Here is a 71,735-nt window from a genome sequence, read left to right as displayed (position 1 = left end):
GGGCAGGGCTGAGGACATTGGCAGGGACACTCTGAGGGAAGCCTGGCCTGCCACTGGCACTGTCCTTTTGTAGGACGAACTCCGTCTCCAGGGCTCTTAATTTAGTGCCTTGCACTTGCAATAATTTCCTTCAAATATAACATTGGACAAACTTCCCTACATAGATATTCCCAGAGCAGCACAATCTGTCTCAGCCAAAAAGCTAAATATTAGTCCTTTCAAAGCCCTGCCTTCATATGTATTTATACAACGGGCTCTCGCTGCTACAACCCATCTGGTCACTAATCCATGTTTTAAACAAAACCTCTGACACATAATCCATGGTCTCACAACTATTTAGATAGCATGGGCCAGATTCCCAGCTGGGGTAAACCAGCATGGCTCTACTGAACTGAGCGGGTCTCCTTCAAACTACACCAGCCAAGGATCTGGCCATATGTGTTGGAAGAGTCCACGGGCCTCATTCTCTGCTGGGTTTTAACAGTTTTTTGTCAGTGCAGCTTCACTGAGGTCAATGGAGTTTCCACTGAAGTCCAGGTTCCTCAAGTGCACGACATGGTCGTGACAAAGTGGGACAATGTCTATTTTTTTATGACTAGTCTGTGTGAGTCAGTTTCCCTGCCTGTCTGAATGCATAGAATTAAATTAAGGAGGGCCAAGAAGGGGTTGTTGCAGAAAGAAGCAGGAAAGGTAGTACAGTGACATCCTCACGTTCAACGCTTCAGAGGAGTTCAGATAGCAGTGAGGGGAGAAACTGCTAATATGGCTCCATCCGGGCTAGGATGGGTTACCTGTCCCAATGCTAAGCCTGGGATCAAAGCCCATAAAAGAGGGAGAGGGTTTGGGTGAACTAGGAGAGGCTACAGAGGATGCGGCAGTGGAAAAGCTGACAGCCTGGGAAACCATACTCCTAGAGAGGGATCAGGCTGCAGGTAGCGGTTCGCCCAGTTCAACGATGGGAAATAACAATCCAGGCCTGCGTGAGCTATGGATACAGAGGTTAAGGTTAGATAAGCAAATATGCATGTAGGACTTTTTGTTCATACTTTGGCCCTGCATACTTTGTACTGTTGGAAGAAAGAATAAATGCTGCTTTGTTCAGAAGTTGTTGGTTTTGAATCATTTTAATCAGCTGCTGTCACAAGCTCCACAGGGAAACCCACTTGGACCTGGTGAATGAGTCGTGGTTGATACCCAGGGGGCTATGACCCAGGTCCTGGTCTGAGAGTGGGTGAATTGCAGAATTCCACCCCAGAAGAAAGAGGCCTGTTCCTGTACCGGATCCGGATTGGCTACAGAGCTTGCTTACACCATCTGATGTATTCATCATAAGATCTTTCAATGCTCTGCCAGGCCTGGCTGAAGTTTGTTTAAAGCAGGTATTTTATACACAGTGCCATCAGTATATTACAGTTTAGCATTCCATTACACTGCCCCTTTAAGTTCTACATTCCTGCCATTTACAATCATTACGCTATCACACGGTCTTTGAAGTTCAGTACAGATCAGTCTGTCAAGTGTCTCTGAATCGAACTGATTTTCTAATTACATGACCCAAATGTATAACAACTTGGTCATCTGGCTGTCCTTTAATTGTATCAACTGGCTGTGGTTGGGTTGGATTCTTGAGTCTTCTTGTTCTTCATTCACCATCTCTGGAATTTGCTTTGTTGATTGTTCTTTCTGAGGAACAAACTGTAGATGTTGACAGTTTCTGTTGAGCTCTTCATTGTCGGTCTCAATCACATATGATCTGGGCATGGAATTCTTTTTCTTTATGACCGCTGGAGTTGTCCATCCATTTTCTCCAGCCAATTTGACAGGAATTCGATCACCAGGTTTGAGACCCTGTAATTCTCTGAGTGACATCTGTTGCAAAAATGTTCATAAGCTTCTTTTAGCCCTTTTGGCTACTCTCTTCATGTCTGGCCACTTGGAAATAGGTTCTTTTCCAAAGTTGGAACAGTAGTTTTGAGTTCTCTCCTCAGGAGTTGTGCTGGACTATATCCAGTAGCTGCTATTTGTGCTGATCTGTAACTTAGAAGAGCAAGGAAACAATCTTCTTGCTATAGGATTTTCTTGGCTGTCCATAGAGCTCTCTCAGCCTCTCCATTCGCTTGTGGGTAATGTAGGCTGCTAGTAATAAAATCAAAATCATATTTCATTTGGAAGGACGTAAATTCTGCAGCAGTGAACTGTGGTCCATTGACCGTCAATAGTTGTTCTGAAATACCAAAGTAAGCAAAAGTGCACTTCCTGTTTTCAGTAACACTGCAATACATGACATCTTTCAAGTTCACTCTTTCTATATATCTGGAAAAATAGTCCACAATGACCAGAAAATGATGATCTATGAACTTGCATCAAATCTGCAGCTAGTCTCGTCCAAGATTTGCCTTGTAGACGTGTTGTTATTAAAGGTACTTTGTGTTGTGTTGTTCTGTTAGTTGTGCAATATTCACATGCAGATACTTTATGACCTTGCTGATGTCTGGCCACCACACTGACTGGCTGACCCATTCACAGCACTTAGTTACTCCTTGATGTCCTTCATGGATGCGGTTTAGGATTTCTTCTCTCATTTCATTTCGAATTACGATGCAATTGCCTTTAATCATGAGTCCATTTGACTTGCTTAATTGTCCATGCACGGCAAAGTAGTCTCTTGTCACTTCCTTAGTGTCCTTTAGATACTTGGGCCAATGTAACTTAGAACCTCCTGAAGTTCCGTGTCTGAGGTTGCTTTTTGTAGCTGGAGCAGTCTTTTTTCTGTATGTCTCCACAGCATCCATGCATGCCTTTGCATCATCTTCGAGCTCATGGGAAGTTGAGTGCGATGCTGTGCTCCATGACAGAGAGACTGCTACTAACAGATTTTTCCCAGGAACATACTTAGCAATTGGGTTAAATTGCATTATCCTTTGCAATAGACACTGGCATCTCAGTGGTGCTGGATCCAGGTCCTTTCTGTTGATGAAGGTTACAAGTGGCTTATGGTCTTTTAGCTGTATAAATGAATCCAGTTCACACAGATATCTGTAAAAGTTCTCACACATCTATATGCTCAACAGGCACTCATTTGCAATCTGTGCATGTTGTTTTTCTGTGTATGTGTGTGTGTGGCTATGTGCTGGACTTTAACAGTTCATTCAGTGGTTTCAGCACAGTAGAAAGGCCTTGCAGATATCAACTAAGGTAATTTGCCATCCCAAGTATATGTCTCAGTTCTGGTACATTAGTTGGTGCATTCAATTCTCTAATTGCTTTTACTTTCTCAGAGCTAGGATGGATTCCATCTTTATTTATTGTCTGTCTCAGAAACTCAGTTCAGGGTAGATGGAAAATGCATTTTTCCTTGTTTTGCTTCAGTCCAGACCGACTGATTAGGCTTAGGACTTCGCTGAGGGTTTTGTTGTGTTCTTCCACTGAAGATCGATATCATCCATGAAAACCTACAACTCCATTTGTGTTTGTTAGCAGTTCTGCGATCTTCCTTTGGAAACTTTCAGGTGCACTGGGAATCCCAAAAGGTGATCTTTGAAAGCAAAATATCCCAAAGGGTGTGATAAATATAGTCAGCTTAGCACTTTCTTTGGCTAAAGGAATTTTTTTTCCAGAATCTGCTCAAAGCATCCAGCTTGGAGAATACTGTAGCTCCTCCTACTTTGGGGAGGAAGTCATCCATTGTTGGGAGGATATATTTTTATCTTGCGACTGCTTCATTACATTTTAAGATACACAGAGATTCATATTTTTCCATTTTTCTTTAACTGGTACCATGGAGGCCCACCATGCTGTTGGCTCAGAGATTTTCTCAATTATGCCAATCCACTTCATTCTCTTTAACTCAGTTTCTACTCTATGAAGTAATGGGACAGGAATCCTGAGAGATGTATGTAAACAGGATTGTTCTGCATTGTCTCTTAAGGTTATTTGTACTGGATCTCCTTTCAAAAGTCCAGTATAACCAAATACTTCATCAGGTTCTTCCACCTTTCTCACTAGGCCCACCATGACTGCCACACTGCAACTGAGAAGGTCTTTGATCCTTCGAGTACATACAAAGCTATGCATTTAGAGTACAAGTTGTTTCTGCGGTGCACGGGCCATGCATTTCAGGGCTAGTCAGAGCTGGGTCAGGTGACTTCAGCTCTGGGAGGGGTTGAAGGTCACCGTAAGTTCTTTCTGAGATGAGTCCCAAAGAAGTGGCTGAACTGTTAACGAAAATATGTACTGAAAATCAGCTTCTATAGGAGAGTACATGAGAGCAAAAAGTGTCATGCATATCTTTGCTAGGGGTGATCTGGGAAATCACTAAGCCTTATTCTGTGTCTAGTACGTTAATTGAAACAATAATTAAAGAGAGAGTTAAAAGACACCTACTAATACCTATCTCTTTATATATTCCTAGATTCCAAGGCCAGAGGGGACCATTGTAATCAACTAGTCTGGCCTCCTGTGCAGCACCGGCCAGAGAACTTCCCCACAATAATTCCTAGAGCAGATCTTTTACCAAAACATCCCATCTTCATTTTAAAATTGCAGTGTCCCTGATGGCTAAAGGTGGCCTCACAGGCATCCCAGCCTCAGCATGGTCCCTCAAATTTTTAGGTCAATAATGCCCTTGCTGCCAGATAATTTATTTTCATAAATGCTCCCAAAGTCACCAGGTGTTGCCCATCACCATAATACCAAAACCAGACTCTTCCTCAGACTCCCTTTTCAATCAGAGCGGGCAGGTTTGCAGGTTACTCTCTGGTGACCTCCAGCTGACCTCAAAGCCCAAACAAAAAGCACAGAATAAACATCAACCACCCACGCTGGCTTAACGAAGATTCAAAGTAACTAAGGCCCACCCACCCGGGACTTAAACTCTTTGTCCCTCCTGGGTTCTGCCCCTAGCTCACGACTATTCCCTCAAACCTTCCTTCTCTCTGGGCTCAGAGAAACCAGTAGGCAAACTTCCCCCCACTGCCCTCCTGGCCTGGGGCTTTCCCAGCTCTCTTCCCACAGCAGCTCTCCACTACTGCTCCCTGGGAAAATTCCAACAGCTAGTTCACTCTCTCAAGATCTTCCCCCACATCCCAGCAGTCCCTTCCCACCTCTCTTTCTGAACCACTGCCTGACCCTTTAGGTAGGCCAAGTATCTTCTCTTCAGTCCCCCCTGAAGAAAATCAACTAGGCACAGCTGGGCCGGGCCTGCTCCCTCTTAAAGGGGCCTGGATAGTCTCATCTAACTTTTCAGCAGTAGTTAAAAAATTTGGGGGCTCCTATTTACCCTCTCTCTTAATACACGAGCAAGGGAGCATTCAGTGAAACTGAAAGGCAATACATTTCAAATGTCTAAAGGAAATCCCATATACAAGGCACAGCTAACCTGTGGAACTCACTGACACAAGGCATCAAGCCCAGTAGCATTCAACAAAAGGGTAGACATTTGTATGACTAAGAGCGGGCCAGCTCCGCCAGTTGTGTAATTCCTTGTAGCTCAGTGGAGTTTCACTGATTCACACCAGCTTAGCATCTGGCCCAATACCTAGAATTACATTAGATAGGCTTCAGAGTAGCATAACATTTTCTAAGGTTGCTTTGGGACACTAGCCAATCACTAACTGCTCGGGAGTAGATAGAAATCTCCCCACAGGCCCCTTAATGCAAAATTGTCAGTTATTTTGTAGGGCTTTCTCGCATCTTTCTCCAAAGCATCTGGTATTCGCCACTGTCAGAGACAGGATACTGGACTAGACAGGCCATTTGTCTGTTCCTGTCTTGCAAATCCTATGTTCCTTCCTATTTTGTTTGCTACTGTCATTATCTGCAGTTTTAGGTCTCCCTGTGTATTGTTTCTGGATAGGCTTCAGCTCTTAATCTCTATTTGTTTATTCATTTTGCTGGAAAGCTTTTCAGTTCACCTTTAACAAAACTCACATGTAATTTAATTACAAGGGATGTTCAGTGGTGAGTTCATCTTATCAGAGAAGAGTATTAATTAGATCGTGAGCAGTCTGGGGGGGTGGAGGAAGAAGTGGGAGATACATTGCAAGAGTGCTGTGTTATGTCATCTGAGCAGTGATGATATTATTATTATCTCCACCTCTTCAGTATGAATTTCTCACACAGATTGATGACTTCACATAGCAGAATTTCACTATCAAACATTCATTGCAAGGTCGATTTTTAAAAAGCCTATTTTATTTTATGAGGGTTTATGGACACCCCTCCAAGGACCCAGTGGGACATTCCACAAGAATGGGACTGACCAATCCTATTCCCTGCTGGAGGATCAAGTCAGCAGTGCTTGACTGCATGTCCTAGGGCCTATAGAGTGTGAATGGAGATTCTCCTTTACCTCAGAAGGTAGGCATTTGTGTTTTGGAGCAGGAAGATCAGTGCCCCCACCACCACCACCACACACATACATTATTGCTGTGAAGTTCTTAGTGATAGTGGTATGCAAAATGGTGACAAATGGGAAGTTGTAGATGGCCATGAATTTTGTTGTACTAGGTACACAGAACAGACAGGGTGGTGGGGATGTAATAAAGAGCCTATTTCCAATACTTGCAAGGGACTGGTGGGGTGAAATGGAGCAGCAGTGTCTATTGCACACATTCCTCACCAGCAGTGGCGGGATTATGGTTTTGTGGGGCCCTGGGCCAGAGCAAGTGAGGAAATGGGGTCAGTGCATGGAGGTGCCCATTTTTCCGGGGCCCCTCAAATGGCCGGGGCCCCTGGGCACAGACTCCATTGGCCCAGTGGCTAATCTGATAGCTCACCAGTACGTTTGTTCTGGTGCTCATCATGCTCTGAGGGCTGTTTACGAAAGGCAGAAAATTTGCATTTGATACAGATTTTCCAAAAGTCACAGGCTGATCACAAGTTTGGTGGCAACATGACATACTCCGCGCATGGGCAGGCAGGGAAGGTGCTCACAATGCACACTTCACTCTCTAATACCCCCTACTGCCTGGAAGGAGCCATGCCTAGCATGGCTTAGCCAGAGAATAGGAAAACCTGACACAGAAGCCTTTGATGCAGTGGGAGGCTTCAAGGGAAACTCTCCCTTGGCCAAAAGCCCTTGGAAATTAAAGAGCTGTCCTGTCAGCCTGAACTCTGACTGCTGAGTATATGCTTCTCCTTAATTATAATGGAAGGATAATCTCAGTTTGGTTAAACCCCAAGGGTCTGATTCTCCTCTCACCCTGGTGTAGATGGGCAGCAACTCCACTGCAATCAGCATCCCATGTGGAGCCAGCATCAGGGACAGCAGAATCAGGGGCAGGATGTTTTTCCCATTATTTGTGGAAGAATTAATCAGAAAATTGCAGTCCGGCAGGCTTCAGAGCAGGAGTCCAATCCCCTTAAATCGTCTATGCCCCGCCACTGAGCTCTGAGCCACAGATTATTTAAATAATGGTTCTGTTTTGATTTTATTCTATTTTTTAAAAGCGACCCAGGATTTTGTATCAAATCATATGTAAAATGATATTAATCATCCTAACATGGCTGTCTGGATTTCCCAAGCTGCTGGAAGGCGGAAGAAGGGCAGGCTGACAGGTTCATGTCCATGGCCCAACCTGTGATGAAATAACAGCCTGGGAATGATGTCTGGAATAGTGCTGGGAGGGATATTGCTGTCAGCCTTTCACTTGTGCAGACCTGATTTAATATTAGGACTAGATCACATGTGAAATGAGAGTGGTGATCTCAGCCTAATCCGCTATAACATTCCAGCTGGTGGGTCAGGGGGCTGCTGAAGATCAGAACAGAGAGCTTTTCTCATTGCTCCCAATGCCCCATTGGGTCACCCTTCTGCCTCTGTGTTTGTCCCCTACAAATTCCCTATACAGGACTGGCCCAGAGGCCCTTTCCCTTCCCTTGAAGCAAAGCTTCACTTCCCAGAGTTACTTTATGTTTTTTAGTCTGGCTCAAATTCAACCCAGGTGTAGACTGGCACACCTTCATTTGAGAGGAGTTGTAATCGCACCCTCTAGTGCCATGGCTGAATTTGTTCCTTTGACTCAAAGGGCAAAATTCTGGATAGATAACGATGGACAGATAGAGGGGTGTGAGGACAGACAGATCCTCTATCTTACAGCAGAATTTGCCCCAGTCTTTGGAATCTATATGCTGCTCCAAAGAAAAACAGAGAAAATTAAAAACAGCCTTGAAAAAAATGCAGCATGGGGCAGAACCCCTGATCAGTCCAGATCTGCTCTCAGCCTGTAACCATGTCTGCAGGAAAGGTTGTCCTAAGACTGAATGCAGTTTTGACCTTGACTTGTTCTCACAGAAGGCACAGCACAAGGGCTGACTTTCCATGTGAGCAGGAGTAAGAATTATTATATGCAGACCAGGGCTTGACAAAATACAATGCAGGCCTGGCCCAGCCCCAAGGAGTCTAGAAAGGCAGGACACAGTGCAAGACCCTGAGGAGGGAGGGGCTTGGCATTCATTTTTGTAGCGCTATTAATTCACTTCGAGTGGGCAGCACAAAGAAGCAAGGCTTTAAAGGGGACTGGACTGAGGATTGGGTGGTGGGTGGCGAAAAGCCGTGGCTAGGAGCAGTGCTGAGGCAAGGACAGAGAAAGGGTGTTGCTGGCAGAGCACAGGCTGTGAGCGTGGAACATGGTGAGAGGTGGTGGTGAGCCTTCCCTTGTATACAGTAGGATGGTGAGTAGCGCACTCACGCGCCAGGTGCAAGACTTGGTTCAAATCCCCACTCTGCCTAATGTGGAGCAGGGATCTGATCCCAGATCTCCCAGCTAAGTGCCTTCACCACTAAGCTGTAGGGACAGTCCAGAATGGGCTGCTCTCAATCTCCTGGTGAAGCTGATCCGCTTTGTAAAAACTACTTAAATATATGGGAGCAGGGACTCAAACCTGACTTTGCCACAGCCCAAGGGCATGCTCAAACCACTGGCTAGAAAGTCACTCTCACCCTCTCTCTGACACAATATCTCGGGGTTGTGGATTCCACTAGGCAGCAGTGTGCCTAAAGTTAGACCTTCAAAGGCTCAGCCTAACTCCCCTTTGTGAATCTAGCCCTAGCTGTCTCCCTGTGCAGCGTAGCATTCCATGCAGGGCATAGTCTCTGGTCAACAAGAGAAACAAAGTGGGGAGACCCAAATGATATGGAAACTTGTATAATGCCTGGTTTGCACTTCACAATTAGATCAACCTAGTTACTGCCTCTCAGCGAGATAGATTAACTACATCGATAGAAAAACCTCCTGCTGTCAATGTGGGAAGCACCTAGGCTACACCAGCATAGCTGCTGCAGTGGAGACATGCTCTGAGTCTGTAGCCGAGGCTGTTTTGTTCAACAAATGCCTCCTGTTCAATAAGATCAGCGATTCCACATATTGTGCTAGGGAGCATCCAGAACAGTCATGGATGTGCAGCATCAGGGGCCGGCTCATGCACCCAAACTGGGTGGGGCCTGGTGTGGTTAGTTCCTGACCTCCGCTTTTAAAATATCCCTGCAAAATGATCCGGCAGGTATCTGAATAGCTCCAAACCATAGGCCCAGCTGGCTTTCAGTTTTAAGTATCATGCAGGAAGGCTCCAAGCCTTCAGGGGCAGGGAGGAGGGATGCTGCAGATCCTTCTGCTTGACTTGCCCTGGGGAGATGAACCTTTCCTACAGGGCCTTTGTGTAACTTCAGCATTTAATGTATAAATTTAGCCCTGCTTTACATCCTTCCCGATGTAATTCAATTTGGCTGTCAGCAGACTGGCAGGGAGCCCAGGCCTCGTGGAACCACCCAGAGAATAGCACATCAGGCTACAAGAAACACCTTCCCAAGGCCGCAGACTGGAGCCTGCTCCCATCCTGGAGCTGCCTGGAGCCAGGCTGAGGTTATTTGTGGGGAGGAAGGAACTGAATTGGAGGATTCTCTGCTCCTTGAAGTCTTTAAACTACGATTTGAGGACTTCAATAGCACAGATATAGGTGTGAGGTTTTTTGCAGGAGTGGTGGGTGAAATTCTGTGGCCTGCATTGTGCAGGAGGTCAGACTAGATGATCATAATGGTCCCTTCTGACCTAAATACCTATGAATGAATGAATCTATGAATTGCTTTTTAAGGGGAGTTAACGCTGGGTGCTGGATAAGGTGCCAGGCTGACGGACTCAGGAGACGCATACAGCACAAGCTGCCCTGCCAGTGAACAAGCTATGCCCTGGGGGGACTCTGCCTTGAGGAGGTAATTCAGCCTCTATGCTCAAGCAGGGCATCCTGTTCCCCTGCGTGCTCCAAATATGCCGCATGGGGAGCCACTGGCCCTCTGCATCAGCAGTTGTGCGGAGATGAGGCTTCGGGGCACTGGACTGAGATGAGTGGGGACACAGAGGGAAGGCCATGGTGGCCATCTGCAAGGTCCTCCCTCAGCCTCTGCACTGCCCAGCAGAGGTGCTGTGCTGCCGCTCACTGAGAGATTGCTAAGCAATCCTCCCCAGCACACACCTCTCGGTTTCCCACAGCCAAGCGAGCAGGGGTTACTGTTGCTCAGGGCAGCAGGAGTTATTATGTTCCACAGCCCTGAGAGGAGAACACGCCAGACAGCAGCCCCTTCCACAGTTCTGCCCCTTGGCTCCACATATGTTGTGCCACATAACCCAGCAGCATGGGGAGAAGCAGGGAGACGCTTAGCTGGGGGCGCCTTGCAGGCTCCCATACCATCCTGCCCCTCCCTTGTCCCGCTCCCTGGCCCTTTATTGTACTGGGTCAGGGTCATCCCGCTCCACATCAGGGGAGGTAGACAGCTTACGAATCTGTTTTCCCCATTTAGAATCTGTGCCGGCTGCTTCCTCGAGAGCCTCCATCCATGGTCTCTTTCCCTGAGTGCTGGACGGAGGCCTCTGACTCACCTTCCCGCCTGGTGCTGGGTGGGAGTAACTAATGATTGCTATGCTGGGGTAGGGCTGAAGTCCTAGGCAGGGAAAGCCCCACATCTCATTGGGAATCTCCTGCACCAGCCAGGGTACGTGGAATGTGCAAAACCTCATCATGGGCAGGCAAACACGGGTGGGCACTGTGACATCCTGGCACCCCAATATTCACCACTGTCATGTAATTAGGACATGTTTTGTACAAAGTATGCCTTGTGAGGTGTCATTGTAAAAGTCTTGATCTGCTAGACATTAATATCACATTGGATTATATGTGCTATCGTCGTATGTGAAGTGATGAAGTTTGGCTATGTATGTGTTCCTGAAACATGTTGTGAAATTGAAAACACCCACAAGCAGCCTTTTAAGTACAACAGTAAAAAGGCCAAACAATGTTCGTGGGTTATGGAGGAAATGCACACAAGCACAAGGGTTACCCCAGGAACTGTGAACAATAGAAACCTTTCAGAGATAGCACTACACAATGGGAACTCTTTGACCTAGGTCCCAGCAAAAGAGCTTTCCAGCAAGTGGGAAGAAGATATAAAAGGGGGGAAATGACATCATGTGGGTACCTCAGTCTCCCTACAACAACACACCTGAAGATACCTGAGTAACAAAGACTGAATTGCGGGGAAGTGATGGTCCCAGGCCAAAGGGATTTCTAGCCTGTTTATGAAAATCTGGGAAACCCAAGCTGCAAAGCTAAAGCAGCTTGTGCCTTAAGAATCTGCCAGCCTGTTTATCACTCAGGATGAGAATTTGCTATTTCATATCCTGCCTATCTAGTGTGTTAAGCTCAGTTTGTGGTTTTGTTTATTTACAAGGTAATCTGCTTTGATCTGTTTGCTATTGCTTAAAATCTACTCCTTTTCTAGTTAATCAACTTATTTTATGTTTTAATCCAAAACAGTGTGCATTTGCCTAAGGTGCCTGGGGAAAATCTCAGCTTGGTTACCACAAGTGTGCATGGTCCTCTTCACATTGAGGGAGAGGCGGACCGGGTGTTAAACCCATATACTGGCCAAATTTGACCAGGGTAGGACAGTTCTGCTCTGGGGTCCTAGGCTGGCGGTTAGAAAGCCTGCATGTGACTGCAGCTGGGTGTGTCCCTACCTGTGTGAACGCTGGTGAAAGTGCAAGCTTGGAGGGCTTTGCAACTTGTCACAGCAGCACAGGAGCCCAGGCTGGTGGGTCAGAGGGCTCGGTGGTACCCCAGTTCCAGGTGGCACCCCGGGGCGACCCATCACAGGAACGTTACAGGAAGCTGAAATGGTTTGCACTGATCAGAATCAGTTAGTTACAGGAAGGGCTAGTGACACCAAGCTAGCAAGAGACAGACATGGGGCAGTTGAGGGAGGCACAGAGAATTCTTTAGCCTCCCCCCAACCTCCAATTGCCCCATAGACTCTCCAGGTCCTGCTACCCTAATGGTGTTGCAGTGTCCCTCACGGTGGACATGGGATGGGATTGGATGCAATGAATATAAAAGGAATTCTTTAAGGAGGCTGCTGGACACAAACTAACTTTGAGGTTCTCTCTCGCCCCCCGACTGATTCATACAGCCGTTGCTGCCACCCTCTGGGCTGGCACTGTGGGATTGGAGTGGGCGCCTCCCCATGAACTGCTACAGTGTGAACTAGAATGCCAGAACCGGCACTGCAAGAACTCATGTCCTCCGGGGATCAGCACAGAGGGGGACCTGTAACACACTCACCACTGGGTTAGCTGATCACTCAGGGTCTCCTTATTGCCTGGCCTGGCTGAAGCTCTGGAGAACCCCATGCCCTAAACAGCCTGTGCTTAGCCGCAGACAAACACACATGGCCAAGCCCAATATGCACACTGTTGCTCTGTTTGGATCTGGAGGCTTCTGCAATAGAACACACAGTGAGGACCACTAAAGGGCTCCCAAACTATTTAAAGGGATACTTCCCAATTCCTATACATTGCATGCTCCCTGGGCTCTGTTCTAGGGATAAAAAGAGGAAAGCTCAGGATGGCAAATCCAGAGCTAAATAAACGTAAGTTTTTAAAAACAAAGTATTGCCAACCCCAAGAATTCAAAAGTCACAGGACTGGCTTAAGAATTTTGAGATTTAAATACACACCCCGTTTGGTTTCTTTTTATTTAATTGCTGTCATTTTTTTTATCTTTTAGGTCACATTGGAGTCACATTTCTAAGTTTTTATCCAGGACCACAAGGGCTAGAAACATACATTTAAAAAAAAAAGAGCTAAGTTTCTCATTTATTCACATGACTCCAGGAGCTGGGACTTTCAGAAATACACCAGATAGTACCAGTCTCATCATTAAGTCATGAGAGTTAGCAGCACTGGAAATATAAAGGGAGGGGGAAAGTTGCCTCCATATGAAAGCTTTTCCTGGGGACATTTTGGAAAGGTCTCTGAAATAACACCTAGCTCTCATATTGTGCTTTTCATTAGCAGATTTGAAAGCGCTTTAGAATGGGAGGTAAGTACCACGATCCCTATTGTACAGATGGAACTGAAGGAAGTGGTCACCAGTGGTGGAGTTGGGAATAGGCGCTCTCTCTCCGGAGTCCCAGTTCAGTACACTACCTTTTAGGTCACACTCTCTCCATACAGTATCCTTCCTTCCACCTAGCCAAATCAACGGGGTGAGGGAGCCCCAGTTCAAATGCAAAGTGATTTGGTGAAAAAGCCCCAGTGTGTTTTAGCAGAGATTCAGAAAAGCTGCTCTCCTAGTGCGAGTGGCTTTCTCCTCCTCCCCCTCTTCTTAGGGAGGGAGCACCCACAGTCAGCCACCTCCGTTTCCTCGGAGACAGGAAAGGCCCAGCCAGGCCTTGCTGAGCCAAAAGGGCATTTTCACGTAGCGCCACAGAACCACAGGGCTCCCTGCCAACTTCAGCAGTGCTTTCTCCCCTTTCCTCCCTCCCCCACCACCCACTGCCACGAAAACTCCAGACTGTCTGACAAAGAGGAAAGATGAATGGAAAACGTTGCCCTAAGCAAAAAAAAAAAAAAATAACCCTGGAGGGATGCATATGTAACCCTTCTGCCTGTCAGAGTTGGCAGCAACAAAGGCTGGGTTCAGTATCTAGGGGTTCCGTTCCAATAGCACAATGCAAAACCGGCTTGAGCCCCCACCCAGTGACCTGGGACAAATATATACCACCCCCGCTAGGCGCCTCCCAGAGGCAATACTTCCCCTCCCGCAAGCACAGAGTCTGAGTGTAGCAAAAAGCCTTTTAATAACTGAGAAAAACAATGTGGCATTATGTTGGGGAAACACCACCAACAGGATTCATAAAAAATTAAGCAAAAAACCCACCCCAAGCAAATTGGGGCGTGCCCTTTCCCTTTGGTTCTTGCGTCCAGCAACCCAAAATCGCCCAAAGTCCCAAAAGTCCAACAACCCAAAAGTCTCTGTCCCTGTTCAGGGCAGCCCCAGAGTTCAAAAGTTTATCTGCAGAGTTTTACCTCCCAACCTGGGCAGAGATTGGGGGCGGGGGGTGGTTTAAGGGGCACCTTACATGGTCCAAGGCTGATGGCCCCACCTCTCCATGGGGCTCCGCTCTGCCAGCCACCCCATGAGCTGCTCTAAGCATCCGACAAACTGCTCTGCTCCACCAGTTGCTCTGCTCGCCTTCCTGCAAACTGCTCCACCATATATCTTCAGGCTCCCCCACTACTTAACACAACACTCAGCTCTACGTAAGTTTAACTCTTTTAATAATTTTAGCTTGTAGTAGGGGTGCCTCAGTGCTGGTGCACCATAAGCCCAAAGTGAATTCAGCTCAGCAGCCTGCAACTAGACTCCTAATAGAATCAAAATTAGCTCTGATATTCCACAGTGAAGAGAGGAGAAAGTGCATTTAGCATGTAAGGCCCTCACCAGGGGGCACCAAATATTAACACCTATCCCCAGCTGCCCTCAATTCACAGTTTTGGAACCCATGTCCCTTACCTAGCGAGTGCTACTTAGTTGATGGCAAGTCCCTCCATCATGACAAAAGGCCAAGTACAATTCCACTGTCCTTGATTCCCATAATCAGGGTAATAACAATTTATTCTTCCTGCCCCAATAACAGAGACACTGGGGATCCCACAGCAGCCAAAGTGACCATTTGGGCCGCTATGGCCTCATTCTAGGCGGGGTGGGTGTGCCTATGCAAATGAGATCAGCCCCTGAAGTTCTTTTCCACAACTTGCCACACCTCGCCACCAGATGTCAGGGCGGAGCTCATCCTGACTCTGCTTACACATAGCAGAAAGAGGGGGCTGTGGGCTGTGCAGGCAGCACCATTTATTCAGTACTGCTGGCAATATCACCAGCAGGGCTCCCCAGTTTCAGGGCCTGGAGCACCTTGGAGCTCTGCAAACTTACTCCCTCCTGCTGAGATGTAAGTGCCACCCCAAGGAAAAGAGATGAAGCAAAGTTAACCAAGCATGCAGGGGTGGTCTCTGTTTAACCCCTGCCAGCCTTAAAGGGGCACAATTCTTGTCCAGCTAAACAGACGCTACGCAGATATCCATCACCAGCTGTGTGCAATTTCATACCACTGTATCCTTTTGAGGCCCACAGAAGCGTTATCAAATCAGATCTGCCCCCAGAATTCTCCATCTGTGTGCAGTTGCAGGTGTGGTTTGGTTGAGCGGTCTCCCGTAGGATTTCCCAGCCAAGCCCCCTCATGAGCTGATCAGACAAGACCGGGGAGTCGTACAGGGCACAGGACAAAAGGCTGTTGTGTTAGGAGCAACAGGAATTATGAGTCTGGGCATAGGGGTGAGAAAGAAACCCCGGAGCTTTTCATAAAAGGTGGGCTGAGCAGGATAGAGAAACTTCTGAGTGCCCAACCCCTGGGAGCCCGGGATCGCTGTATCCTTTCACCACTGACCTAACCTTGTCCTCTTCTCCTTTTCTGACTCGTGTCTAGCTGCCGTCAGACCTCACTTCCCTTTGACTTTCCCCCTCCAAAAATATACATCTGTCTAGCACTGATCCAGAGCAAAGCCTTCCACCTTCCGGCTTGGGTCCCGACCAACAGCCCTCCTTTGTTACTCCCATTCTCACACATGATGAGTGGATTCCAGAAACCAAAACATCACTTTGGCAGGCACTTTTGTCCTTTAACCTCCTTATCTAGGATCTGAGCCACAGATCAGTGAGGTGACGCAGACCAGCATCAGGGGCCAGGGCCAAAGGATGCAGGCAGCCTCCCTCACACACAGCTCTGCCAATTCACGACAGTCCTGGCTTTCAGCATACGCTGAGAACAACCCCAGCTCTCATGATTTTATTGTGAATCTCACAATAATTGGTGTTTAAAGCCCCAGCTGCTGGAATCATGGGAATACATAGGAATCTCAGCTTTCCTTCTGAAAAGTAAGGAAGTTTCTAGCTCTCAAGGTTTCAGAGGAAGGCATGAAAACGTGATCCCAGTGAATTTCAAAGCTCAGAATCAGAAGGCAAAGAAAACATACCCAATATATCTTTTGAAAGCTCATGACTTTTAAGCCAATCTTGTATTTTGGGGGAGCTGACTTGCGATTTTTGAACATTCAGGGTTGGCAGAACTGTGAATGCACCTCAGGTCTTATCTGCATCACCCCACCCACCACCTATCATTTCGCTCCTATGACCCCAGACAGCTCTGCTAATGCACCTCAGTGCTAACCTACAACATTGCCTGATGTTCCACAATGCTCCTCATCCTGAGCTCAGCCCACACTGCAACTCTAGTACCAGGCTTCCATTACAGCTCTGCCCATATCCCTCAGTCGCAGAACCCTGGGGCTGGTTCTAGGGGCAGGCAAGCAAGGTGGTCACCCTGGGTGCCAACCTGCTGTGCCACTTGGCTCCTGTGCCCCTTGGGATGGGTGAGGTGAGAGAAACATTTTCTGCCCTGGCCAGCAAAATGGCTAGGGCCGCTTCTGCAGCATCTCCTCCCTGCTCTCCAGTGCTGGGCCCCCAAAGCTCTGCCAGTACATCTTGTCCTGATGTGCAGCCCTCTGCTTTTCCACTACCAGGCTCTGCTGATACGCCTTAGTCCTTACCTGCAACCACCCACCTCACAGGACTCTGTCTCTAAACAGAGACTCCCAATGGCACAGACGTTAGCAGTCAGCATTGCAATGTGTGACCAGTCCCCTGGGGATTAGATGCAGACCAACAAAATCCATTCCATCTGTGACAACCTTTGAACTCAGGCCATCAGATTACAAAAGGCTCAGCTTGCACTGAAACCTGCTAGGCAAAGCAGCTTTCTTGGATCATGCCTTCTTGGAACACTTGGCTTCTCCCAAAATAAACCTTCCTGGCCAACAAGAATGACACAGCCTGCAATCTCATCTTTGCTGTCTGGAACACAGAAACCAGAGACAACAGGGCTCACGTGTTTCCCAAAGGTTAAAACACAGGGTACAGATGTTATCTTAGTGGCTGTCTGAGCCCTTTAAATCCTTCTGATAAATGGATACGTCCCTCCCTCCAGTCTCAGCCCAGGTTCAGTGCCACCATTGCTAAGAATGTCTCCTCCCATGAGAACGTCTCTGTGCTGGGGACAGATACAGAGGGGCTGTTTTGCAGGGGGTGCAGTATTGCTTTGGACCCACTGCCGTAATAACTCTGCTAATGTAGATTTATTTCCTGGTGCGCAACATTATCTGAGAAATACGGTTGGGAAAGCGAGTCAGGCTGCAGCTGAACTCTCCCCGGCCCCACCAGGGTCAAGTTTTGTTGATGCAGAACAGACCGCCAGTGCCCAAGGTTTACCTTGGAATGGACGCAGACAAATACCTGGCGAGGAGGAGGAATGAACTGACTTTGCAAAGGAATAAATCAGCTGCAGGCGCCCAGCGCTGTCCGAGCATAACCAGCACAGGAACCAAGGCCTGCAGCTGCCTGGAGGGGGAAGCTGAAGGGTAGAAGCTAGGCTACGTGGTCCCTTCAGCAGAGCAGAGCATGGCACAAACTTCTGCTGAAGCTGCCAGTGCTGCCATCCACCCCTGGCAGTCTTGACCCCAGCCCTCTGCATTATAACAGGGCCCATCCATTGGGATCCCAAGACTGGGCTAGGACGCAGGGGAGCTGGGTTCAATTCCCATCTCAGCCACAAATGTTAGATGTGACCTTGGATGGGTCATTGAATTGACCCTGGGCTTCAGTTCCCCCAGCTGTAAATAGGACCATCCTTCTCTCCCTCATTGGGCAGTTGTGAGGAGAACATCCAGGACTGGCTGTGAAGTGCCCAGACACTACCCTAACAAGAGCCGCAGAAGTATCTAGAGTGATGGACTCTGTTATGAGCCAGGGCATGTATCTTAGAGTCCCTATGCCCCTCCACCCATGCTAGGTCTCTTCATCATGAAGGATGCCTTTGGATTGAGACCCAGACGACCAAAACAATTGTATGAGGGGGTTGCTTGTGATGGTGGGCTCACTTCCCATTTAAGTCTTATGTTCCTAAAGTTCATGCTTCAGCCAGCCACCTGCAGGGGATCAGGAAGAGATTTTGTCCACCCCCTATGTATTCTGAGAGGGTCTTTTTGAAAAATCTCCTTCGTCTGAAGCATCAGAAATAATCATAGCTGGAGATGTGGACGGGGCAGGCCAGGCCTCTGCATGGCACCTGCTATTGTCTCAGGTGCTTGGCTGCCTTGTTCTTTCTCACATGCCATGAAGGAGTTTCCCCCCAGGGCAGCTTGGCAGTGACCTTGGGGGTTTTCACCTTCCTCTGCAGTGTGGGATGTGAGTTACTTGCCAGAATTATCTGGGTCTCTCTCACTTCATCGTTTCCCTGCCTTGCAGGGGCCTCGGGCACTGGTATCTCTCAGTCCCTCCTTTGCTCTGCCTGTGGCACAGAACAGTCTGATCTCCTGGGGCTGAAACATTGTGGTCTCCTTTCTGTGGTTGGATTTCAGGGGCAGGTGCTGGGTTGTGGTGGCATCCTGGACTATAGAAGAGGTCCCGCTGGATGATCTGCTGGTCCCTTTTGCCTTATATCCACCTCTATGAATCCTGGCTCTGCTGCAGCCTTCTCCTGTGATTTAATCTTTCTGGGCCTCAGTTCTACACCGGCACAAGGGGACACTAACCCTTCCTTTGTCTGGGTGGCTTGTGAGCTCTCCAGGGCAGGGCCTAGTGCAATAAAGCCCTGATCTCAGCTGGGGCCTCTTGGTGCTAGAGAGATCCACACACCAGGGTGGGGAGAGGAGAAGGGGGTTGGGTGGTGGGCACTTTCGGGAGGTGAGCTGGTAGGTGGAGGAGGGGCTGGTGAATGGATTGCTCTTAGGGGAGGGTGTGGAGTGAGGGATATGGTGACTTTGGGTCAAAATTCCATGAGATGTCCCCTGGCTCCCGAGTGAGAGCTTGAATCCACAACACAGAGCCCCGGCGGTAGTTGCTTGGGAGTGAGGGGGAGGCTATTCCCCACAGCCTGTGCACAGGATGAGGCTGTAGATCTATCTCCCCCTTCTGTGACTTGTACAAAGTCTTTTACAGTAGAGGCCACTGCTTCTGGAGTCCCAGTCCTAGACCATGCAGCCTGTGAGGCAAAGGCATGCTCAGCCACTGAAACATGGTAAATGGCACACGGAAACATGCTCTCCTTCTCTCTCACACACAAACTGATGTGACACAGACACATGCACATACTCACACACGGGCCCTGTGCACTGTATGAACTATACACTGCGCACCGGTCTGCATAGAGACTCGCATTTGAGCTGTGCACCAACAATCGTCTGGAATCCAGAGATTTCAGCTCCTCACACCAACACTGCTCGCTCAATAAACAAAGTGAGAAGGCAAGAAATCTAGCCACAGCGAATGCCCTCTGGCAGCAGGGCCCAGGGAAAAAGGGCCTCCTAGCACTGTGGGGTTTCAAACAGGCCCCTTCACCTTCTGTCAGTGATCTTCCATCTGCACGCGGGGCCATGTTCTGAAGAGCTTCCTGGGCAGTTCATTTAACAGCCTTGCAAAAAAATCCAGCCAAGTATGGACCCACTTGTCACATGTGACCCTCTGTCTTGCAGTCCTAACACACTCATGAATGGTTGTGGTCAAGCCAAACCTTCTGCTCCTTTCGCCCGTGAGCATGGAACATTGTCAGGCTTAATCAGGATTCTACTTCTCTTTACCGGTGAGTACTCTCTGAATGCGCAATAGCACTGTGCACACATAGGACTTGATGCTTTTGCCCTTCTAAGATGCATCGTGTTGCCGGGTGAACTGCAGTGATAGCCTGACAATGGCTTAGCAGCTGATGACTGTAATAAGCAGCAGCCACATTTTATGGCTCATGGGCACCTTGTGTTCCCTCATCTCTGTGGTATATCCACCTCTGTTGCGTTTCTCATGATATACACAGGTTGTAAATGCTTTAGAGTAGTGACTATTAAAGGTAGGTGAATAGCTGACTTTTCAATTTGGCCACCGCTCTGATAAAAAGCGGGGGGTGGGGAGAAGTGTTCTGGATCAAACCAAAATGTTGGGGTTTTTTTTCAAATTTCTTGGTAAAGCAAAGAAGTCAAAAAAAATTTAGTTTTGGGTGGAATTAAGTGTTTCGTTTAATCCACACTGAAGTGTTCCATTGCATTGGCTGGGGAGTTACTCAAAAAAAAAAAAAAAATCCTGTAGGGAAATTCTGAAATGAAACGTCTTTCTGAAAAGTCAAACTACTTCAGTGTTTCTGAAAAGTGTATATTTTTAGTTTACTGAAACTATTCACCATAACGGACCTGAATTCATGAATAGTCTTTGTCGCCTCAAATCTGCATTTTTGATACAAAAAAAAAAATTGGATGAAAAATGTCACCCAGTTCTAGTGACCATCCTTTTGTTTATATGTTTGTCCAGCACCTACTGCTATGGATTACACTATCCTTAACTCAGGCCACTAGTTCTCAACCTTTTTTCATCTGTGGACCTCTACAAAATGTCAAATGCAGGTGCATACCCCTTTGGAAAGCTGTCTGTGTATATAATTGTATTCTGTTCAGTCAGTTTGCAGACTAAGTCTGTTGCAGACCCCTTAGATGTCGTCCGGGGACCATAGGTTGAGAACCACTGCACTAGGCAATACTATAATAATTATAATATCACAGAGGAATGTGACAGAGCCCTGGGTATTTGGTGCTTCTGCAACTATGGAAATTGCCACATTATTCTCCGCTTTTCCCCAGAACTTTGCTTTAGAACAGTGCTCTAATGCTGGCAGCAAAGAATGCCTTCAAAACGTGGCTGCAGCATAACTGATGCAATGATACCTACCTCAGCCTGCAGCCAGCCTGAAACAACAGCTCTGAAAGCGGCTGAACAGCTCCATGCATCTCAGCGGGGTGGGGAGACTGAAATGGGCATGCTGCCAACTATTTCACTGCTTACTGTTGTAGCAGAAATATCCCCATCCCAAACTGCCACCTCCCTACCTCCCCAAGTGCCAACGCCTTCAACCACCTTCCCTCTCCCCACCCAACACAACTTAGATTGGGCAGTTTTGCACAGTTGTTGCAAAAAGGAAGTGACACATGCAAAACTGCAAATGTGACTAGCCCATTACTGCCAACGCCCAGCATTCAACTGCTAGCTTGCTTCCCTTCCCAGCCAAAACCATCAGATTCTGAAGAATGAGAAGTCTGGGATTCTTTTACTTGCATTCTGGTAGCTGAATCTTTAGGGTTCGTATTTTCAAGCTTCACTCTGCAACAGCAAGCGTCAGAAACTCCCTCCCCCCCCCCTTTTTTTTTTCTTTTTAAACGAAATCTGAGATTCTGATGACTCCAGGACCTGGGGTTTTGAGCAGGAAATACAAAGAGAGAGCTGAGAATGCTGAATTAGCATAAAACAGCAAATGAAATATCACAGGGGCTGCTGTCCTGAGTATTAGGACTAGGAAAAGCAATGTGACCTAGTGGAGAGAGCCCGGGACTGGGGCTCGGGAGAGGTAGGTTCTATTCTGCAAGTCCCTTTGCGCTTCAATTTCCCTATGTGTAAAACAGGGATAACGCTCCTGCCTTCCTTTGGGAAGCCCTTTGAGATCCACTGATGAAGCGTCCTATGTAAGTGCTGGGTAGTATTAATCAGCTCAGTCTTTCAATTAAACCCATCATTTATTCAGTTAAATGCAGCTGCCTTAGATGTCCCAGTCTGTTGCCCCAGGAGGGCCTTTTCCAGAGTATTTCGGGCCAACTTTCCACAGTGAACATAGTGTCTCGACAAGAGGCATCATTTGCAGTTGCCCCCCACCCCAGACCTTGGTTTGCTCCCCTCCCCGACTTTGGACATGGTCATTAGGACAGCAATAGTTGCCTAGTTTCTAATTTGTGATGCTTTTCGGGACAGAGAATGTTCTAGATGCTGACACAGTTTTACCCCCATGCCCCCTGGCCTTGACTGGGGCACTCATTCACTTTGGGGCATTTGTAACTTGGAAAGGAGGCATCTACCCTTCCCGGATTGCTCTCTGAGGGTGCAAGCACAAACACAAGCATTATGGTATATTGCAGGGAGCACCTCTCGAGGCTAGAACAGGGCCTGAGAGGTTACAGCTGAGGAACTGCATTTCTCAAGGCTTTGCACTAGCGTATGGAGTGACATGCAGGCCCAGCACGCTAGTTTGAAAAAAGCAGGGGATGGTTGAGTGGAGAATGTGGCACAGTTCAATGCCTCTGCAGGGCAGCCTGCACTCCTGTCAGCAGAGCTCTGGTTAACACCTCTGCTAGGGTCCATGCAGCTTAACGCCTATCTCAGGGCACTTTGGTAAGAAGCCCATGCTGCATGTAGCTAAGGGAGACAAAAAGCAGAGACGCTCTCTGCCTCGCCCAAGTCCCCCAGCTGCGAGGCAAACAACTCAGGGCCTCCCACTTCCTTTAAAAAGGAGGTCCTGTCAAATAGCTGCGTGCTCTGCTGCTGACAGGCAGCTTGGTCCACGGCACAGGAGTGATTTCTGTAGCCTTAGGAAGGGAAAGCGGATGTAGAAGACGTTGAGCTGGGGTAGTTGAGCTAAAGGGAATACACTGATGGCAGTTAGATAGACAGATACCGGTGAGAGGGAGAGGTTAGCTAGACAGCCTGGTTGCTCACTATGATTTGCTCATAACTGCCGACACAGAGGCCCTCAAGTACCCACTTCTGTGGCTTCGTCCTGACAGGTCCCCTTGGCATACACACAGCCGCCCGAGGCAGAGGAAAGACAGTTGGAGTACACATGGTGAAAGACTCAGGCTGAGTCCATACCCCTGCAGCAGAAAGTGCGTTTAAATCTTATACCACGGTTGTACAGGAAGTAAAGAAAGGTCAGATTGTTTCCACACAGTCCCAAGGAGCGGTGGACCTGTTCTTGGTGGTGGATGCCTTGTGAGACCTGGCTGTCTGCACCGGTAGCATAACTGAATTTCAGCTGTCGTGGGGGGCTTTCAGCTAAGACCCCTCCGATTCAGAATGAGCTGTCAGCGTCCACGAAGGGGACAGCTGCAAGCTCTTTTGAGCATCAATCTGGATTGCTCTAGGAAGTTCTGGCGGTCGCTGCTTCGGGCTGCCACATGCAAAGTTGCTCAGCACAGGCAGGAGCCATGCCAGCTTCTTCCAAACCATGAGTGCGCCACAACCCTGCTGTGGACCGGGCCACCTCCTGAGCGCAGAGGGAGTGCCGTCTCCAATGCCCAGTCAATACTTGGCCTCCGTGCTGAGATTGCTCATAATGGACCTGTTACGGCCAACGGTGGTGGGTCTTGTGATGACCACTGGGAAATGGACTGAAACAAAAAAAATTATGTTAAACCTTCAATTATTCAGTGTTTTGAGCATCTAAATATTGAAGGTCAAATAAAACTTGTTAGGTGGACTCATCATTGTATGCAATAATTCAGCAGCTATATGTGAGCTGTGTTGGGCCTCTGTTCTCTGCGTCATCTCATTCCGCGACTGATGAGTCCACAAAATGGATCATTAACCCCGATTTTCTGATCAGTTTTGTTAACAGAAAGACAATCAATTATAATTACAAGGGAAACCCTCTGAACAGCTTGCTATGATGCACCAATATTTTATCCTTCTGATCAGGGCTCTTCTCAGAGAGCTCTGCTTTTCTGGTCAGGCACCCCAAACTTTTGTTTATTTTATGGTTCTCTTTGTATCTCCCCTGGTGTGGCACTAAAGCTGAGACCACTTTGTGCTGCTACAGCACCCTCCAGCTGCACTTTGCAGATGCTCATTGACTCTCTCCACATGGCTGTGAAGGTAGAAATGTATGATTATTCCCATGATAGACGTGGGGAAACTGAGGCACAGAGCCAATGAGTGGCTTATCCAACATCACACAGGAAATCAGTGGTAGAACCATAATGAGATCCCAGGCCCATCCTCCTAGAGCAGTGGTTCTCAAACTTTTGTACTGGTGACCCCTTTCAAATAGCAAGACTCTGAGTGTGATCCCCTTATAAATTAAAAACACCTTTTTATATATTTAACACCATTATAAATGCTGGAGGCAAAGCGGGGTTTGGGGTGGAGGCTGACAGCTTGTGACCCCCCCATGTAATAACCTCGCAATCCCCTGAGGGGTCCCGACCCCCAGTTTGAGAACCTCTGTCCTAGAGCATGGCGTTGGAAAACCACAGCCTCCATGAACAGGACGTATTTCTATTTCAACCTCCCCTGCCCATGTTTGGCTCCAGGGGACAAAAGGGAAAAGTTCTTCTGCCAACATGGCAGGCTATTCCTCTAGCGGGTCTGGAGGAGGGACTCAGAGGACGAGGAGGTTGCATCCTTCATTGAAAGGATTGATAGTGACCTAGAAGTTAGGGATAGAAACATCCTTCTAGATGATCCAGTCCATCCCCCAGGGCTGAGGTAGGCTTGGTCCCATAAGTAAGTTTTCCATGGCTTTGTCCTGGCTGCCTTGAAGTGACTGGAGCAATAAGGTCAATATAATTTCCCTGGGGAGACAGTCCCACTCCCCAGCTGCTCTCACTGTTGGGAGCTGTCTCCTGATCTCCAGCCTACATTGCCCTTTGCTTAGTAGCATCCCATAATGATTGTAGCCTCCTTGAATGCCTCTTCTCCTTTTGTGCTGCTAGCATCCAGAGGCCTGCAGACAGCTGCAAGCTTGGCAATAAGCTGTGTCGCTCTTTACGCCTTCCCTTGTCAATCAGCCTCTCCAGCCCTTTGTTCCTCTCTGAACTCCTTCCATCCCCAGCATTCCTGTCCTCCAGGGACTAGGCACAGATTTCGCTGGGGCACATGGCAAAGGTGATTCTTTTAGCAAGTGTCCCCTGACTAGGCTTGCCAACCCTCCAGGATTGGCCTGCAGTCTCCAAGAATTAAAGATTAATATTTAATTACAAATTATGTCATATGATGAAACCTCCAGCAATACATGCAATCAAAATTGGCAACCCTACCCCAGAATCAGGCTCCCCAGGCAGCCTGAGGGCTCCTTTCAGCCAGAGGCCTCACCAGCTTGATCAGCTCCCTCTCTGTGCAACTTTTGGCCATCTGTTCTCCTCCTGATTACCGAAGCAAAGCAAGCAGAGCTGACAGCTTTGGAAAATAAAGGAAGAGGAAGGAAAGGCGAGTGAGTCACAGGCTATTGGCCTGCCTGTCTGGGCTGCTCAATCCAGCATGGCTGCAATCCCCATAACTCAGGCCTGAATCAGGGGAGGAGCTCCTTTGTGGAAGTAGAGAATTCCCTGACAAAGCACATACCACTGAGGCACAGATGACCTCAGAAGGGGAGGCCAGGCTAGTGGAAGTAGGTGCTCAAGGCCCACTGGGATCCAATCAAAGATGGATGCTGAAATCCTCTAAATTCCTTTAAATCTGAATTCCTTTGAAATTCCACCCCTTAGTTAGTTAAGGAGAGGGAAGAAAGAAAAGGGAGAAGACCCAGCCCTGCTTTGAAGCGGTAGGTGAGGATTGGATGTGGATCTAGAGGTTTCTCCACACCACTAGATGCTCTGGACACTCCTTGTGGCATGGCGCCATACACGGTACATGTCTCAGAGGAAGTGCGGAGGCTGAAGAGATGCGCTTGAGGCCCTCTCTGAATGAGACGTTGAATTCTGTCCCATCCCTCGGGCTGTTGATATAACAGTTCAATTAAGTCCCTATTAGTCCCACTGGAGACACCTTGCTACCTGGAGGCTATGGCAGTTTGGCCACAGGAGGTGGTTTGGTGGGGCTGGCCCACGTCCTGTGGGCCATTTAGAAGGCTAGTGGTATTTAGGATGTGGTGGATTGGTGGCGTTGAGTTGATGCAGGACAGTGGGTGGCATGGTGAGGTGATTAGATATAAATGACCTCCCTCATACCATGCCTGACTGCTGCAAACCCCCAACTCTGCCAGCAGCCATCTTCACCCCCCTCCTTCTCACAAAAAACAGCAAACTTAATGCTTCCCTCTCCCCTCCATTTGCATCAATCTCCCTCACAATATCATTTACTGCCATGTCACACGGTCTCGCTCGTGGATTGTAAACCACCCACTGCTGTTCAAATCCCCATACGAGTCGCTGTTGGTGGCCTGGCCAGGGATCAAACTGGTGTCCTTGGAACCCAAACACATGGATCTTTACTGCTTGAGCGAAAAGATCAGACGGTTTAGCAAGGGGACACTAGCTGACTCAAATGTCTATATGTAGGCCAGCCACTAGTGGGGGACATAGAGCCACACAGGTTCCCATGGGGTACAAGTTCTTCATGCCAGGATCATGTATTTAACTTTGTACTACACCATGAACAGCTGTAGGGCTACATTAAAATGTTAAAGGCAGGTCCCCCAAGGTGGGGCCTTTGGCTCCGAATCTCTCACAGCTGCTCCCTGCCTCCCAGCAGCCGTCCCCTCACCTGTCTCATCTCTTCCTCCAAAAAGGCTCTCCAAGCCGCTTAGTTTTCAGCAGTGGGCAGGTAATTCCCAGCATCCTTTGCATCCAGTGGTGCCTGTTAGCTCAAAGCATTCTGGGATGCCTCTGGGCTCCCAACAGGCCACTTTCATATGACTGATGAGCTGCAACCAGGATCCCCTAAAACAGGGGGGCATGAGGGAACCAGGCAGGCAGAGCAAACTGCGAGAGACCGGTCAATGCGTGACCGTAGTGGACCTTGTACAATTCCAGTGTCTCATCCTCCACTACCACATGGCACTGCACAGCCCATCTCACTCTACGCTTGGACACAATGGAAGAGGAGCGAGGGAGGTAGTAATTAACTCAGAGCCTCCAGTAGGCGGGAATGTGGCTCCCCGTGGAATGCTTCCATTTTCCTTCACCAGGTGGAGAAGAACCCAGGGGATTTTGGACAAAGCTCCAGTCTGAGCTGTGTATGTGGTGCAGGGGGGACTAGAATGCACCAGACTGTGTTATGACCAGGTCCCTTTCCTCTGCAGCCTGTGGGATGAGCCTTTCTAGGGTTGCCAAGTCATGGTGGGCTGTCAGGGATCACACTATGGCCAGGGCTGGATGAGGACATGGGAGACTCCCAGTTGTGAGTCTCTTTCTCTCTTCTACACCCAGCCCATTGCTGTGTGTGCTGCACCCAGAAAGGAGGGGTGTATATGGAAACAGCTGTTCCTTTGCCAGGCCTTCAGAAGAGCAGAAGGAGGGGGGTGTAATTCAGGAGACCCTGAGCAGAAACTGTACCTGTGGTTTAATGGTTCCCATGTTGGGGATGCAGCATGGGGGATAATGCCTTGAGTGGCTCCTGTGGGACTCTCTGCTGTAGATTCTGTGACATCCAGCAGTGCTATCCCTTTGCATCTCTTTGATTTAGGTTGAGATGCAGCACAGTCCACTGAGGAGAGCTCCAGCTGGGACTCAAGAGATTCTGATTGGCCATGACGCCAGCCTCCATTGCCCACTTCTTACATCTTCAGACAAGCGCCTTCCTGCTGTCTCCCCTGCTGCCCCTCACCCGGGAGAGTTGCTCCCCATAAACCTCGGCAAAACTACCTCGTTATCCCATCAAATCCCTCCTCAAAACTGCCCTTCGCCAAGAGGCCTCCAAAAAACTTGCCAGCCATTCGTCTGCTGGTGTGCCGAGATCACAGCCCAGTATGCTGCCCAACACTGTCTAGTTGTGTTCCCTTTGTCTGTGTCCGTCTGTTGTCTCTTGAAACGCCTGACTTTAATGCTATAACCTCTGTTGCCTAGTTACCCCGAGAGTGCCATGAGACCCCCTTGAAGTCACCAGTAGAGCTGGGCTGGAATTTTTTCCGACCAAAAGGACATTTCTTCCAGAATATTTTCTTTTGGATTGAAGTTTTCTGGAGTTTTGATGATGAGCCAGGCATCACACAAAAAAAAAAAAACAACAAATTTTGGGGCGTACAAATTTTCAGTTTAGGGTAAAATATTCCATTTTTTCCCCCTCTTAAAAAAAAGCCATTTTTATTGAAAGCAGTTTTTGAAAACATAAAAGTTCTCCATTTTGTTTTCCATTAAAAAAGTTTCATAGAAATTTTGGAAATTAAAAAAAGTCCTGTGAAAAATTAGCATTTTCCAACCAGTTCTAGTTCTCACCAAGTTTTTTCCACCCTGTGGGACTGGTAGACTAGGCCAGAAGGGATTCAGGGCAGAGGAGACAAAGACTGGAAGACAGGAGCACTACCTTACTGTCGATCTACCCCTGAATTGGTCCACTATTGCAAATGTACTTCAGCATATGGCTGAAGCACTGGGCAATTCTTGGAGACCCCACCCCACTCCTTGTTAGGACCTCCTGTGTGCAGTGCATTCTCTTATCTAATGCATGTTTCACCCATTTCCTGAATTCAATGCCAGCACTCTTAGGGGGTGAGCATGGGAGGCAATGATCTAATTTCCTGCCCTGCAACTTTCATTTCTAGGCTTTACTCAGGGCTCCAGGAAGGGTTACACCCTTACAATTCATTTGGGGAGGGGGGCAGCGGAGAAGAAGAAGAGGGATTCCCAGCTCCCTTTCTCCTGCACAATGGAGTTTTAGAGCTTGTTTCAGTATGTTGCATGAAACAAATTGGAGGACTCTTCTCTGCAGGTGTGCCGCATCCTAAAAGGATCAGATAATTTGGCATTATCCGTCGATCACAATTGGTGATCCCTGCTCACAAGATGGCCAGGACTGAGCCAGGAAGGGGAATGGTGCTGCAGTGTTGAGTGAGGAGCATCAACAGAACTCTAAGGGTCCAGGACTGAAAAAGCAGGGGATAATTTTGATCAGGAATGAGGGGCACTGTGCAGAGACTAAGACAGATATTGCAAGTAAACAGAGCAAGCCAAGACCAACATGCATATGGGTTGGTTATGGGTGCCAGGACCGGAATATGCATGCTAAGTGTGAGTTACATTTGCAGAGCTCGTAGAGGTTGAAGCTTTCTCAACTTTTGCCACCCTCAGTCCAACTCAGGACAGGGCTATGTATCAGTCATGTGCATAAACTAAAATATGAACTAGACTCATGCAAGCAGAGAAGCGGTAAGAAAGATGGAGAAAGATGTGTATGCTTGTGCATTTCTCCATTGCCAGGAACTCACCATTCTTGGAACTCATCTACTATAATGTTCTCCTCCATATGGAAAACTCTGCTTTCCAATGTCTGTAAAAGCCGTATTTTGATGGAACGTGGCAGTAGCAACAATACTAAATACAGGGTAAGAACTATTCCAGAGACTCTGGTTAAGTGGGGCTGGAGGTATTTGATATAAAAACAAACAAATGCTGATTGCAATGCTGATGCATTGGGTTGGTATGTCTTCAGTTTTCTGCCATTTTGAGAAATGAATTCACAGTTGGTTTTGCTGTGACTTCTCTACAAGGCTGGGAATTCTTCCAAATTAGGACTTGGGGAATACTTTAGTTCCACTGAAGAGAAAAAAAAAAGCATATATTTCAAGAGTTGCAGCTTGGAGTCTTCTTGTTGTTTTCCGTTCCTTTGTAATTCTGCTCTAAATCAAATCCATGAATTTAAGGGAGAGCTGCAGGAATATTGTGGAAAAGGCATTTACAAAAATATAAGGCCAGATACTCAGTTGGTACAAATTGGAGTGGCTAAAGTGACATAACTGGACTCAGACTACCATCCATTTACAGCAGCTGAGAGTTTGATCCCTAAAGGCTAAAATCAGAAGTATGTTGTTTGAAGAGATAGGAACATAAACAGGGTTTTGCAAGACAGTTACAAACTTACAACCTGTTCCTGTTCTCTCTGCTCAGAGTAACTGGAAAGCCAGCTTCTCTTGCTACGCAGAAGATTCCTCAGGTGGGACAGGGCTGTATTGTGGCTCATGCAGTGCCAGCCTCTGGCCTGGTCCCTAGTCCAAGGGGTGGGGTGGGGGTGTCTGAATCAAAGGGGGCAGGTGCCTCCAAAGCAAAGGCAAGACATCCCTGGCTTTCACAGCAGCTCTTTGGGGCTGTGGCCAGGCTAGCACAAGCTAGTACAGCCCTGAGCCTATTCTAAATGATTCTGGGGCCTGGCCTAGTCCCTGACTGGGCACAGGATCAGGGACTGTAAATGTCTTAAAATTACCTTTGCTCCTGCCTCCACTCCTGAGCCAAAGGCAGCCAGATTACATCCCAGATACATGGTTTACGCAACAGATGGTTTGTCCTGGTATGTTACTTTTTAAACACAGCTCTCGGTAAAAGACTGGGAATCCCAGGAGCAAAGAAAGTGGAGAGAAGCAACTAATAGTTCTCACGATCTTAGGGTGGAAGGAAAATCCATCCATTCCACGTGTGTAAGAGGTTTCAGGAGGAAATTGAGTGGATGGTAGTGTATTTTCAGTGGGGTAGCTAGGCAGGGTTAAGGTGCTGTAGCAGCGTTGTGGTGCATGTAGATATCTCGGCAATGTGTGTGGGGGGGGATGGGGTGGTTCACAGAAGTAGCAGAGAGCCCAGTGGTGTGTCCTTGGGCCTTCTCTGTCTTGCTGCTTCCCCTCCCACCCAGGGCCTTTGTTGTCTACTCAGATAGTAAGATCTTTTGGGAGGAAAGGCTGCCTCCTACTGTCTGTACAGGGCCTGGCATAATGGGTGCCTGCTCATCTGGGAGCTCTAGGTACACCAGTCTGCAGAGCTCTCTTCAGGGTAACCCTGTGCAGCACCTTCTCAAACTATACAAACTAGTGCACTTTGGGCCAAGCGAGGTCATTACAAAAACTCCCATGACTTCGATGGCCTTGGGATCAAGCCCTTGTTTGCAAGAATAGTGCACGGGTTTGATCAGAACACAAATGGCAATGAAAAGTCAGCTGAGCATGGTGTAGGGCAGGCAGCCCTCTGAGAGGAGGGTTGTGAAAGAATTTCCTGTTGACACGCAATGCTTCCTCTGTGAATGAAGAAATCTGGGCAGCAAACTGCTCCCTTTACAGAGGACATTTTGGGAAACTGTTTGCAAACAACCAGAGAACAGAGACTCCCTCACCCCCCACGCAAGATCTACCCACAGGTGGATTGTAAATGGACTTGCCTTTACAGCCTCTCCCCCCCCCCGCCCCCCGATCATTTCAGGAAGTCCTGTAGCTTGTGTGATACAGCAGGTCAGACTAGTTCCTGGTCATCCCTTCTGACCTTAGGATCTATGAGTCTCTCTTCCAGTTTGAAGTAAGGGGAGGAGGCTGTTGTAGCTCTAGGGGGCCATTAATGGATTTTAATCCCTTTGAGTTGATTAATACAGTATATCAGAACCCCTGAATGTAATGGGGATCTAATAGACACACTGACAATAAATGCACAGAAAGTCATACTTTAGTAATGAGCTGTAATCCATTGTTCAGATGCAAAAGGAAGGATTAAAAGATTGTGTATTTGTGTGTTTAAGGGTGAGAGAGAGCCTTACAGGGTCAGATCCTCGGCTGGTGTAAAACTGTATATCTTGGTGCAAGTCTGTGGGTGGACATCTGCTTAGGATCTAGGATCTAGCCTATTTTAAGGTAGGTGGCATTTCTAGTGCGTTTCCATGCTCACTTCATCGCTCTCCCAGGAGAAGAGAAAGTCACAAATAGGTCACAGGCCTGCCCATGCTGAGTCTGGCATTTGGTTAAAGGCTACAGGTTCCCCGCCCAACCCTTTTTTTCTTTTTTCCTGTTTCATGGTAACCAGCAGTACTTGGCCCCGATTGGCTGCAGAGCCATCCACAGATGTCAAAGCACTTTTATAAATACTCATTAATTAGGGTTCAGGGCAGCCCTGCACAGTGGGAAAGAATCATTATCCTTATGCCACAGATCTCGGTTTCATAGCATTTAAGGCCAGAGGGGACAGTTAGATCATCTACTCTGACCTCCGGCACAGAATTTCACCAAATACACCTGTGCTGAGCTCAGCAACTGCAGTTAAACATTTCGGTCCTCAAGAGGCTAAACTGATGTGTGCTACAGGCAAACAGGGGAGACTGTGGTACCACCAATGGCCACATTGAAATATGATCGTGCTGGCGATCCATACCCTGCAGTCCTGTGCGGCAGAAGAAAGTGGAAGAACTCCCAAGGCCCCTGCCAATGTAACCCAGGAAAATTCCTACCTGATCCCGAAGCTGGTGAACAGAGGGGGAAGTGGCGGCACAGAGATGGGCAGGGACTTGCCCAAGGTCACATAGTGAGTCAGTGGCAGAGTCACTAGCCCTACTGGACACAGATATGAAAAGAGGAGCTGTGTTACTTCTATCTGCTCCAGTTTCTTCTCCTCAGCCAGTCATGCTGTGCAAGTTAGAGCCTAGGACCCCACTGAGGCACATGACTGGCTTGCTGGGTGGGCTGAATTCACTAGGCCAGTTGTTCTCAACCTATTTACCATTGTGGGCAGCATATGTGACTCTCTCTGTGTTATGTGGACCACATCCACACAACATATACACACCACCTGTGTGGCCCTGGGTCGTTGTGATGTTTAGTGTGTGCGTGCACTGAGTTAATCCAATGGCAAGATTGTCAGAAAAGGCACCAAGGAAGGGGGAGGTGGAGCCAGATCTACCCATCTCAGCAGACACTTGAGATACAAATGCAAGAGCCATTCACTGTGGTGCCATGTCCCAGCACCTGCTGGACCTGACAGGTTACCCCAGGAGGGATTGTAGGGAGGGGGAATCAAAGGAGCCAGGAAGGTTTAGAAGACAAGGTTTTGAGCTAAGGAGACCCCAGAGCCTGCTGGTGGTGTGGGGCTGGGGGAAACAACCTACCAGGGCCCCCTCAGGAGGATGGTTAGACTATGTAAAAGACAGGTATGTGGGTATTTTAAAATCCTTTTCCTCTCAGGCTATGCTTTGTTTCTGTGCTTAGCGAGTAGGGGTGCAAGTTGCACCTAGCTCAGATAATGTGATAGTGTGCACCCAAAAATGGGTCTGAACCAGAACCCCAGATGCAATCTTCCAGCCCAAATCTTTGGGAAAGGCAGAGCTACTAAAACTACAGAGAGAAAAATGACAATGGAATGCACAGGACAAGCAGCCAACCTACCTCTTCAAACTGCACAATTCCATGCTGCAGCCTTCCCCTCTTCCCAGGTCATTTATTGCCCCTCTTACATTGTGTCATTTTGTAGACGGTTTATCCGTGGTAAACGGCAGACACCAACAAACATTCTCACCAGGAAAAAGAACAAGAAATGCGCTGGACAGAGCATTTCAAAGAATTGCTGAACAAAGAGCCACCTAAAGAGGAAGCAAACATCCAGGAAGCAGAAGAAGATCTTGATATCAACACAGACACCCCAATTAAGGAACAGATCACTCAAGCCATCAAATCCTTAAAAAATGGGAAAGCTTCTGGCAAGGATAACTTGAATGCAGAATCGTTCAAAGTAAATCCTAAATTAGCAACATCTATCCTGGCCCCCCTATTGACATCCATCTGGGAAAGGGGAAAAGTGCCAGATGAGTGGACCAATGGGGTTACAGTGAAGATACCAAAGAAAGGAACTCACAGTGATTGTAATAACTGGGGTGGTGTCACACTTTTATCTGTGCCAAGCAAAGTATGGTGTAAGATCATAGTCCAGCGTATATCAGAGGCAGTTGATAGCGTTCTCAGAAAAGAGCAAGCTGATTTTCGGAAAGGGTGTGGATGCACAGACCAGACTCTATGAAACATAATAGAACAGTTCTTAGAATGTCAACGGCAACTCTACATAAATTTCATAGACTTTGAGAAGGTTTTTGATGGTATTCACAGGACCAGCCTGTGACGCATTCTGAGTTCCTAGCTTACTTACTGATCTAGGAGGCAGGCTGGCTTTCTCCCTCTCCCTTAGACAACAGCTCAGGAATGCAGCAATTTAGCCCAGTTCATAATCCTTATCCCAGCACAACCAAACTTGCAGTTAGAAAACAAGGTTTCTAGGACCTGCCTTAGGCTGGTCTCCAGGGAGCCCAAAACAGCCAGCTTCACTCCAACTCCTGCCCCTCAACTGCCTTTTCCTGTTGTGACACTCTGTACCTCAGGGGAACACCCTGTACCCCCATGTTCATCTTTATAAAATGATTGTGTGATATCCAATGCAAAGTTTGTCATGTTGGGTGTCTTCGGAAGGCTCATGATGCACTGAGCATGGTTGTTATAGTAATTGTTAACAGTAACGCTATAGTGAGGTTATAGGTTATAATTTCATGTATATAGTTATGAGGCTGAAAATGTGTTCTCATGGCTTAAAGCAAGCCCATGCAAAAATTCTCATGCTCAAATAAATTGGTTAGTCTCTAAGGTGCCACAAGTACTCCTTTTCTTTTTTCAAGAACAGAGAGGCAGTTCACACCTCGTCAGGGCATGGATGGGACAAACCCAGCCCAGCCTCACAGGAACAATGGACACTGTCTTAGGCAGCAACAAAAGAATCTATTAGACCCTTGAGGGAGTAACCCCCTTCCTTTGGGCAGTTTGGGACTGCGATGAGGTAATGCTCACCTGACTCTGAAGGGCGGGGGAGGGGGAAAGGAAAGAGGAAAGAAAGGACATGGTAAAAGGGAGAGACATTTTGCCACCAAGCGACTGAAACACTGATCAAAGGAGAGAACCTGACTGAAAAGTAACCAGCTAGTCTGTGGTGAGAAGCATCTAAGTTTTTAAGGACATTAAAAGTGTTAAGATCAGCTTAGAATACGTTTTGTTTTTATTTCATTTGGCCAAGTCTGACTTCTTGTGCTTTGACTTATAATCACTTGTAACTACCTTTATAGTTAATAAATCTTTGTTTATTCTACCTGAAGCCGTGTATTTGGTTTGCAGTGTGTCAGAGGGTTCCCTTGGGATAACAAGCCTGGTACATATTAATTTCTTTGTTAAATTGCCAAATTTATATAAACTTGCAGCGTCCAGCGGGCATAAGTAGACACTGCAAGATGGAGGTTCCTAGGGTTGTTTCTGGGCCCGGAGATATTGGCTATTTTAATTGCTTGCAGGTAGCTGGGAGCAGCTTACATGCCAGAGGCTGTGCGTGAACAGTCCAGGAGTGGGGTTCTCACAGCAGAGCAGGGTAAGGCTGGCTCCCAGAGTCAAGGACTGGAGAGACCTAGCAGACCACCGGTCCAGATAACACCAGAGGGGAACGTCACACCTGTTTATATAGCCCAGACCAAGGTGCTCCTTGATTGCCCAGGCTCTTTTGGCTGTAACTCCAGATTGTCCCTTAAAGGTGTAGTACACCCCACCACAGATACACTGTGGCCTGAATTCCCAAATGTCAGGGCCTGATTTTCAGAGAGGCTGAGCCCGCACAACTCCCGTGATTTCAGTTAGACCTCTGAGTCTTGGGCCCTGATGTTTTAGCTGCCTGAATTGAGTCATGCACCAGTTTCGCTAATTTGACTTACGTCCATGTGGGATTCAAGGGATTCCCTCCTGAGTTACAGACCCAGGAGGGCTAATTTTCAAAGGTCTCTGGCAACACTGGCTGTCCAGTCCTGCGCTTGGCTGACAGATTGGCATGCATGCTCATACATGGTAGCTGGGCATTTGGTTGCCCATGTGACTCCTGCAAATGCAGGAGGTGGGTGCCTAGTTTAGATACGATGGCCAAGCTTTTACAACGTGAGTAGTGAGGTGGGGAGCCTAACCTGAGAACTGTAAAAGGAAGACAGTGCTAATACCAGCAGGAGAGCGGGGGGGGAGGGGGAGGGATATATATGTATGTGATATATACATGCCATCATATGCCAGCAATGCCCCTCTGCCATGTACATTGGCCAAACTGGACAGTCTCTACGTAAAAGAATAAATGGACACAAATCAGACGTCAAGAATTATAACATTCAAAAACCAGTCGGAGAACACTTCAATCTCTCTGGTCACTCGATTAGAGACCTAAAAGTGACAATTCTTCAATAAAAAACTTCAAAAACAGACTCCAACGAGAGACTGCTGAATTGGAATTAATTTGCAAACTGGATACAATTAATTTAGGCTTGAATAGAGACTGGGAGTGGATGGGTCATTACACAAAGTAAAACTATTTCCCCATGTTTATTCCCCCCACACACACACACACTGTTCCTCAGACGCTCTTGTCAACTGCTGGAAATGGCCCACCTTGATTATCACTACAAAAGGTTCCCCCGCCCCACTCACCTGCTGGTATTAGCTCATCTTAAGTGATCACTCTCCTTACAGTGTGTATGGTAACACCCATTGTTTCATGTTCTCTGTGTATATAAATCTCCCCACTGTATTTTCCACTGAACGCATCCGATGAAGTGAGCTGTAGCTCACGAAAGCTTATGCTCAAATAAATTTGTTAGTCTCAAGGTGCCACAGGTACTCCTTTTCTTTTTGGTAAATTCTCTGTAACTTGAAGTCTTTAAACCATGATGTGAGGATTTCGGTAACTCAGCCAGGGGTTATGGGGTCTATTACAGGAGTGGCTGGGTGAAGTTCTGTAGCCTGCGAGGTGCAGGAGGTCAGACTAGATGATCACGATGGTCCCTTCTGGCCTTACAGTCTATGTGTCTGTGAGACTGAAAGGGCCTTCCTGAGTCATTCCCTTGCCCCCCCCCAGGTTCCAGCAGAGAGCCCCCTGGCCAGGAGCTTATCAAGCTCCATCTTCACACTAGTTAGGTTGTTTGCCCCCACTCCTTCTGCTCGGCAGCTGTTGCAGAATCTCCCTCCTCTGATGGTTAGAAACCTTCTCATCTGCTGGCTATATTTATTCCTGGCCAGTTTATCCCCACTTGTTTTTGTGCCAACTTTTCCTTTAGCCTCCATAGCTCTTCTCCCCACTTGGTGTTTGCCCCTGATGTATTTATGGAGCACAATCACATGCCCTCTGAGCCTTCATTTGGCTTGGGTAAACAAGCCTAGCTCTTTCACTCTTCTCTTGTAAGACAGGTCCTCCAAGCCCCTGCTCATCCTCGGAGCCTTCTTTGCACCTGTTCCGGTTCCTTTAAGGCGTCTCTCAAGTTGGACACAGGAAAATGGAGGCATTCAGACTCACTGGTCGCTTCGGAAACCCTTGAGCTCCCTTTGAAAATGGCCTTCACACTTCATACTGCATTTCTGACTATTATTAATCTCTGCTTGTCCATTCCGGTTGCTCAGAAGATACCTGTGCTGTGCAGCCCTAGGAAAATGCATCATATTTCCTGGAGAGGAAAGGAATCTGGTGGCTTTTTTCAGTCCTGTAAGTGGGGCTCCAGCTGCCCTAGCTGAAGGCAGCGATGCTGCAGACTAGAGACTGGGGCAGCTCCTCTTCCCAGCTCACATGCCCCTGAAATGTTCTGCCAATGTCCCTCGCCTCTGAGCTGCAGAATCCTGGTTTGGCTAGTCCTGGGCCTCACCTGAACTTGAGACAGGCTGGGGAAGACTTTCCAAAATGCCAGAGGGATTTCAGCTCATCCATCCAACAGAAAGTCAGCAGGACACACTCCTAAATCCCCTGTGGTGCTTCAGAAAATCTGCCTTTATTGATTGCGCCAGAGTACAATAGTTTTGAGGTGTGGCCGAAAGCACGACACAGTTTAGGCTGAGACCTTCAGACTCATGTTGGTTGTCACACTGATCAGAACCCGCATTTCTGGGGCACGGCACTATTCCCATCACCCTCTTGGTCTGGCTAAGTCAGCCTTAGTTGAGGCTTGTAAGTTGAAGGGAGGGGGGCAGGTTTCTAAATTCCCTCTTATTGCCCCCTATCAAACAGGTGATCTGGGTTTCTATACAAACGCTCTCCCAGCTCTCTTCATCCTGCAGGCAGAAGAGGCTTTTCATGTCCCTGATTAGAATTTGGGGTTACTATGGCACTCAGTAGAGCTCTACAAAGAGCTATGTTTACTCACTGTAACTGCTGCATATTCCTCTACCTCCTGCCGAACTGCATCATCCAGTCGCAGGCAGAGGCTCATGAACCACAGGACTGACTTAGGTTTTCTATGCTCCAGTGCAGGCTGGTACTGAGCAAGGAAATCACTAGTGCAGGCAACAAATTGTTGTCTAGTTCTGGGCTTGTCCAGAAAGTCCTGCCACTCTGGAGAGGCTCAGGGGGTTAACACACCAGCCGGAGTCCCCTCTCTGGCTGGGAGAGTAAATCTGTCCGTGGCCAGGAGCACGATGCCTGTGGTGGTCTCGTTCTTACCCCAAGGGAAAATGTGTTCATATCATACAAATGAGTCAGGGTGAACATAGGCTGGCACAGGGGAGGCCAAGCACTGGAATAGCAGGGAGGCTGCAGATCAGGATCCTGGCCACACTGAAATCAATGTGAGCTGTGCTACAGGATTGGATCACACCCCTAGTTCTTATCCTGTCTCTCCCACAGAGTCAATGTATGATCTCAGGCAAGTTGCTATGCCTCTTCGTGCCTCAGTTTCCCCATCTATAAACAAGAAATAATGACAGTGAGCCAGGTGCTTGCCTCACATTTGGAAAGTGCTTTGGAGGTGCACAGTCCCAGCCCTTTAGAATTCCTCTGCATGGGCGGGCAAAATCCAGGGAATATGGAGCTCAGCTGGGGTGCACAGCCTGGCTGCAGGTCAGGCTGAATTTTAAAGGGCCAGGACTGTAAGTATGATCATGGCAATTAGGAAGACATTAGGGGACGGAGAAGCACATTTCTTGCAGCGTTGTGAAAGTCAAGTTGGCTAGATTGGCAAACTCTTCACTGCAGCCTGTGTCTCGGGGGTAGCTTTCTCCAGAAGCCCTGCCCAGATGGATGGAGTGACAGGTTGCACTTGTGACACTGGCTACCAGGAGCACTGGATTCACCCCGGCTTCTCCCTGCGGAGCCTAGAAAGCCTGCTGAGGAGTGAATACCTTTGCTTTTGGAAGAGAGCAGATGGCACCAAATGGCGGGCGGACAAGTGGTAAAAATTTCCCAAGAGATGATGCACTGAGCCCACCCAACCACTCTCACCCCACTTCACAGCACACAGGGGAGGCACCCTGTTATATCGTCACTAAGTGCTGGACACCACCCCTACCCCAGTGGTGCTGCTGCCTCCAGCCTGGCTTGTAGTTCCAAGAAAACAGTTTGGCCTAACAGCCAGAGCATTGCACTAGGCATCAGGAGACCTGAACTCTATTTCTGGCTTTGCTGCTGTATGACCTTGGGCAAATCACTTTTCCCTGTGTGTGCCTCAGCTTCTCCATCTGTGAAAGGAGGATAATGATACTGAACTGCTCTGTACAGCACTTTGAGATCTAGGGAGGATTATTATTAAATGGACAAACACATGAATAGATTCCCCAGCCCTCTCACCTCTCCTCTCACATATCCTTGTGCTTTATCACAGGCTAAGGAAACCTTGAGTTACAGTGTAAGCAGCAGGTCACTGGAAGGGAGGTTGCCACTATCTCCAGACATGCTCCTTGTTGGACTGAGAAGATACCCTGCACCAAACCCAACTCCCTTGGGACCACAGCTGGTTCTTCCACAACCAGGAAGGCAGGAGATGCATCATCCATTGACCATCCCAGCAACATACCAGATTCAGTACCCCCCTGTCGGTCTCTGGACAAGGCACTCGGTGGTGATAGGAGATTCTGAGAGGCCTATTTCTTCTTCTCCAGCTATCTAATCAGCTGAGTTCACTCTTACAATCATTACGGCCCTACAGACTGCATGTGCAGTACCTAGAAACACACACCTGCTATCACAGGGGTGCCCAACCGATGCCCAGGAGGCCACCTGTGGCCACTGAGGGTCTAAACTGTGGCCCTTGAAGGTGACTGTGAGGAACACAAAGTGTGTTTGATGATGAACTGAAACTGTGTCCTTGAACTGCCCCCCGCCCCCGGGGGCTTTTAAACTGGCAAGTTTCAATCCGGTCTGTCACCATGGGAAGGGACATGGGGCACAATTTCCCCAACTGGCCCCCCGCTTCCCCTCCAGCCCTGAGAGCAGCTCTCCTGGGAGTAAGGCATGTTCATAGAGTCCCAGATCCATAGAGTTTAAGGCCAGACAGGACCATTAGATCATTGAGGCTGACCTGTATAGCACTGGCCTTTCCGTTTCACCCAGTTACTTCTGCCCTGAGCCTAGTGACTCATGTTTGGCTAAAGCATCTTCCAAAACCACATCTGGCTTGATCTGAAGATATCAAGAGATGGAGAATCCAGTACTCCCCTGGGTAGTTTGTCCCAATTGGCAGTCAGTCACCCTCACCGTTACAAATTTGTGCCTTATTTCTCATTTGAATTTGGCTGGAGTCAGGTTCCAGCCACTGGTTCTTGTTCTGCCTTTCTCTTCTGGCTCCACTAAAGTGCCCTTTAGTTCTGCAATTTTTTCCCCCGCCAAGGAACTTATACACTGTAATCAAGGCCCCTCTTGCCCTTCATTTTGATAAGCTAACCAGATTGAAGTTTAGTTTCTCCCTGCAAGACATTTTCTCCAGCCCTGAAATAATTTCTGTGGTTCTTCTCTGAGCCCTCTCCGATTTTTCAACATCCTTTTGAACCTCCCTCCTCCCCTGTTTATACATCCAAGGATCTCCTTAGCCCTTTTCATGCTGAGCAGTTGCTGTGACTTCCCTCCTGTAGCTACTTAGTGGCACCCCCACGGGGTGCGTGCTGCCTCACAGCAGAGGGATGACAAAGCTGGTCCATTGCCTGTTTCACTGGCTGGCTGTGGGAGCCCCAGATAGGGCATGGGTTGGAGCTCGACCGGCTATGCCTGCAGCTAGGGAAACAGTGAAAGTGTTGATGGTGGCCCCTTGACATTTCTGAGATAATACGTTCGTCCCTCAGGGTGGGAAGGTCAGACATGACTGCCCTGGAGCTGCATTTCCAGCATAATGACTATAACTGTAGCGAATGATGTAACCCTGATAGAAAAGCAATTGATAGAAATCTAAGCACTGGAACACATGGAAAGAACTAGTTATGGTAATGTACATAAATGTGTCCATTACTATACTTAGAGGGGGTTGTTGACTTTGTAAATGGCTCCATTTTGTCATGCGGCAACCTTAATTTTAAATCAACAAAGATTTTGTCAGGAATTACCAAGCTTTTTTTTTTTTTTTAAGAAATGATAAAAAGTGAGCTGTAGCTCACGAAAGCTTATGCTCAAATAAATTGCTTAGTCTCTAAGGTGCCACAAGTCCTCCTTTTCTTTTTGCGAATACAGACTAACACGGCTGTTACTCTGAAACCTGCATTAATAATGTCAATCTCCTTCATCCACATACATGCCAACAGAGGTTTATATGCTGAAAAGAGAGAGCAGAGCATTCAAAGTTATATGCGTAGGTCTTTAGCACTAAAATATTTATACATCTATAGGTAATTGATTGAAAGCCCATTGCAGTGAATAGAGTTCATGGAAGATAGGTCCATCAATGGCTATTAGCCAAGACGTTCAGGGACACCACACCATGCTCTGGGTGTCCCTAAACCTGTCACTGCCAGAAGTTGAGACTGGATGACGGGGATTTATCACTCAATAATTGCCCTGTTCTGTTCATTCCTTCCAAAGCATCAGGCCCCGGCCACTGTCAGAAGACAAGATACTAGGCTAGATGGACCTTTGGTCTGACCCCATATGGCCATTCTTACGTTCTCATAGTCGTTCCATTTATATCAATGGGCTTTGCATCAGGCCCTTAACGCATAAGGTTTTCTATAGTGCCAAAATGCCAGGAGTTTGTAGAACAGCTTTATGGCCTGGTCACATAGCATTTTCTATGGCACCAGGCTCCCAAAAACTCACACTGAGGAGCTCCCTACGTGTACATATCCAGGTGCAACGGAGGAACTTTTGTCTCCTGCAGACACCTAAGATCCGCAGGGGAGGAACTGCTACTGAGCCTCTAGGAGGAGGATGATAGCATGATAGATCCTTGTGGCCTGGGGCAAGCTTCAATCCGGTCTGTCACCATGGAAAGGGAGAAGGGGAACCACTTCCCACCCAGAGGTGTCTGCCCAGTATGTAGCGGGATTGCAAAGCCCTACATATCCTTTGGGATGTGAGGTGCTGCAGCAATTACTATGATAACACCCAGCAAGCAGACAGAGAGGCAAGCAAGCATTAGAAGACTGAGAACAAGTATGAATGTCTAGCACCGCCTCCCCTGAAGCTCCTACCTCTACCTCCCTCAAGCTGTACCTGACCCACTGCCACCTCCCCTCTCAGAGCCCAAACCCATCCCCAGCCTCCTACTCCCTGCCTGCAAGCTCTCTGCCACCAGCTCTAGCTCCCTGCTTCCTTCTCCCCGCCCCTGGCCTTGACCTGTCTCCCCTCACTGGTTTCTGGGCTGAGGGAGGAGTTGGGATCTGGTGGGGGAGGCAGGGGAGGTTAGGAGAGGCCAGGTAGGGTGTGCCTGGGATTGCAACCCAATCCTGCCTTGCTGTGCTCAGAGATCTTCCTACCACAGCGCCCCCTCTGGCTGCCCTAAAATTCAGAACATCGCCCACTTCCCAGGTATGTCTCTATGTTTTAAATCTCATGACCAAGTTCGGAAGGGGATCCTGCTGCCATGAGCAGAGCTCTCCCTGGAGACCAGCACCACGGAGGACGCCCTGGGGCGCAAGACAGGTGAGGGGAAGGGGATTGGATTGTCCCTTGCCCTGAAGAGCAGTACCATGTGGGGGGAGAGGTGGAGGGAGGGAGGATGGGAGGGGGAAGGGAGGTGCTGGCTTAGGAAAATAACCCTTTGATTGTTATTTTTTTTCATAGTCACCCAATTAAAATGACTGGCCCCTTCTGCGGAAGTTGGATCTCTAGCTGCCCTTAGTCCTCAAGTGCCAAACACCTCCCCTGCTTGCCATGACAGGAGCCTTCCCAGCAAAATATCTGAGCTCCATGTCCACACTCTCCCCTCCACCCGTAGGCTAGGAAGGCATCATTCTGGGTCTGTCTGCATCAAGTGTGCATTAGTCTTTATCACCAGGCTGCTTTCCACCTTGCACAGGTCACGCTCTAATGGGGAAAGGCTCACCTTGCAATTATTAAAGCTTCTTGTGCTCATTATGTTCCCATTAGCCAATGAGACAACAGTACTAACAAGGGGTGAGCATGGGTATTTGTATCTGAGTTCCCTACATGCTGTGTTAACGGCTCAGGGAGTCGTTGAGGGAGATGGGGTTCAAAATAACAAGAGATAATAATACTACCTCCATCTTTTCCTCAGTAGATCTCAAAATACTTTATAAAGGAAGTCAATATCATTGACCCCATTTTACACCAATGGGGAAACTGAGGCACAGAGTGGTGACGTGGCTTTCCCAAGGCTACCCAGCAAAACAATGGCAGAGCTGGGAATAGAATCCAGTTTGAACCAATAAAGGCACAGATTTTTAACAGCAAGAGTAATGAACCAATGGGACACCATACCAAGGGAGAACAGAGCTGGTCAGAAAACTTTTTTCCATTGACACTGAAGTCTTTCACAGAAACATATCAGTGTCAACAAATATTTAGTCAGGAAGATATCTCAGGTTCAGGATGGAATTACTGGTCAAAACAAGAGAGAAAGATCCACTCCAGAATAGCCTGGTGCTTAGGGCTCTCACCTGGGATATGGGAGACCCAAGAACTTGAACTTGGATTTCTCACATCTAAGACGAGTACCCTAACCACTAGGCTATTGGTGGGTAGAGCTCTCTTTCTCTCTCGTTTTGGCAAAACATTTCAAAAGGTCTCAGTTTTGGTGTGCATCAGCATGAAAACAAATGTCAAAACTTCATAATTTTACACAAAGTGGACCTGCTGTTTCCCAGCTAGCTCGAGTGGTGGCTGTTTTAAAATCAAGATTGGAGGTTTTTCTAAAATATCTGCTCTAGTTCAAACAGGAATTAATATAGAGAAGGCCCATGGCCTATGCTATGCAACAAGTCAGTCTATATGATTGCAGACATAGTCCCTTCTGGCTGTATACTCTATGAAGCCAGATCTCCAAGGCTCTGTTAACACACTGCCTTCCTATGAAGCTATGTCCTTCTCCTGGTATTTCACTTCCTGGCTGCTGGAACTATTAGGAGACCAGAATTCATTTTGCTTTGGCTCCAAAAGATCTCCCTTATTGGGCAGGGGAGCAGAAAGCTCGTGAAAAACGTAAGCAAACATGTCTAGATGAGTTTTTCCAGGTTCCTCTGAAACAGCAGTGTTTGCCAGGCCATCCACTAAATATTTAAAACACTGCACTGAAATGCAGGCACAAACCCTGTTAAAGAGGAATTGTCAATAAAACATTCATTCTGTTTTGTTTTTTTAAATTACCTTTTGTCTCTGTGTCTTTTCTCCTTAGGTGATGAATACTGAAAGCATCTTCACATCTTACTTTCATTGTTTACTTTGCTATTTGTCTTTGCACTTTGCTGAGCGTGGCCCACTGAATTTGCTCACTAAGAATTTAATGAAGGATGAGAATGTTGCAATGGATTTTCTGAGTTCAGCTTTGGAATTTAACATAGAGCTACTTCCTTTCTGTAGTATCATTCAAAAAGCCTATAGAAAGGATCCCATTCTGTGTTACATCCTATCCGCTTGTAGAGTCGTTTTTATCAACCTTATGGGTTTTCAAACGTGCCCATTTCCTGTTGAAAGTCTCACTCTTCATCCCCATGAAATTCTGTGGGAAGTCTACAGAAGGGTTAGATTAGCCAGTTCCACCTTATGGTTCTCTGCACTAGTAAGATTCCACTGTTTGAAATAAAATATTTTTAGTGGAGCAGTTTCTCCACTGGAAAATGCTGCTTTCATGGGAACTTGTCAATTCTGAGGAAATTTTTGACATAAAAGTTGCAAAATGATTCCAAATGGAGTCTTTTATTTTGTTTTGACATTCTCACTTGGTCTTGTATGTTGTAATATTAATTTTATATGACACATATCCAATCGTTTCACCCTTGTTAAAATGTTTCATTTTAATGTGGTCATTTCAATGTTTCCAGACTGAAATATTTTGGAATATGCTTTCCATGAAAAATTTGGAGATTTTGACTTTTCATACCAGTGGGGGGACAAAAACAAACACCACACATGTTGGTATTTCCCACGGGATGAAAATTCTGTTTTCTGATCAACTCCAGTCACCAGTGCTCTAGAAGAATGTTTAAATATTACAAAAGCAAACAAACATGGACATATCTCTATTAATTTAGATCTTGTGCCCTCCACCCCTGCGCTTGGCCTCATCCCTCCCTTCCTTGCACCACACACAAACCCTTTTGATTCTGAGATTTAAAAAAAAAAAAAACAGAGCTTAAAAGTAGATGACTGTGTTCCCCTCAGCACAATTCTGGACTCATGAAGCACTCACCATTTTAAAAGCAATTCTCATAGCTCCCCTTCTTCAACGAGTTTTCAGGATGGAGAAGATTTTGCTGTTATTTTTACCCCAAATCCCTACTCTTGCTTTTTTTTCTTCTTTCTAGAACATTTCTCAGCCCCCTCCCCCTTAAGAAAGTACTAGGAGTCCCCCCACATCTGCACCCACACCAGTATCCATGTAGTGTGATTATCTCACCCATACACCACACACATTGAACTAGCAGCAGTGGCCCTGAATAGCAGGGTGGACTGCAGGTCTGGTGTCTTGGCAGAGCTGTGTGGGAGCCCAGGACTGGATTAGCAAGGAGCAGGGGCTGTGGATCAGGACTGAGGGACAATGGTAGAGCTGTCTGGGGAAAGCCAGGTCTGGAATCGCAGGGACTGAACCTCAGGACTGAGGTGCTCTGGCAGAGCCGTGTGAGGACTGCAATCACAGGGGGTGCTTCAGGCATAAAGCACACTGGCAGAAGCTTTCACAGTGCCTGCCTGCACAATGAAGTTGGATCCACAGCCTGTTTGCTGGCAATCAATGGGAGAATTTCCATTGACTGAATGCCTCAGTCCAGAGCCATTGGTATCTCTCTCATGAGCAGTAACACTCATTCCTAGTAATAATTTAACAAGTGCAGTTGCAGAGAGAGGGAGATTCAAAGAGGAGGAGAATGGGGCTGGAGCAAAATACAAGGGAAGCGGCCAGGTAGGAAGGGAACTCTCTAACTGCAGAGATCTTCAATATCTGCATTCAAAGGAGAGAAAAAAATGCTCCAGAAAACAGACCCCTCCCCCCATCAAATGCCTTTTGCGTGGCTGATTCTTTTACTCTAAGATCCTTGCACTCTAGACACGAATCATTTCCGGCTCCATGTGCTTTCAGTTCAAAAGGGGCACCAGCTTTTTTGCCTTTCACCTCAGCCCATTAACACAAAAGCAGGTCTTTTTTGTTCCTTTATTACATGTGGCCCAGGCATGGTAAAGCAGCAGCCAGCCAGCCTCAGGCCCGTGAACAGAGAGTGGAGCGCCACAATTAGAAAGAGACCTAGCGAGAGGTTGCTAATGAAGTGGCAAAGATTTTTTTCCCCCTCCTTTTTAGCTAAGATTCTCTTTAATCTATAAATATATAGTTGTAGCTGTGGGCAAACCAGAATATCATTCCCTGTAGCAATCAAAGCCGGTCCTCCTGGAGTCTGATTACCTTCTTCCTACTCTAAGTGACGGAACGATGAAAGTAAATTTGACACTGATATCAAACTGTCCTAAAGGTCTATTATACACCCTGTTGTGTGAAAATACCAGATAGGTCTTCCCCCCACCCCTGTCCTACCCCAGGTATATACACAGGAGCGTGTGTCTCTCTCTATTAGCCCATATCAAAGAATCAAGAAGCATCTCAGTTACGGTAGCGTAAATGTTTTGAATCCAGAGCTGCAAACATGTGTGGCATGTCTCTGTCTCTCTAACCTTTCCAAGCACTGGCAGTCTAAATGCTAAGCTGCTTACATAGGCTATTGGCAATATATCTACAGTATCAGGATCTCTTTCCCCTTTGCTCCCTCTACCAGCCATAACATGGAACTGGTATTCCCCTTGCACGAGTCACCCAGCAAATCAGGTATAGCATACACAGCACGTTCCCTGGATATACACATTGTGAGGCTGGGAATCGGTTCTGATTACAACCTGGCTGCAGCTCTGCTCAGTGTCTCTTCACTCGTTAACTCTGGTGAGCTTATCCAGCAGCAAAAATCCCCGAGCAGTTCGCCCCCAACACAAAGATATTTGTTCCCCCCACACACCCCATACAAGAACAGCCAAGTCCAGGATCCAGGGAGGGTTGGGAGCTACTGTTGGAAGTTGGAGAGAAGGGGGTTGGTGTTATTCAGTAACCAGTACAAGAGGAAGTCAAAGAGGGTTCGACTTGGAAAAACAAATGTAAAGGAAGGAGGAAAAATACCAAGGTTCAAGGGTCTGATGTCTAAATTCTACAGAAAACAGCCAGCACTGCAGGTGGGGAGGGAGAGTTGGCATTTGGTGTTTGTTTTTTGGTAAGTGTCACTCACGGTAGAAAACATATTCGGTGTAAGAGGTCCAGATCTTGTCGTCTGTCTGGTCATGGGCAAAGGCGCAGGTGCCCGTGGAGTTGCATGCCACCATGTGGAAGCCGGCGTTGGCCAGTTTGTCAAAGGCTTGCTCCAGGAAGGTGAATTTGAGGTAGTACCTGGAGGTGTATCTCTCCGGGGGCCGGTCAGGGTCCCTGCTCTCGTTCAAGGTGTCCCCAAAGACTTCTTTGGCGAGCGAGGTCTTGCCGCACACCATGATCCGCGCCACCCTGCGGAACTTGGCATCCGTCTGACTGTCTCTGCCTAGAGTGTAGGTGCCCCGGTAGCCGATGGTGATGAAGCCTGACCTTCGGATATCTGGGCCAGCACCGCCCCCGCTGGAGGCAAAGGAGCCCCCAGGGGCATTAGTCAGGGCGGCGCTGGCAGAGGCAAGGTTGCGGGCCATGTCCGCATTGGGCGACAGCTCCTCTGGGTCACTTTGGCACGGGTCATCCCCGATGGAGTTCTGCTTGCTGAGCTTTGGAGACAGCATCTTGACCAGCTCTGGTAGCTTGAAGTACTCGGCTTCCCGCTGCAGGCGGTTCCTCTCCGGGAAGTGGTCAGGCAGCACCAGCTGCTGGTCCCTCATGTAATCCAGGATGTAGCGGAAGAGGAAACCATCCCGGTCCACGAAGAAGCGGCCCTTGCTGTCCCGGGCCAAGGAGTGGATGTTCTTCTGGGTGAACATTTCCCAGAGCAGTGAGCCAGGCACACTGACCAGGGTGAGGTGGCGTGTGATGTAGACCTGCCCACCCACATTAAGCTCAATGATCTCTGGGAAAGGGAATTCATCGCTGGGTTTGGCACAGCTCGCATTGTCCACCAAGGCCATGGTGAGCCACCTCCTCCTTCCCACCTGCAAAAGCAAGCAACAGTCCACAGTGATGTTAAACTCACCAGGCAATGCAACACAGTTCTCTTATCAACACCAAGGCCTGCATGGGGCTGGGCCTGCAGACCTCACCCAGCTGAGATACTTCAATGGGGTACCTCAGATGATTAAGCACTGCAGGATCAGGAACATGCTTAAGGTCCTGGCTGCCTGAGACTCCACCTCTCTTCCCTTTGCCTCTGGGACCCTGAGGTCAGCGGGGCAATTTACTACAGTCCCTGGATCACAGCATCTGGGGCACGATAGGTGGGACATCATTACTGAGGGTATCCTGGTCTCTAGACTTGGCTTCCCTTCCATGGTCTGACAGGTTAGGGGGCCCAACCTGTTGACCTTCAGGACATATTCTAAGTCCATCTAGTTCCTCCAGCTGTTACCTGGAGGGTTATTGCAGTTTACTCCATGGGCGGGAAGTTTAGCATTTTTGCTGACATTAGTCAATTAAATTCTGTATTGTTTAAATAACAGGAACAATAGGAGTTGCCACACGCTGCATCTGATCTATGGCCCATCTGGCCCAGCACCAGGCAGTGGAAAATGCCAGCTGCTTCAGAGGAAGCAGTAAAACACCCATAAGGGGGCAATACTATACCCAGGGGGTAGGGTTCCACACAACTCCAGGCAGAGAGTGGTTGATTTGCGCCCTAACGCAGGAGGGCTGGTGGTGTTCCTCACAGATATTTATCCCAGGCAGTGTAACTGCTGCTGATGTGTCTTGGGCTCGTAGAAATAGCCAGTCCTTTTGGACTCCTCATTCTGCTCTGGGCACAAAGAGGGTGTGATGGAGACATGATGACCAAATTCAGACTGGGTAGAAGATGGCACAACTCCACTGAAGTTCCTGGAGCACCAACTCCCCCCAGCTCTGAATTTAGCCTTAGGAATCTAAACACATTCTAAAGCCCAAAACATGCTAAAGCTGTAAAGGTTTAAGTGGGTTTCCATATCAAACTGGATGACTTTTTTTAAAGGTCCTGGCACCAAAACCCAGCATCCAAATACCCTGGAACGTTCGGGGGGGCGGGGGTGGTGTTTGAAATCTAAGTCTAGACTGAACTTTACCAACAGACCTTAGAGATCTAATGATCAGTTCTGGCTGAACTATGCTCATTACATGAGCTTGTGGGGAGCACAACCTTTGTGCCTCTCTATATTCTGGGACTGGCCTTAGGCTCTGCCCAGGCCCTGGGGTAAATTAAGAGCAGCCTCAGGGATGCTCTAACCAACGGCAGGCTGCTCATAAGTCCGAAAGAGCCATTGTGGCAGTCAAGAATAGCCATAGCTCAGCAGCACTCTAGCAGTGTGCTGCAAGGGGGTGTGACATAGAGCTGTCACTCAGGCCTTATGGCACCCATGGAATTACCCTGTGTTGGGTATAATCCCCAGTGGCTAATTCTGCTGTCTGAATGTCCCCAAGAGTGCTGCAAAAGGATCATAACGCAATAGACAGTTGGATCCCCCCTCTCTGAAATGATCCAAAGCAAACCCTTAGCTCTCTGGACCCCCTCCCTTTGGGAATCCAAATCAAACTCTGAGATTGGCAGCATGCTCCACCTCTAATTGTTTTCTAACAAAATTATGCCAAAAAATTGTTTAAAGTTCCTTTGGCTCCTCCAGAGTGCAGAGCCCAGAGCCACAGCCCCTAGCCTGCTCTCCAATGGGTAAGGGGACCTCTGCAATGACACCTAGCTACGGTGAGAAAGGTGACCAAGTAAAAACAACTGGCCGCCTTTTACTTTCCAGATCTGCGCCCTTTGTGACTTTGAGTGACAGCGGCTGACTTTACTAATACCACCAAGTTACTCCTCTTAGCCCCGCACAGCCGATGGAGTTACGAGAGAGTAAGCAGGAGTCTGCCTCGCGTTTCATTCAGCAACAAAAACAAACCCTGCCAGCAGAGTGCCAATTACAGACTCTTTATTACAGGCGATGGCAGCACCGGCAGAAGGAGCACAGCCGGATTCCTACCGCACAGCTGGAGCTTGCAGCAACGGCATGCCAAAATAATACGCTTCTGATCTGTAAAGTGAGCACATTTGATATGGAAGTTACAGAGACTTTAGGGGCCGAATCCTGCTCTCAGCCCCGTGTAAATCCCGTACACTAGGGAGGCAATGGAGCACCTCCGCATTAACACGGCTGTGATAGAAAGCAGAGTGTGGCCCTTTTTATAGTCACTTCGCTGATTGCAACCACACTGTAACAGTTGGATCCCAAGCTCCCTGAACTCAATGGCGCTGCACTGATTTACACCAGATGAGGGTTTGGCCCCCACTGACTTCAAGGGGTTTAGGAGCAAACCTTAAGAGAATGCTTTTCAATTAGAAGCTGCCAGCCAAGTACAAAATCCAGAGCATCGCAGCCCCATTTCCAGGATCGAGATGTCTGGAAAACAGGGGAAGGGGTAAAAAAAAAAAAAAAAAGCTCCTTTAGCCACAAGTGAGAATTCCTTTTAACAGCTGCCTTCCAGCCTAATCAGAAACTCCACCGGCAGGCTTCTAGCCCCAGCCAGGTCACTCCAGTCCCTCTTTTTGCCAGGGAGGGAGGGAGGGAGGAGAGCATTAGTTAATGCCTTTACCAGTTTGTGCAATGCACACATCTCCGGATAGGAACGCATGCACTGCTGGAATCTATGGCATCTTTCCCTTCCCCCATGAGAACACTTCCAAACACTCTGCCCTGGGCCCTATCCTGCTCCCACTCAACTCAACAGCAAAATCTTCTCCTGAGCAGGATCAGGTCCGCTGCTCCGGTGCCAGCCAGCAGCAATACAGACATAACAAGTAATAACCACCCGCTTCAAAGACTGGTGCTAAGATCCCTGCTCCGGTGAGGCTGGCTGCAACTCAGCCCCGTCCAGGCGACCCTGTCCTGAGCCCCACGCTCGCCTGCCACAAGGGCAGCAGAGGAGGTGATGCCCCGGAGAAGTTGGGACAACGCTGCTTCTGACAACCAGGCTCTGCTCGTTGGCGGAATGTTTCCCTTTACACTGATGCAAAGTAACTTCGGTGCCGTGGAGTGTGAAAGACCCTGATTAGCGAGGACGTGCGGTCCCAGCTCGGGGTCTTTTTATAAAGCGGCTGGCTGCCAGGCCTTTCAATTATTTAATAAGTATTTTTAAGGCGATCAGGCGGCTTACAAATGACCAATTAGGCTAATTGGGGAGCGATTCCGTGCTAAAGCAACACTCTCCCTCTATTTGTGGGACAGATACCTAGATAGATAAAGTGCTTTGTTTGTGCCGGGGCTCGCCAGGGCTGAGCACCTTTGCGCTTAATGGTAGTTCATAGCCCGGACAGCTCTGGGTTCGGCAGTTCAGAACCCTGGCAGCTCTGGGCTTGGCAGTTCATAGCCCCGGCACCTCTGGGCCTGGCAGTTCATAGCCCGGACAGCTCTGGGCTGGGCAGTTCAGAACCCTGGCAGCTCTGGGCTTGGCAGTTCATAGCCCCGGCACCTCTGGGCTTGCTGCATCAGTTATGAAAGTAAAAAAAATTGCTTGAGCCCCGGCACCTAATTGCTTGAGCCTGGCACCTCTTTCATTACAAATTAAGCTTGGGATAGAGAGACGGTCATGCATTACAAATGACAATATAGAACTTGATCCCCACCTTTCCAGCTGCTCCCTTTCAAAGCGACAGTGGCCAAGGACCCAGACAAAGCTGGCAAAGGAGGCAAAGGGCAGAAGCAATGACAATGTCTTCGGGCTCTTTGGTGTTTCTCCAGTTATGTGGCTTTCATTCCTCCGGGGACAGACAATCCTTCCTTGCCAGCAGGTCCCTCAAGCGAGCCTAAAACAGCAGCCTTGGTCTGCCCTCCAAAAAATGACCATCCATTCCCAGGTGAGAGAGACAAGAGGAAAGCCACCCACGCGCACACAAAACCGGCGTGCCAGAGGAAAGGGCAACCTGCCGCCTTCAAATCGCCAGCCCCTGGGGGTGCTGTACATCAACATCCACTGGCAAGCTGTCCTCGAAATGAAACCAGCGAGCGCCTTCCTCTCTGACTGCAGCAGCTACTTAGCATTAGGGAAGCAATGCACTCAAAAGGGAAGGCAGAGAGATTAGGAGATCAGTTACCTTTTAATCTTTCACTGTAGCCAGTGCAGTATGCCCTCCTAGCGCCTCTGTATTGTGGCTGCCCTCCCCTGCTCCAAGCCTTTCTTCTTCCCTGTCCTGCTCTCTCTCACACACTGCTTACCTTTTTATTGCTGGGAAGCTGAGCGAACCCTTCTCCTCCCCTTTTACGACACACTCACTCGCTTCACTCCCTGCCAGCGTATTGCAAGAGCTGCATCCTGTACAGCTAGAGAGAGTGGGAGGAAGGGCAGCACGTGCAGTGTTATTCACTCTCTTCGCTACTTTTATTTCCCGCAGGAACTGGGATGGACAAACTCTTGGCGCTTGGATGATGCAGGGCCACTAGATTCCAGCAGACCCTTTAGGATGCAGGATTTTCTATTACCCAGCAATTTCGTGTAGCAGGACAATACACAATAGGACAGCTCTAGCTACAGTGGTTACACTCTAGCCCTCACCAGGCAACCCAGGGGAATACAATCCCCATTCAGGGCAGATGAGGTTTTTCAGGCACCCCACATCTGTCCCAGGGGACGTGCTGTTGGCAAGAGAAGAAAGGGAGGGGTGTTTCTGGCGGTAACTCTCTCCAGGTGGAAGATTTCCATTTACTTGTCATGTTACATTAAAATATTTTGCGCACATACGGCGAGTCTGTGGGACATGGGAATAGAATGCACTGGCCCAGTTTCTGAGAGCACTCAGGGACGCACAGCCAATCAGCTTCCCAGCTTGGCTGAAAACGCCCAACCCTATTATGCTGCACATAGCCTCAGGCTGTGGAGTTAGCTGCATTTAAATTGTTCCAGGCTAAGAGCTGGGCTGCTCTGCAGGATGTTCGGCACCTATACAGGGCCTAGCATCTGAAGATTTCAAAGCCCCTTACAAAGGTGGGTATTCTTTTGCCCCTTGCCCAGATGAGGAAACTGAGGCCCAGAAAATGTTGGCCCAATCATGAGAATGGCTGAGCACCCTAAACTCAAGCTACCTTGTGCAGTAGATATCATTGTCCCCATTACACTGGTAGAGAAACCAAGACACAGCGATGAAATGATTTGCCCAAGGTTAGACAGAGACACAGAGGCAGAAGCAAAGTCTCTTCACTCCCTATCCCTGTTCAAATCACCTCAGCCTGTGCCAATTAAATAAACACCTCAACTCAGCAACTGATGTCTATTGTCTTTATTGAATTCCACAAGAGAATATTTTTGGGGCTGCAGTTAGAGTCTATTTCCCACAGGCATCTAATACCAATCCTGGTGTGAAAGAATTAGGCCTGTAGTTATTATAGTGGCATATTTGTTAGAGCTGGTAAAATAATGTGGGGGAAGCGGGTAACTTGCAAAGAATAAACCTATTTTTTAGTTGAATTTTCAAGGTTTTTGTCAAAAGTCAGGGGGGTTGGGGGGGAATCATGAGAAAGTCATTAAAAATTTCCTGATTAAAAAAAATCTTTTAAAATTTGAAAAATGCCAAAACAGCTCTCGTATTTGTGTTTCCCATTTTCTGTAAATACAGATCACATCAACCCAGCCACATAATAATAACTGGAGACAGAGCAGAGAGCCTGGGTTAGGCTATTGGTTTGGCAAAGCTTCTTCATCAATCAGATTTTGAAACAGCTTGGGATCCAGTTTCTACTTTCTCTAAAGCACCAAAACTCTGAATTGGGTAGGGCAGGTCTACAGTTCTGGTTTTGCCCATTTCCTGGCCGTAATTTTGGTCAGATGTGCAGTAAGTTTCTCCACCATGTGCAATTTCCCCCTGGGAAGATACACTCCCGTGCCAGGAGCTGTGCTGTGTGCATGTGTTCAAGGAATGAGCAATGCCATTAATGGGGTCTCTGGCTGTTTCTAAGAAATCAGTCCATAGCAATATTAAGAGCGTCAGCCTTGCCATCACAAATTAAAGGCTGCGCAGAAGCAATGCCTCTGGCACTGAATAGCAAACACAGTGTTGCTAGGTGGGGAGAACCCACAGAATGAGACCGCTTTAACAGTAAAATTGGCTGGCCGATTGGGGTTGCATTGGTCCGTATCAGCATAGTTTGTTTCTTCACTTTTCATGGATTTCCAGGACCATGGGGATGTCAGTCAGCAGTGTTATTTATAGCCCCAGATTAGTGGGAGCTGCCTGAATTAATACCAGGTTTCAGAGTAACAGCCGCGTTAGTCTGTATTCGCAAAAAGAACAGGAGGACTTGTGGCACCTTAGAGACTAACCAATTTATTTGAGCATAAGCTTTCGTGAGCTACAGCTCACTTCATCGGATGCATACTGTGGAAAGTATAGAAGATCTTTTTATACACACAAAGCATGAAAAAATGGGTGTTTACCATGACAAAAGGTTTTCTCTCCCCCACTCCACTCTCCTGCTGGTAATAGCTTATCTAAAGTGATCAGTCTCCTTACAATGTGTTAATCAAGGTGGGCCATTTCCAGCATAAATCCAGGTTTTCTCCCCCCCCCCCACACACAAACCCACTCTCCTGTTGGCAACAGCTTATCTAAAGTGATCACTCTCCTTAATACCCCGAGACTAGGCAGACTCAGTGTTCAAGTACAGTAATTTCTCAGCTTTACTGATCACATCTGCACAACATGGGTATTCACATAGCATGATCTAAACTCCCAAAGTTCCGCCCAGCATGGATGGAGCCTGATGTAAAGCCTGGGATGGATTCTTTGGAATATAGCTCAACATTTTCAAAAGCACCATAGGCTTCTAAGTGCTTAAGCCACTTTTGAAAATAGTATTTAGGCTTGGTGCTGGTGTGACCCCTGCTGGAATCCTGTGTCCAGTGCGGATGCCCATCATTTGAAGAGAATGTTGATAAACTGGTTCAGAGAAGAACTACAAGAACGATTAGAGGATTAGAAAGCATTCCTTATAAGGATAGACTCAAAGAGCTCAATCTGTTTAATTTAAGGAAGAGAAGGGTAAGGGGTGACTGGATTACAGTCTATAAATACCTACTTGGGGAACAATATTTTATAATGAGCTCTTCAATCCAGCCAGGAACGGTCTAACACAATCCAATGGCTGGAAGTTGAAACTAGACAAATTCAGACTGGAAATAGGGTGTAAATTTTTAAGAGTGAGAGTAATTAACCATTGGAACAACTTACCAAGGCTCATAGTAGAGTTTCCATCTTGGACAATTTTTAAATCAAGACTGGGTATTTTTGTAAAAGATCTGCTCTGGGAATTATTTTGGGGAAGTTCTCTGGCCTGTGTTTTACAGGACATCAGATCAGATGATCACAGTGGTTCCTTCTGGCCTCTATGAAAGACACTTAAGCACTTTGGAAAATTTTACCCATGGTCTCCTTGACTGTTCCAAAGTGTTGGCCTCCCTAGCATCTCCTGCTTCATACCCATTCCCATTCAGATAACTGGATACTTCTCCTCACAACTGGTGCATTTAAAGTCACTCAGTTTCTGAATGTTCCCAACACATCCAACTCTCCAGTGATCCTTCTCAAATCACTCCAGCCCCATGATACTCCTGACAGATGGCACAGGCCTGTACGACATCAACTGTCTCCATCAGTAACAATCCTCCTCACATCTAGGTCAAGGGTGCCACTGCAAGGTATGTGGTAAATCCTAGGACTTTGAAGACAAAAGTGCTGGAGCATTAGAGAGCTGTCAAGAAATGGAATTCTCTCTTTTCACAGATCCTAATGTAAACTGATTAGTATAAGTTGGCTATCAGACCAAGGCCAAATCCTGTTTGTATGGGACACAGGCCTTGGTACACAGCTGCCTAAATGACAAAAGTGGGGAGCGGGCGGTGAGAAGCTGCTGGCTTCCTCAAGACTATGACTCTAAAGAGAACTACATTAAGCTCATTTTACTGAAGGGGAAGCTGAGGCACAGAGATGGGAAGTGACTTGTCTGAGGTCACATAAAGTTAATGTCCCTGGCTTCTACATTCATAGATTTTTACGTCCAGAAGGGACCATTGGGTGATCTAATGTGACCTCCTGCATAACAGATCATGGAATTTCACCCAGTTACCCCTGTATTAAGGCCTCTGGCCTTGACTTGAAGATGCCAAGTGATGGAGAATCTACTTCTTCTCCTGGCAGTTTGCTCCAGTGGTTAATCACCCTTACTGTTAAAAATGTCTTATTTCTAATTTGACTTTGTCTGGCTTTAACTTCCAGCCACTGGTTCTTTTTCTGCCTTTCTCTGCTAAATTAAAGAGCCCTTTGTTTACCACCTAGTATTTCCTCCCCATAAAGGTACTTGTACACTCTTGATCTTCTTGTTGATAAACTAAACAAATCAAACGCCTTAAACATCTCACTGTAAGGTACTATCTACAGCTCTTGAATAGATTTTGTGGCTTTTCTCTGCACTGTCTTCAATTTTGTTGGATCCAGGATCTTGCGAGCCAATAAACCAGGCTTTCCTTCTATTAATTAGATTATGACAGAGCTGGTCAAAAAATAAGAAATGATTCTTTTTGGAGAAAAAACTCTGAGTTTTCAGAGAAGCAGGCCCATATAGTTTTCTGCAAATTATTAATGAATTTTAAAAAACAACAACAAAGTTTGTATTGAAAATAGTATACAAGATGTTCTGGAAATGGCCATTGACTTTTTTTTTTTTAAATCCCGCAAAAGACCACAACATTTTTCACACTCACACACAAAAATCACGTTTTTGACAATTTTTTTTGCAAAATAATCCATTTTTTAAAAAGCCATTTTGCCTTGAAAGAGCTTTTTATTCAAAAATTTCAACCAGCTGTAGATTGGGACCTGGACTACACACTGGGCACAGGAGTAAGGGGTGAGAACCCTCCCCCCAGTAACCCCTGAGGGAGATACCAGGACTTTGGGAGTAGGTGCAGGTTCATAACCATTACTCTACCCCTGGAGAGCTGGGCGAGGGGGAGCAAAGAGAGGGGAGAGCTTTGGCTCTGCTCCCATGGCCAGCATCACATTACAATCCCCTTGCCCAGCAAGGAGGAAGGATAGAGGGGATGTGCGTTGTTGCTGAAACACAATCTCTCCTAAAGCTACTCCTGGGGTGATGCTGCTTATGCATCTCCCCTTGCTCATGGCTTTGAGCTCAGCCAAGCTCCAGACCCAGACGGAAGTTAGGAGTCTAAGCACCTTTGAGGATCTGGGTCTAAGCTAGCAGTAACTCAGCCCTTCAAATTGACCTCCTACCTGATTCATGTCTCCTCTGGTCTGGCATCAATACCTGCTCAGTCTCCCTCCCCCTCCATCACACACCATTAGAGATCTACTGAGCATATAGAGCAAGGCTTATTCGTTAGGGATTTGTACATATGCCAAGGACACGGAGCTGTCAGTTCAAATCCCTCTGCATCACACGGCCTGCAGTCACTCCCACCTCAGCAGCCACGTATGGGGGAAACTTGTACGAGGAGTCAGGACTGAGCGCAATCTGAGGAGACTTATAGGTCGGATACTACCACATTCACGGTCAATTTTCATAGTCATAGGATTTAAAAAACAGTAAATTTCATTATTTCAGCTATTTAAATCTGAAATTTCATGGTGTTCTAACTGTAGGGGTTCTGAACCAAAAAGCAGTTGGGGGTCGGGGGTCACAAGGTTATTGTAGGGGAGGTTGCGGTGCTGCGACCCTTAGTTCTGCGCTGCTGCTGGCGGCGGCGCTGCCTTCGGAGCTGGGCAGCTGGAGAGCGGCGGCTGCGGGCTGGGAGCCCAGCTCTAAAGGCAGAGCCACCGCCAGCAGTAGCATAGAAGTAAGGATGGTATGGTATAGAATCATAGCATATCAGGGTGGGAAGGGACCTCAGGAGGTCATCTAGTCCAACCCCCTGCTCAAAGCAGGGCCAATCCCCAATTTTTGCCCCAGATCCCTAAATGGCCCCCTCAAGGATTGAACTCACAACCCTGGGTTTAGCAGGCCAATGCTCAAACCACTGAGTTATCCCTCCCCCCAATTGCTCCCCTTCTGTGCTGCTGCCTGCACAGCTGGGCCCTCAGTCAGCTGCTACCACTTGCCAGCACGGTATGGTATTGCCACCCTTACTTCTGCACTGCTGCTGGTGGGGCGCTGCCTTCCGAGCTGGGTGCCCGGCCAACAGTCACCGCTCTCTGGCCACTGAGTTCTGAAGGCAGCACAGAAGTAAGGGTGGCAATACCGTGACCCCTCCCCCTAAAATAACCTTGTGACCCCCCCTGCAATTTCCTTTTGGCAGGACCCCCAATTTGAGAAACACTGATCTCCCCTGTGAAATCTGTATAGTGTAGGGTGAAAGCACACAAAAGACCAGATTTCACAGAGGGAGACCAGATCTCACGGTCCATGATGTATTTTTCATGGCTGTGAATTTGGTAGGGCCCTACTTATAGGGAGCCAGATAACAGGGGTAGGATGAAGTTATGCTTTTGCATTAACGTCTCCATGACAAAATACAGACTGTGGTCCCAGAAGGCTCCCTGGGTGTAAAAATAAAGTTTACACCCATACGTAAAAGGAATGCCATTAAAGAGGCCTGTTTCCTGTCACTGCCAGCTGGCAAGGGGTGCTCCTGGCCATCAGTCACTACTGGTTTGATCTGATGGGAAGGACAGGCAAGTCTGCGGAGAGGGCTAGTTTGAGGTCTTGCATCATCCACAAAGCAACAAGTATTTCAATATATGGGTGTGGATCAGAGGTACCTGGCTGACATGGATTCCACTTCCAGGGCTCGCGCCAGGGGAGGTGCTCAGAGAAGGAAATGTCCTGGACAAAACATGCATGCACAGACCAGAAACTCAGGGCTTGTTCCAGCTGTCCCTTGCGCTAATGGGAATTTTCCAGCAGGCACGGGGCAGGTGGGGGTGGGCAATATGTCCTTCCACACAGGCAGGGCCCATTCGAGGCACACCCAGGAATGTCTGCTTCTCTTTAATGGAGAAATGGAGAGTGACTGCTAGAGGCAGACAGAGCCTTCTCTATAATGGAGAGTGAGCGTTGGGGAGAGTTTGGTAAGAGAGGGTTGTGACCCTGACAGACCAGGTGCCAGCTCTTGCCAAGGCTTTAGGCCTCAGCCGAGCACTGACAAGTTCATTGCTGGAAACCAGTCTGTGTCAACTGTGTGTTCGTGTGGCTAAGATGAGTATTGGACTTTTAACAACATTTAGCATTTGGACTTTATGAAATGCTTGTAAGATGCTGCATGCATTAATCTTCCTTATCATTTCTTTATCCCCTGCTATAAGGTAATATTTAAGAGGCTACGTGCAAAAGGGCAAGGAAATAGAAATAGCTGACAAGAAATGTTCTCATCTCTTTTGCTGTTTGGACTCTCACAGAGCCAGAGCTATGAAACAGAAGCAGTGATCCCCAGGGTCAACCTGGCTTAGCTCTAAAGACATTCAGAGCTGGCAGATAACTACAACTCTATCACTTTTTAAAACCATACATAGACTGTAACTCATTTGTATATATATGTTTGCTTGCTTTAACCTTGTAATAACGCTCTCATTTCTTCTTCCTAGTTAATAAATCTTTAGTTAGTTTACTATAGGATTGGCTACAAGTGTTGTCTTTGGTGTGAGATCTAAGGTACAAATTGATCTGGGGTACGTGACTGGTCCCTTGGGACTGGGAGCAACTTGAAAATGTTGTGATCTTTGGTATATAGCAACCAACTATCACTAAGTCCAGCTTGCCTGGATGGCAAAATAGACTGGAGTGCCCAAGAGGACTGTCTGGGAGTCCATGCTAAGGAAGTTACAGTGCTTTAGGAGTTCACATTGTTACTGGGTTGGTAAAATCTAATGATAGAACATACAGGCATTTTGGGGTCTCTGCCCTGCTTTGTGACAGTCTTCCCTAAGGTCGTGAGCATGACAAGGGTATTCTTCACTTCCCGTACAACATTTCTGTGCAGTGTTGCTGCATTCCTCTCCTGAAGTGGCTGCATTTTAGAGATGGGCAAACTGATTCCTGTGCTCTGGGATCCTTCTGGTCAGAATGAATGTGGGGGAAGGCAGGGTGCAGTCTGAGGAAAAAGAGCATCCCCTGCTGGCACAGTGGCATTTCCTCCTTAGGGAGGGGGCTGTACTGCTGCTGGCATGGAGGAAGGGACTGAGTCAGTGGGGAAAAAATCCCATTTGACCATTTAAATCCACTGACAATCCCTTGTACAAGTATCATCAGGCACAGCCCCACAATATAATTATCCCATGCCAGTAGATAACCCCATGCAACCCTCATCCCACTCCCTCCCTAAATGCCTGAGGGGAAAAGCTAGAAGGCTAACAAATCAGGGGTCTGGCAACCTAAGGGGAAAGTGCATTCCAGTGGCCAGGGGCCTTCCCAGAGAGCAGCCTGTCAGCTGTGTGAAACCCACATTCTACACTGGGGGTGCAGCATGGGGCACCGCTCATTTGCAGGTTTAAACTAGTGTAAAAGGCGGTTTCTTTGTAATTTGAAGTCTTTAAGTCATGATTTGAGAACTTTGAGTAACTCAGCCAGAGGTTATGGGCCTTTTACAGGAGGGAGTGTTTGAGGTTCTGCGGCCTGCGATGTTCAGAAGATCAGATTAGATGATCATGATGGTCCCTTATGGTCTTAATGTCTGTGAGGTGCCTGAGCAGAGCTGTGTGGGGAGCTCAGGGCTGGAATAGCTGGGGTGTTGCAAGTGGGGATTGAGGTGCATCAGCAGAGCACTATGGGAGACCAAGAATGGAAGGGCAGGGGGTGTTGTAGGCCAGGTCTGAGGTACACTGACAGAGTTGGGTAGGGGCTGAGGACTGGAATAGCAGAGCAGGGAGGGAGGCAGGGGGAAGCCCTGCGGGTCAGGACTCAGATGCATCCGGGGGGAAGTTTTACTCTGCCCCAGCCTGCTCCATGCTTGTGGCTCAAGCCAGTGTTATTCAAAAATTGACCCTCACTGTTGTTGTACCAAGCATGTCAACCTCTGTTGCCAGGCTGCTATTGCATCTCTGTCAGCTCATGAGCGATAAAACCCAGCCCCCATCTCCCCGGACCAGGGCTAAAGATGAATAATAGAAAGCACTTTCATCTCCCATTGGTTGTCAGCTGAATTAGCCTCATTCTGTCCCCAAGAACCTGTCTGCCTTAATCTTACTGAAAGTTCTGCCCTTCAAAATTCTTAGGCCAAACTCTGCTCCCAACTACAGCGGTATAAACACAGAGAAACTCCATTAGCTTTGGGTGCAGACGAGAGCACAATATGCCCCTCTGACCCCGATATTAGTCGTCAGCATCGTTACTAAGTCTTGAACTGGGGGAAATATGTCAATGAGCCGCAGTGAAAACCTCCATCCCAGGACTGGCCTTTCTCCACACAGCAAAAATATAATCTCCTGGGAGGAGGAAAATGATGGTGACCTTTGAGAAAGGAAAAGGGGATCTGGAGTCTCAGAAAAGGCGGCCCAGGAGATTTTACTAAGCAACTGTAGACTAGCCCAAATAAGCCACTTCCAGAATTGTACGTACTAAGAACACAATTCCATCTGTGAGTTATGATGACATCATCAGCCACAAACAGAGGGAGAGTCACAAGAGCCCCACGAGAAGGATGGAATGGACCTAATTTGTGGGTGTTTTGGGGGCAGTGGTTTAAAAACAAATCCACTCTGTTGTTCCATGAGAATGTGGTCAGCTGCAAAGGATCAGCATAGCTTCCTGAATTCTATTTCCAATTCTGCCTTGGGCCAAGTGTGACACTCTGTCCCTCGGGGAATACCCTGCCCCCCCATGTTCATCCTTATAATATGTTATAGGTTGTAATTTCATGTATATAGTTATGAGGCTGAAAATGTGTCCTCATGGCTTAAAACAAGCCCAGGCAAAACTCTCCAGGATCAAAGGGGCAGTTCACACCTCATCAGGGCATGTATGGGACAAACCCAGCCCAGCCTCACAGGAACAAAGGACACTGGCCTAGGCAGCAACAAAGGATCTGTTGGACTCTCGAGTGAGTCACCCCCCTTCCCTGGGTCAGTTTGGGACTATGATAAGGTAATGTGCACCTAACCCTGAAGGGGGGAGAGGCGGCAAAGCCAAGAGGGAAGAAAGAACATGATAAAAGGGAGAGATGTTTGCCATGCTTGTCCTCTCTCTTCCACCTCCATCTACAGACATCACCACCAAGTGACTGAAGCGCTGATTAAAGGGAAGGGCCTGGCTGAAGGGCAACCAGCCAGCCTGTGGTGAGAAGCATCTAAGTTTGTAAGAGCATTGAACGTATTAAGATCAGCTTAGAATGCATTTTGCTTTTATTTCATTTGACCAAATCTGACTTCTTGTGCTTTGACTTATAATCACTTAAAATCTATCTTTTATGGTTAATAAATTCGTTTGTTTATTCTATTTGAAGCAGTGCATTTGGTTTGAAGCACGTCAGAGACTCCACTTGGGATAACAAGCCTGGTACATATCAATTTCTTTGTTAAATTGACAAACTCATATAAGCTTGCAGTGTCCAGCGGGCATAACTGGACACTGCAAGACGTTGCATCTAGGACCGGAGTTATTGGCTAGTGTCAATAGGGTTGCATCTAGGACCGGAGTTATTGGCTAGTGTCATTCAGTTGCACAATCCAAGCATCTTACATGCCAGAGTCTGTGCATGAACAACCCAGGAGTGGGGGTTCTCACAGCAGAGCAGGGTCAGCAGATCGAGGGACGTGATCGTTCCCCTCTATTCAACATTGGTGAGGCCTCATCTGGAGTACTGTGTCCAGTTTTGGGCTCCACACTACAAGAAGGATGTGGAGAAATTGGAGAGAGTCCAGCGAAGGGCAACAAAAATGATTAGGGGACTGGAACACATGAGTTATGAGGAGAGGCTGAGGGGACTGGGATTGTTTAGTCTACGGAAGAGAAGAATGAGGGGGGATTTGATAGCTGCTTTTAACTACCTGAAAGGTGGATCCAAAGAGGATGGATCTAGACTATTCTCAGTGATAGCAGATGACAGAACAAGGAGTAGTGGTCTCAAGTTGCAGTGGGGGAGGTTTAGGTTGGATATTAGGAAAAACTTTTTCACTAGGAGGGTGGTGAAACACTGGAATGCGTTACCTAGGGAGGTGGTGGAATCCCCTTCCTTAGAAGTTTTTAAGGTCAGGCTTGACAAAGCCCTGGCTGGGATGATTTAGTTGGGATTGGTCCTGCTCTGGGCAGGAGGTTGGACTAGATGGCCTCCGGAGGTCCCTTCCAACTCTGTTATTCTATGATTCTATGAGAGTAAGGCTGGCTTCCTGAGTCAAGAATTGGAGTGATCTAGCAGATCACTGCTCCAGATAACACCACGGGAACGTCACAACAAGCCACTTAGCCACTTTGCCTCCTTCTCCCCATCTGTAAAATGAGGATAACAATGCTGACCGGCCTTGCAGGAGAAGAGATACTTCGTAGTAAATATGTATATTCTGGTAACACACAATAGCCCCATGTGTCCCTATTAGGATTTTCTGTAGTATCCCATCACCGTGGTATCTGAGCACTGCAGAGACAAGGCCCTTTGAGATCCTCAAGGAACATTAAAACAGTTCCACTCTTTAAAAAAAAAAAAAAAAGGTTTTTTGAGTAAATGAAAATTTTTCCACAGAAAGGGTCTATTTCCTCAAGTTTTCCTTAATTTCTCATTACGTTTTTCAGTTTTTCAGCTGATTTTTTTTTGGTTGCTAAAATCTGTGGAAAATGTTTTTTGGCCAAAAAGTTTAAATTTTCAGTGGAATATTCTTTCCCAGCCTTCTTTAACAATTCTAACTTGTATTTTGGTGCCTTACCCTCTCCTACCTAGTGGCATTCCTTGTATAGCAGATGATACGGGATGTCACCATGGCTCCCAACCAACAATATGGTCCAGTCAGCTTGTTCAGGAACCTAATGCAAAGTGGTATTAAGTCCTCCGTGATCAGTGGGTGATCATTATGACATTGTGACGTATTGTGTTGCAATGACAGTCAAAGAGATAGAAGTGACAACATTTTCTATCTGTAAACTCTCACCACTTGGTGTGATGTTCTGTCTGCCTCTAGCGGTCACTCAGCCACACAGAGGGTGAAGAATCCCACTGCTGTCAATGACAACGCCATCCCCCACAATTGCCTTCAGTGGAGCCAGGCTTTCAATCTCATTCTCTGACCTTGCACCTCCCAATGTACCCAGATAGGTAGTATCCTGTAGCCCCACCTTTTCGCTGTGGCTAAAAAACCAGATATTTTAACTCAGGCAGTCGAGAATTAAGATCCAGATGTTGAAAGTTCAAGCCCTGCTGCTGATTTCTGACCCTGGGGACATTGGCATTACACATACAGCAATCTATTAAATAGACATAAGACGTAGCAATGTGTTGTGTGGAATATTTATATAAGGAAGTAACTGATGGTCCAACCACAGTCTAGACCAGAGTGTCAAACGCATTTCATGGAGAGGTTAAAATTCCATTTTTAATTAAAATTCATGGGCTGGATGTCAATGTAGGACTCTAATCCCCCTTAATCTACAGTACAGCTACAATTGCTCACTGACAAGATTTGGATAAAGATCGAAGATGGAATTTAGTCTTTATGTTGTAACCAAACATTTAGTTATTAGCATTATTTGTTAAGTATCTTATTGCATCCAGCATCACTCAATGGGGAAATCTGTTCCCCTTTAGAACCTCTGTTTCTCTTCCTCCCTCTCCTCCTTTCTCTGTTTCTCTCCCTCTTTTGTGTCTGCTTCTGTCCTCCTTTCTTGCCTTTGCATGTCTTTCCTTCCAGCATCTCCCAGTCACCAGCTTTTCTCCCACTGTCCTCACTATGATTAGCAATGAAGTAGTTAATGCTGACATTTAAAGTCCCATCATTACGTTTCAGAGTTAACACCCCATTGAGATTCCTATGTGATGGGAGAGTTCTCACCTCTCAAAGTTACTGTTAGACAGCCTACAGATTCTGGGTGATGAAACCATACTGAGCTTATTGCTTGGTTATAGGCACTTGGGGGTCAAATCCCACTGCTGTCAATGACAACGCCCTTCCCCCCAACCCTAACTGACTTCAATGGAGCCAGGCTTTCAATCTCATTCTTTGACCTTGCACCTCCCAATGTACCCAGATAGGTATATCCTGTAGCCCCACCTGTTGCTGGTTAGTGTCACACACACAGACAGTGTGCATGTGGAGTTAAATAAAAGAGAAAAGTGTGTGTATTCAGTCTATCTTTTGACCGGTAACATCTGCCTGATCTTCTTCCATCTTTTTAAGGACGTACTGTGGTCAAATGAGCAACGTGGAACATTCAGCTTTTGTAAAAATGTAATTAACCCCCGGCAGCTTGGCTAGGAAGGTAATTTTCCAGTCTACGGGAGCAGAAGGATGTTACCAGCCACATGCATTTGACTCAAGCCTGTGAGATCCCAATCTCCATCTTGCAGGCCTGGCACATGTTGTATAAATCTAGAGGCTACCCAATGGCATGAAGCAATGGGTGTGCGGTTCAATTATTTACTTATATATTTAATCTTTCTCATTCTTAACATGCCTGCCAGTTAGTCTTCCAAGTGCTCAAACAGGTTAGCGCTATACAATCCTTACCGCTACCCCAGTATCCACTCCAGGGCCTGGGTGATTTCGGACATAGAATCAGAGAAGGCTGCAACTAGTGTATCTTTTCCCAGCTTGTCACTCTGAAAGCTCAATTCTAACTCCAGCCAACTGTGTCTGGAAAACAGCAACAGGCCATAGCCACAAACTGGGATCCAGATTTCAAATTCCTCTCTTCTATGTGCCCAAAGTTTGGGGGTTTTCCAGGCTATAGATTTTGCTTCAGTATCATCTCTAGAGTATTCCTGAGAGTTATCCTTGTTTTGCACCCCTTCCAGCTTACTGAAACAGACATCATTAGTGACACCGCTGACTCTGGAAACCTTGCGTCAGAGACCGAACGTCAATGTCCATCCTGCTTCAATACTGGTTAACAGTAACAAGAACATGTGCATCTGCTGATCTCACATCACCAGATGGTGTCAGGAACCAGATGGCCACTTTCTAAGTATTCTTCCCCTCTGGCAACATTACTGTATGACTTGTCTCTGATGTTCTCTTGATGCTGTGTCATCCCACTGAAACCTTATGATGTGGGAACACAATGCCACTGCACCATGGCACCAAATGCCATCACAACACAACCTGAGGGTGCAACCATGTGGTATCACCCTTGGAGATATTTCAGGGTGTGTTTAGTGTTCTCAGTCTGGTGCAGTGTTCAAGGGACAGCTGTGGCTTGGTCAAAATGGGAACATCTTGTGACAAACAGCACAGTGGCAAGGCAACACTAGTTTAAGCTGGTGGGATGTGTTACCAGATTTGCCCGTTACTTTGGGCTATGCTCATTTATTAGGGTTACTCTTCTTGGGGGTGGGGGAGGTCTGTAATTCTATCAATGTACTGCTTGTGTTACTTGTGTTTTCATATGGAGCTCTACTTCTCCCTTCTGCAAGTCCCCTCCCAATGGAGCTATCCTGCAGGACCTAGGTTCCCTCGGTCTGGGTTCCTCCTGCCCCAGAACCGGATGAACACACACATACACACACACACAGAGCAAGTCTGAGTGGACCGGATCAATCAGCGCTTTCAAGCTGACCCCTTATATGCCCCTGGGCTCAATAGGCTGGGCTAGACAGCACTTTCAAGCTGCCACCCTTATGTGCCACTGGTACAGCACCAGAACAGAGTAAGCCTGAGCAGGCTGGGTCGAAGAGCACTTCCAGGCTGTCACCCTTATGTGCCCCTGGACTCAGCGGACTGGGTCAAGCAGCACGTTCAAGCTGCCACCCTCATATGTCACAAGTTCAGCACGTCCCTATCCCCACTTTCACGTTACAATTGTTCTGGTAGTAACCCACTTGATGAGCAAACCACACAGGAGTTTTGGACGCTACAGGGATCTTTAGCTTAGGTAAGAGGAGTGTTGCTGCAGAGTAAATGGGGAAGCTAAAAACATAAAATAGTAAAGTTCAAAGAGAGAGAGACAGAGAAGCAACCAGCTTAACCATAAAAGTTATTTATTGAATAATAATTATAAATACACAAGGAGAGCCTAAACAAACATAACAGTTACATTATTAAAGGTTATGAAAGTCATATATAGAAAACTATACCTGATCAAACAAGTCAGGGTTAGAAAGTTGTACCTGAGGTAGAAAAGAAAAGGGCGGGGGGGGGGGGGATCTCACCGCTCCATGAAGCTTGAACTGGTTGGGGTTCCCAGGTAATGATGGTAGCTCAGGGTCCTGAGTGCTGGAGACAGGCAGAGCGCCCAGCACGATCAGTCAGGAGAAGATGAAGTTCCAGTGGAACTGATGTAGAGTTTGGATCCATGCATCAGAACACTTACTTGAACATACATAGGGGTTTTTGTAGAGAAACAACAATGGTTCAAAGGAGAACACTAGATTTGTTTATGTGTAAACAAGGAAGAATACCAAAGTTGTTTTGTTCAGGCTAGACATGGAAACTGATCATTCCCGGCTTTGGGCGGTGTTCCTTGGAGGGAGCTCACAATGCAATGAGGCAGCTTCAGTATTTTGGATCTCAAACAAGGATTCATTACTAGAATTGGTCTGATAACTGCTGAGCTGGGTGCGTGCAGGTGTAGGTTCATTAACATCTGGAGCAGAGATCCCCAGGATGCAGTGTTTCCCTGCTTTTCTGGTCCCAGAGTTCAGTGCAGTTCTTGCCTTGGAATCTTTGTTCTCCATTCTGTATGCTAATGGAGATGCCTCCCTGTCCCACCTTTGATGCAGACGAGGCTTGGGGAGTTGCCTTAATCCTATTACCCTTGTCAGGAAGGGTCTCCCACTGCCTTTCACTGCTCTCTGCAAGTCTTTTCTCTGATTGGTTTTGGTTCAAGTAGAGGTTGCGGGGTGTGTGGGGGGGTGTCGTTCATGAGTCAGACAGGCTGGATACTGTGCGCTGTTCCCCAAGAACACAGAGCTGACTGGTATCAGATGCCACTGACGATTCATTCTCTTTCCTGTAGCAACTATGATCACCGTCAGTGAACGGCTGCACCTTACTGAAAACTTAAGCCCAAGTTTGTCCCATAGTAACACCTGTGCAAAGCCCCAGACTTCAGGGCAAGTTGCATGGGTACAACTGTGGACAGATTTTAGTTCTCAGGTTGTAGCCATTGTCCCCTGCCTTACTTCAGTGTTCATCTCATGTTGGGAAACAATTGGCTCTGTAAAAACAAACACTTTGCCCAGGACATGCTCCACAGTGAGCTGGAAACAGACTGGGCCATAAAGTTACCCCTATTGCTTATATCTTCATAGGGAGAGGATGTATGTAGAAGATATAACACCAGGCCCATAGTTACGGCATGGAACAGGAAGACAATATAAAAATAAAAGGCACTAAATATAAACGCACGTCGAGAATAACCCTGGTTTTAGTGAGAACCTCAATGAGCTGAAATCCAGGTATACTCTGTCTCCTGGCACTGGGCCATCTGTGAAAGGCCATCTGGCTTGGCAAAACAGCCAGACTGCAGAGTAACGGTTCCCATGCAAAGTGGGTTAGAATTGTCAAGCCCAATGCATGGCCCCTTTAAAGCTGACTGTTCTGCAAAGCTGACTGGTAAATTTTCCACCATGCTCCAGCCTTGGGGACTCGGGGTAGGGCATCTATGCATGCCAGCCCCTCCATCATATGAGTGTTTACTAAAGGTTTGAGTGTTACCCCCACCTCCAAAGGGACTGTACAGTTCTTAGCCCTGGTCTACACTGGGTGGGGAGGAATCGATCTAAGATACGCAACTTCAGCTACGAGAATAGCGTAGCTGAAGTCGACGTATCTTAGATTGACTTACCTCACATCCTCACAGCGCGGGGTTGACTGCCGCCGCTCCCCCGTTGACCCCGCTTCCGCCTCTCACAATGGTGGAGTACCGGAGTCAACAGCAGAGCGATCGGGGATCGATTTTGTCGCATCTATACTAGATGTGATAAATCAACCCCTGATAGATCAATCACTACCCACCGATCCGGCAGGTAGTGTAGACATATCCTAAATGTCTCTGACTTGAACCTCTGTAGAGAATCTCATGCGACATATCAAGAGAGTGAGGAGTGAGAAGAGTGGTGGAGTTCCCAAGCAGCTTCATACCTCAAGTAAAAGGCAATCAATCAAGGAGAAATACCATGTGACTTAGGTGACCAATCACACAATAGCAAGACTTGATGCATCAGTTAGGGAGAGGAGTTCAGGATTTCAACCAAAATTGGAGGGAAAAATCCTAATCCCCCCCATGACAAAGAATCATTTATCTGTTACAACCAGCTCTACTAAACAGCAAAGTCTATTCTCTGTTACTTCACAAACAAACCAAGGAGCTGAATTCATGCAGGGCTTCAATTTCCAGTGCTCAACATCCACAAGCACAGCCAGGTTTTAAAAACTTATAAGGGTCTCATTTTGAAAACTTTATAGTACAGAGCAGCTCCCATTATGACTAATAGCCAGAGAGGACGTCGGTATCCAGTGTGAACCCAACCTGCTGAACTCTAGGAGTTCTGACTACTTGTAGATAAGATGATCACAATGGTCTTTTCTAGCCTTAAACTCTATGAGCCTAAGGGTTTGTCTGCACATAAGAGCTGTGTCAGTGTAGTTAAAGGTGTCCTGCAGATGCAATTGTACTGGGTATAGAGGAATGACTCACCGACCTGTACCCCTCATGGCTGGGCATGGCTTGTGCTCTTCCCCTGGGGTCCCCTGCTGACAGACACTGTGACTGTGTGGTGGTCTCATGACCCATCCCCTCTGGTAACAGAGACTCTCACAGAACAATAGTCCAGAGACCTTACAGCAGGTCTTCAGCCCAGCTCTAGGTGCAATGATCCTTACACTGCTCATCTCAGGGGATTTCACCCCACTTTCCTTCATGGCTTCAAGGGGAACCCAGACCTTCCCCCAACTCTGGGTTCCAGCTCGGGGACTCTGAAGCAAGCAGTTAAGATCTGCTCCCTCAGACTGTTAATTGCCTCCCTTGACCACTTCCTACCTTGGCCAGGCTCTAGGCCCTTTTCCCCTTTCCTGGGCTCACCTCTCTGCAGGCTCTTCACTCCTTCCCGGGCCTTGCAGAGTTCTTTCCTGCTCTCATACCAGTCAATGCTTCCCAGAACTTTCTCCCTAGAGGTCAGGCTCTTGTCTGCCTCTTCCAGGCTCTGTCTCTGTGTCTATGTCTCTTTCCTGCAGAAACCCAACCCCGATCCTATTTCCCTGGGCCTTGACCTTTCATGCAGGTTCACCCCAGGAGTTTGCTCCATCCCTATGAGTTCCCAGTATCTCTGCTGGCCCATTGCTGGAGCTCTCTTCTCCAGAAAGGACCCCCATGCATACTAGCCTCCTGCCTCCCCTCTACAGCCCTGAACGCCTTCCTTTATTAGTCACCACCCCCTGCTCTTCACAGCTGGACTTATTCTTAATTCAGATACCCAGCTCTTCCCCAGATGTGCCTCATCCTCAGCTGGATGGGCCACCCTCCAGGTGCATTCAGGTGCACTAATTGCTCTCAGGCTCCGACTAACTCTTCATTTGGCTGTGTGAGGTATAGACCCCATCACACTGGTATAACAACAATAGCTAGCTCTCATATGGCACTTTTTATACATAGAGCTCAAAGCACCTTACCAAGGGAGTCAGTATCATTACCTCTATTTGACAGTTAGGGAAACTGAGGCACAGAGAAGCAACTTGCTGATGGTCATCTGCAGGCGAGTGGCATAGAACCCTGTTCTCCTGATCCCAGTTCAGTGCTCTAGCCACTAGTCAACACTGCTTTATAGCAGTATAGCTGAAGGGGAATAAATGATACCAGTATAAGGCACCGTTGTACCAGTTTAACTGCATCTACACTGGGGCTTGTACCAGTATAACCATGTTGGTAAACAACAACAAGCATAGTTATAATGGTACAAAAACAGTGTGTGCTAAAAGCTCTGCTCCAGGTGCAACAGAAGGCATAGGGAATTATTGGGTGGGGCTCTCTCGTGTGTGCTATGCAGGAAGCCGGACGAGATGAGCTAAATGGCCCCTTCTGGCCTTGATCTCTATGACTTTAGGTGCCAAGGTAGGAGCTGACCCCTTTGGAGAATCTGGTCTCCCTCTGAAAATTCCAGCC

General features: G+C 47.6%; 1 protein-coding gene across 3 annotated transcripts; it reads right to left on the bottom strand.

Moving 5' to 3' along the window:
* Positions 1–46,462: 46,462 nt before the first annotated feature.
* Positions 46,463–52,776, bottom strand: LOC144270262 (BTB/POZ domain-containing protein KCTD12-like). Of its 3 annotated transcripts, none has more exons than XM_077826617.1 (2): positions 52,716–52,776; positions 46,463–48,482 (listed from the first exon to the last, which is right to left on the bottom strand). In XM_077826617.1, exon 2 carries the CDS (start codon positions 48,456–48,458, stop codon positions 47,580–47,582), a length of 879 nt encoding a protein of 292 aa, XP_077682743.1. In that variant the 5' UTR covers positions 48,459–48,482; positions 52,716–52,776; the 3' UTR covers positions 46,463–47,579. The 3 variants fall into 3 exon arrangements, with proteins under 3 accessions (XP_077682743.1, XP_077682741.1, XP_077682742.1); XM_077826615.1 differs by having other exon boundaries at positions 52,595–52,723; XM_077826616.1 differs by lacking the exon at positions 52,716–52,776 and adding an exon at positions 52,127–52,556.
* Positions 52,777–71,735: the final 18,959 nt, after the last annotated feature.

Source organism: Eretmochelys imbricata, chromosome 9, assembly GCF_965152235.1.
Source record: "Eretmochelys imbricata isolate rEreImb1 chromosome 9, rEreImb1.hap1, whole genome shotgun sequence".
Lineage (NCBI taxonomy): Eukaryota > Metazoa > Chordata > Testudines > Cheloniidae > Eretmochelys > Eretmochelys imbricata.
Note: the sequence above shows the minus strand (reverse complement) of the source record. Positions and strands in the feature narration are given on the sequence as shown.

Coding starts and splice junctions, on each gene's coding strand:
- LOC144270262 (XM_077826617.1), bottom strand. CDS start 48,458: ATGGCCTTGGTGGACAATGCGAGCTGTGCCAAACCCAGCGATGAATTC.